Source organism: Rhipicephalus sanguineus, chromosome 3, assembly GCF_013339695.2.
Source record: "Rhipicephalus sanguineus isolate Rsan-2018 chromosome 3, BIME_Rsan_1.4, whole genome shotgun sequence".
NCBI classification, from domain to species: domain Eukaryota; kingdom Metazoa; phylum Arthropoda; class Arachnida; order Ixodida; family Ixodidae; genus Rhipicephalus; species Rhipicephalus sanguineus.
The window spans coordinates 166,165,365-166,227,595 of NC_051178.1; the positions used below are offsets into that span (position 1 = coordinate 166,165,365).

General features: G+C 46.3%; 2 protein-coding genes across 2 annotated transcripts; one reads left to right on the plus strand and one right to left on the minus strand.

Annotated features, from left to right (window-relative positions):
- Positions 1-9,172: 9,172 nt before the first annotated feature.
- Positions 9,173-13,792, plus strand: LOC119386067 (uncharacterized). The gene is made up of 5 exons (XM_037653417.2): positions 9,173-9,269; positions 9,503-9,705; positions 11,055-11,126; positions 11,460-11,668; positions 13,552-13,792. Exons 2-5 carry the CDS (start codon positions 9,517-9,519, stop codon positions 13,790-13,792), a joined length of 711 nt encoding a protein of 236 aa, XP_037509345.1. The 5' UTR covers positions 9,173-9,269; positions 9,503-9,516.
- Positions 13,793-19,977: 6,185 nt separating this feature from the next.
- LOC119387644 (NF-kappa-B essential modulator) lies at positions 19,978-60,592 on the minus strand (the record flags this gene model as incomplete). Its single annotated transcript, XM_049413598.1, is given in 11 exon segments — positions 19,978-22,357; positions 29,249-29,294; positions 30,265-30,437; positions 40,733-40,918; positions 41,000-41,105; positions 43,680-43,778; positions 44,305-44,420; positions 44,868-44,954; positions 45,532-45,591; positions 53,333-53,389; positions 60,357-60,592. Coding segments are annotated over 11 exon segments (1,274 nt in total), but the record flags the coding sequence as incomplete, so codon positions are not given.
- Between the last annotated feature and the right edge of the window lie 1,639 nt (positions 60,593-62,231).

The following is a 62,231-nucleotide window of genomic DNA, read 5'->3' on the forward strand; positions in this document are numbered from 1 at the left end:
CTGACGGTGTGAACATATATTTGGACACAGCGAATCGTGAATACCGCGTAAGGACGATATCAACAAGCTCATAATCAACACTGGTACCCGGTATGCGCTTCTTCAAAGCGTCGTCAATTAAGGAGAGAAACGGCACGCTGTGCGCTTTCTAGTAATGGGTAGCCGTCGCCTGTTTCATGCATACACTACCACACACTGCGCTTCAGCAACACGGGAGGTAGAGGTTCGTAGCCTGAGCCGCAAACGCGTGCGTCCTGCGGCTTCTGTCTCGCAGGCGCGGCTCTCGCTCCACCAAGGCACGACATTCGCCGTCGAAATCGCGTCCTTTCTGCAACGCATATTGCAGCAGTTTTGTTAGGACCATTTGCAAAAATCTGCAAGGCGGCTTTCCTGCAAGGTTGTTTTCCAACCAAAACTCTCAATCCCCGACTGCTTTTCTCGCTCATTCCGTTCTTGCTTCTCTACCCCCTCCCCCCCCCCTTTTTTTTCTTACGAACGACGGCTGCCTTGTCCACCTAGCGAAGGCTGAGGGTTCGTACGAGGCGGCGCCACAGTAATAGTTGGGGGAAGAGGTCGTTTTGTCGTACTCGCGTGCCTTCCCGGTAAAAGTACAATGAGCGAGAAAACCAGTCTGCGACCGAGAGTTTTTGGTTGGAAAACAACCTTGCAGTAAAGCCGCCTTGCAGATTTTTGCAAATGGTCCCGCGGAGAAATCCCGTTAGTGCACGTGGAAGCTGCACTACTCCGATGAGCCGACGCACGCTAACACGAAGCCAAAGGCAAAGAACGTAACTGCGTCAAGAGTACCTCGGCGACGCCAGCGCGGCCAGTCTACCTCTCTGGTATCGAGACGCTTTATACCATGCTTTATACCATGACCTCCGATACCGCGTGCAATCTCGGAGGAAGCGCTAGTAAGTGTCGATTGTGATGTATTACTTCTTTTCACATCTCACAGGCGGCGGCACCGCCCCGCTCCGCCCGCCGCGAAAGAGAATGCGTGAAAGATATAAGGCGCGTTCGCGCCGTGTGTAGCATCTCCGGAGTTAGCTTACTCGGTAGGGCGTCGGGCGCTTGCCGTCGTGGCCGCAACGTCGTGGGTTCCATTCCCCGGGGGGTATCTTTGAAAGACGATAGTCTTTCTGGGATACCTAAACGAGAAATTTTGGTCTGTCTTTTCTGTCTTTCTGTTTGTCGGCACGTCCCTCGATTCAATTAGTCGGCCAAAGTTGAACCACTTGCCCAAGGGCCAGCCATCTTGAACGGCTGACTAGGTTCATACTTGTGTACATTGTCAACCAAAAAGCAAACATTACGCATATCTGAGGCGCAACATCATTAGGTAAGTATTAGGTGGTGTGTTCCTTTAATAGAAAATGCATACATACGTAATTCTAAATACCCTAGTTTCTTAAGCTGCGCTGAAAATGCGACTGCGCGTTAAACTAGACTTCCTCCGTGCCCTCTGCACGAGCTCATTGTTGTGTTTCGGTTTCGGTTCTGTATTGCACTGTACCAGAGCCGTATATTACGAAGGAATATACGGCTCTGCACTGTACGAATGCCATGGGGCGCCGCTCTGGCATTCCTGTTTTAGCCAGGTGACGTGTAAATAAAAGAGTGTGTGGAGAGTACTCGTTGAGTGCGGAAGTTTCTTCTGCTTCAGCGCTTCGTGCCAAACCGCGTGTTCGGGCTGGCTGGCGTTCCCGCCGGTCGCGTTGGTCACCGCCGGTCTTCGCCTGCTGCTGCGCCGGGACTACCAGCCCGCAACACAGCACTCATGTTTCCCGACGTATTGCTAGATGACGTCCATATCTCACGCAGCGCTGTTCTATCGTCTTTTAGACGACATTTGCAGCCAAGCACGCAGATACGCGGCCAATTTTTTAACACGAAAGTGTTTTATGCCGGGGTCCATCCACCAAGTACATCCGTCACGGATATGACTTTGATAAAATGGACGCCAACGGGTGAGAAAGAAAAAAACGAAGAAAAAGATACCCCCGGGGAATCGAACCCACGACGTTGCGGCCACGACGGCAAGCGCCCCGACGCCCTACCGAGTAAGCTAACTCCGGAGATACTACACACGGCGCGAACGCGCCCTATATCTTTCACACATTCTCTTTCGCGGCGGGCGGAGCGGGGCGGTGCCGCCGCCTGTGAGGTGTGAAAATAAGTAATACTTCACAATCGACAATTACTAGCGCTTCCTCCGAGATTGCACGCGATATCGGAGGTCATGGTATAAAGCATGGTATAAAGCGTCTCGATACCAGAGAGGTAGACTGGCCGCGCTGGCGTCGCCGAGGTACTCTTGACGCAGTTACGTTCTTTGCCTTTGGCTTCGTGTTAGCGTGCGTCGGCTCATCGGAGTAGTGCAGCTTCCACGTGCACTAACGGGATTTCTCCGCGGCCGACTGCTTCAATTGCGAGAGCACCGACTAACAAAACTGCTGCAATATGCGTTGCAGAAAGGACGCGATTTCGACGGGCGAATGTCGTGCCTTGGTGGAGCGAGAGCCGCGCCTGCGAGACAAGCCAGCAGGACGCACGCGTTTGCGGCTCAGGCTACGAACCTCTACCTCCCGTGTTGCTGAAGCGCAGTGTGTGGTAGTGTATGCATGAACACAGGCGTCGGCTACCCATTACTAGAAAGCGCACAGCGTGCCGTTTCTCTCCTTAATTGACGACGCTTTGAAGAAGCGCATACCGGGTACCAGTGTTGATTATGGGCTTGTTGATATCGTCCTTACGCGGTATTCACGATTCGCTGTGTCCAAATATATGTTCATACCGTCAGCTACCACAACGGTTTAATAATGATCATGGGCGTTAGTCGTCACGATAATGACATGCTGTCAACAAGGGTGCATCCACGTCAAACGGTGCTATAGCTGCCAAACACGAATAGACATTGTACAAGCTCTCATATATCACCACACAATAAGCACTACTTCTGTGAAGATACGTTTAACTTTCGTGTTATACCGATTCCTATGACGGAGGGATCAGCCATGTTTTTTCTTGGTTTTTTTCTTTCTCACCCGTTGGCGTCCATTTTATCAACGTCATATCCGTGACGGATGTACTTGGTGGACCCCGGCATAAAACACTTTCGTGTTACAAAACAAACAAACTTGGAGAACGCTTGAGCTTCGCTTTTAAGAGTTTCATACAATACCCTAGAGAGGAAACTGGCGCTGCGATCGTTCAACCACTATCAACCATAGAGTTTCCTAAAATTAACTAGAGGGGACTCTGGCGCTGCGATCGTTCAGCTACCATGGGAATGATGGGTAGTACACAAATTTGCCTAGTCTTCGTGCTTGCGGCTTCAAACGCACTTGCGGCTTTGTTTATTGCTGTGTTTTGGCGTTCGTTTTGGATAAAAGAATGGACCGTTGTGAACTTCGTGACCACGTTTGATTTGGTGAGTCTAAAAAAGTTAAAGTGGTGAAGTAAAACTGCTGACTTTTGCTGAACTTTGTTTTGCGACAAAGCGGATGCAGCCAATGCGGAGCCAAACGGAGCCGAAAGAACGAAGTTTAGACAAATTTGTGTACTACCCATCATTCCCATGCTGGCTGAAGCGTCATACGTTGCAGCTCCCATAGACACTAGCGCCAGAGTTCCCTCTAGTAAGTATTGTAGGAAACTCTATGCTATCAACCACCATGAGTTCGGATTGGATAGCGTTAGCTAGCGAACTGTCTACGGATCTTTTTCTACAGTTTCAGTTTCGTTATTTGCGAGGCGTGGGTAGTGGGGTGCGTTTCAAAGCATTCAAGCAGCGCCTTTGTTGTTCAAAGAGGCTGAAGACCGCTAGATCTCTTGGTTTGCTGCGACGCTGCAGCTTTACAGGTTGTATTTGACAGTTTTAGCAAAGCGTCGTGCACTCACCGCTGCGCACAGATGTAGGTCCCTGTCAGTGCAGCAAACTGCATCGAGTTCAGTTTGTTTGATAAGCCGTCTTACCAAAACTCGTTCAAATCAGCTGCCAAAAAGACGGCGAAGCTAAGTAGACGCACCGTCGCGCTCCTCTGACTCGACTTCACAACAAAACGAGAGATGCGTTGGAGGCAGACCACTTGAACAGACGCACCTGGCATCGCAGCAGACGATCGTCTTACGTGTTTCTCACTCAATACAGTTACTGTTATTTCCATAAATAGATAATGCGTAATTTCGAGGGAAAGAAAGCGTGTTTCTTTTCAAGGTTGTACAAAAATAATTCATATCTGGTGATGCCAAATCTGGAACACAGTTGCAGAGCAATGCATACCCTGGTGGTTCAATTTGTTCAGCTTTCAGTTCCATCTTACGGTCACGCCAACTTTGCAATAAGTTTACCATACAAAAGAATTAAGCAAGTTTTATTTGGAATTAACTTCATATCACTTTGTTTTACACTCGGCAAACAAGCGTTGCGAATCTCAAGAACTTTATCCATCCGAAGCAAATCCGAAGTCTGTACTTCCCATCATTCCCATGGTGGTTGAAGCGCGTCTCAAGGAGCCCGCATAGACACTAGCGCCAGATTCCCCTCTAGGTATTATTGTAAGAAACTCTATAGATAGCGTAATCGGACCGTGTTCGTATCGCCTTCCCAATCGCTAGCCTGCTTTGCTTCTCGGTAAACACCTAAACCGTGCCGTAAGGAAAGCCAAAGTGCGGACGCCCTCCGGCTCCTATATCCATGCATGCGGAGCGACTAAACACGGCGGAGCGAGACCGATTAAAGCGCGCGCGTGGGCCCTTTGCGCCATCTTGCGGGTAATATTCTCCGTGCCACGCTCGAGCGGCTAAACGCATCGCGCTACGGAGTGAAGGGTCGTAGGTTCGCATACCCGGTCCCACTCGAATTGAATATTTTTGTAGCCTTAGCTACACTTGCCTAGCCGGAGCCAATTTCGCGTGGATGGTCATGAGCCGTGCTGCGCATGCGCGAGGATCAGTGATGTCACACAGCTGGGTCACCGGAGCTGGCATCTCACGCGCTCTCCGACACCGCCGCGCGCACGCGCGGCTCGCCGCTGCTGGTCTGCGCGTTCGGGAGGAGTGGCGTCGTAGGCGCGGCAGACACGCTGGCGCCGGCGCGCGCGCAGGCTCCGCCACCGCCGCGCGCGGCTAGCCGCTGCTGGTCTGCGCCGCATTCGAGAGGAGTGACGTCGTAGCCATAGACACAGTGGCGCCGGCGCGCGCGCAGCTATTCGTCTTCGCTGTGCAGTCGCCGTCTGACACTGCGCTGGGGCCGCTTGATAGCGCCTCTGACTGGCGTTTGCCGGTGGGTAACGCCATGGAGAAGGAGAGCGCAAATGCTGCTCGACGGCGCAGAAGAGCCGAGAAGCTTATCTCATCGGATCCCGAAGTAGTTGCCTCGCAATTAGCGATTCAGCGTACGAAGAATGAACAGAAGAAGGCTAATAATCCTAGACAATCTGGAAAGCTAAGAATATTCAGCTGAACCTTTGCTAACGCTACGTATATCCTGGCATAGCCGAGCTAAGCCACTGCAAATTTTTTATTTCTTTATTTGCATCTACCTCGAATTTTCGCTCACGTACAACCAACGACGCCGACAACGACACCGGAATTTCTGCGGAACGAGTTTTTTAACGCTATTGGCCGCGATGATCGAGCAGAGTCGCCACCTAGCGGCTTCTGGCTGAACCGCACCTAGTGTGGATTGCTCCGTGCGTCGTCTGCTAGCCCGTTGTGTTTGCATGTGCGCGTACGTCATGCAGATCCTCAAAAGGCGGTTGTTCCGTTGCGTTAGTGCAACTTTAACCGTCGTACGTATGCCTAACACGATGTAAAGAAGCATTTGGCCTTGATCGGCTGTATATGTACTGTAATAAGATCAGAGAGTGCACTTGTCGAGAGTGCTGTGTGTGGTCGTCGTACCCTCCGTTCACGAGAGTCATATCAGTGTAGGTGCCGCTCTGTGGTTCAAGCGCATTGCAATGTGCACTTGGCGTTGCCCTAAAGATGAAAAGTATTAAATCTCATGTGAATATAGCCTTTTAGCGGCGCGGTGGTAAAAAAGACTCGCATGTACTTGAGCGTTGTGTTTAGGTGTTGTTTATACGTTACGCGACGAGCTTTAGTTGTGTACGGTCCTGGTCTCACTAGAGAGAAATATTTTCTGTTAAGTCCCCGTCTGACACTTCGGTACTTAAATTGTTTCCTAAAAGAACAGAAAATGAATGACACGGAAATCGCAAAACTGAGTTGCCTTGCGCAATTTTAACTTGTGGCGAAATTTATACAAAACACGGTTGTACTTAGATAAGGTGCGCGTTTTAAAGAGCGCAAAATGGTCAAAATTAATCCAAACGGCGTAGTTTACATTTATGTCGTAGTAATTTCACGCGAAGCCACATCTTTTTTTTTTCTTCACATTATCTTGAGCGTTTGTGTTGCGTTGTTTAGATTGACAGAAGGCAGCGGGACATTATTCGTATTAAAAAGCGTCCTTTGGTCCCGTGAAATAGCTGGACCTTTGTTCCATTACTGTCGTGCAAGTAATCAATCGAAGAAATTTCCGCGCTGTACAATTACGTTTGTGTACTGTTACTGGAATAAAAACAAGCGTGTGCGTGTTAAACGTCTCCGTAGCGCTAAAGCGCTGTCAGCCACGTAGCTTTTCTCAGTAAACCTATAAAACTGTCCTACATTTCATGGAGAACTGAATAAGAAATGCGAATGAATATTTGAGCATGCAGTGCACAAAGTGCTATTTCAACTCATCGTGCAAGCATATGGGCTTTCTTTTTGTTGAGGGGCATCCCAATGAACAAGAAGTAAATAGTTAATTCATTCGCGCGATACAGCAGTGCGTAGTAGGTGACACAAGCTAAACATGTACAAATAAAACAACAAGAAAACGTCACCCATTGCGAAAGCGCCGACTGTCACCGAAGGCGATCAACCCGTTCGTTGGCAGAATGCGCTTCTTCACATGTAATTGTAACGTTCGGCGCGCTTCGTGCATTATTTCGGGAATGAAGAGCGCACATATTACCACAAAGCTGCAGTCAACGCAATTTTTTTGCCGGAAATCGGGTCACATCGTCCACAACGAAGCACTGTTGTGCACGTTTGTATACGCGCTGACAGCCCCCTATCCACACTAGCGCGGCGACGGTGCTGCCACCTGTAGCCCGATCTCGCGGCGAATCGCATTAAAACAACGACGTAACCCAACCTAAATAGGAAAACGTGAGAGAAACGTCCTGTTCGTGCGGCACACCATAGGATGCGCGCCAAAGTTTAGCTTTTGTCACTGGGGTGGTAATTCTTGCCTACAAAGTAAGGTAATCGATGAGTAAATATCCATTCGCAATGCTCCACTTCGTTGGCAGCGAGTCGAAGGCTTTCGATCTCCGGTGAGCGTGCAGTATGCCGATGGCATGCCGACAATGGAACCGCCCCTTCGCATCGCCAGAAACTGCACATCTGCGACATCAGTCCGAGTGTTTGACAGGAAGAGGATGGCTGGCCAGACGCACCTAGGGGCCCACGTTGTCACGCTGGAAAATGCGTGAACTGACAATTGCAGAAAAAAAATATTATCCGAGATGTGTGCAAGCATTTAGTGGCAGCGGGGCTTCGGTGCTTACCCCGACGTGTTTTAATTCTTGCTATTCGCTGCGCTGCATCTACTAACTCAACCTCTTTGCCCTTTTTTCTTACTCCACTTCTTCAGCAATCAATTGTACTGATTATTTTCGCTTCGCTTGACTCGGTGACGGCAATTCGCGCGGCGGAACTCCACTGCATGTATCTTGTTTCCCTCTGCATCCTCGCAGCTGACGGCGTGTCTTCGATGCACATATCTTCTCATACGCTCCTAGCTTAGCACGTTAATAATCGATTTATGTCAGATAATCGATTTCTGTACGTTATCAGGATGTTGGTTGCAGGCGGATCCAACCTTGTAAGATGTGCAGGCGACTGATGCGTTGGACAAAACCTCTTCACGAAAACATACTTATACGAGGCGTGAAGATAAGAACTGAAAAACCTGACAATCATGACTTGAGTTCACGCGCAGTGCATTTTGCAAGTAACTGTTTCATTCATTATATGTCGTATGATAGCAGCCTTCCATCTTTACATATAGTTTAATTCCCACATTACTCAGTGTGGCAATCAAGGCGAATAAAAGAGGTATGATCGGCTCCCGTTTGGCATTGTAGCCAGTGTCAACAGAAACAGTTCTCTGAGGCCACTAAACGCTTCCTTCTTATGAGACACCGACCCCAGAAGAACCCGCGCGCTATAACACGACCTCCGACGACACAGTACCAAAGACAACGTATAGGTCGGCGGACATCACCGTACCTGGCACTGACTTCATCATATTCCCTTGATTGTAATGCTGCTATGCAGTTGCTTCAAGAACGACAGAATTGTCAAGACACACTAATGCGCATCGCTGGCACTGAGAGAACTTTATCGAGCACCACCTTGGAAGTTGTTCTCGCTTCGACCTTCAACGACATGAGAAGTGTTAAGCATATTGCATAGTACATATTGTGTTCAGAAACACGTACCGACTACTTAGCCTCCTACGTCAACAACGCACAAAATGACAAGACCCCTGCTACGTACGGCACCCGAAGCCAGCGGACCCGAAAGAAACCGTAATATCCCATTACATTTTCGTACCAGCTCTTTCAGGAATACATCAGTCCTTTCTAATATCAGCAGAAATCATCAGTTGAAATGATATTTGTATAAACCTAACCCCTTTCATTCTGCACTTTCTCTTTATTGATTACTTTCTTTTTCGAGGAGTGGGGCTGGGAGGATGGACGTGCTGTTTACTGCGAATATTTTCTGTTTGTCAATTGAAGAGGTCAGTCAATAGTATTATACAATTGGTGTTGTTTTGGGTCCCTTTCCTTCTTACGGCTAGTCGGTCCATCGTATGCCAATGCATATCTACTGGGCTTGCGACTTGTGTAGCTCCCACAGAAGGTATGCTGGAAGCGAAGCGTCAAGTCCCCAAGGTCCAAAAAATTAGCTCTGCCTTCTCTGCCAGTGATTTTTTAAATGTTCACATTCATACGGGATTTCTAGCTTTCTGTCACTTCAATACATTCTGCGACATCCTTTTTGAATCACTGAGATGTAGCTAACGTATAAATATTTTCTGTCGCGCAGCACATGTTCCTGCCGCTGTTCTTGGAGGTTCATTCCACGCAAGGGTCGATCCATCATCAAAGCACGAGTCAAGTTTCTCCGGAGCTGAAATTCAAGTGCGTTCAATTTCAACACTCTATACCGCCACTTGTCCACTGCTGAGGTTTTCTCGTTATAGATGGGTCAGTCTGGTATATTCGAAATCCTTATTCCATTCAGCTGAACATTAGCACATTGCCGGTAATTTTCGTGTTCTTCAGACACTTCCTTCTTTCTGTTGGTGTCTACATGGCTTTTGACGTTCTGAAATGTACCGTCGACCTCACGAGGCCTTATTTGGAACACGCAGTTACCGTGCCCGTCATGAAGCACGACTCGTGGACTCTGTCAAAATTTCGATGGAGGAAAGAGAAAAAATCAGAGGTCCCGCCTCGAACGGACAGCAAGGCACCGGAAAAAACGCCTCAACCCACGCTCGTGTCGCAGATGGACCCTGGAGTGGACCCCACCGTAGTAGCAAGATACAAGCGCAATCGCTACATGGATCGAAAGGTGCGCTTCGCAGACAGCTCGCTGTTCTTCATGCCTCTGATTTTTCATGACTCCAAAAGTTTTGCAACCGTCAGTACCTATAGTTCCTCGACACGCTGGTTTTGAAAGGCTGCTTGAATAGTCACGCGGCTTAGTTGAACGAAATGATGAGATATGAATAGAAGAACGTGCAGAAATCTGCATCGTATACAACTGCTATAGGACGCCATTCAATTCACATCGGTGCTATGGAGGGTGCCGCGCATTTTGCAATAAGAAAACCGTATAGCTTAACGACATGACAATAATTCCGACAGTTATGCGCCAAGCACTAACCAGTTTCACCGTCATCGTGAAAGGTGGCCGTCACAGTGATACGCGACTCGACCGATAAAGCACTCTTGCGAACCATTACTATCGTTCACGTTATATGAACATTACATACATGCTAATATTATTTGGACTGGTATCATAGGCGTGCGCAGACGCCCGCGGCCCCCCTTGTTGGTCGAGGTGCTTCTCACGACGGCCTGCTTCAGGTCCCCGACTTTCCTGGGGTAAAAGGTGCAAACAGTTCTTGGAACGCAACATCTGTGGTACTCGGCAGCTATTACCGTCGAAAACCTGCGTGGCCGTGACCCCGTACATTAGAAAGTTGCTGGACATGTCTGAGTGATGAAAGGTGGGCGCTCACGCGCGCAAGTATATATGACGTCTCGTCACAGAAGTTAGTGTTATTGCTTGTACACGCGTAACGTATGCTCAGCGCAACTTCGTTTGATCTTCACTCATTCAGAATTGACCAAGTGCATGTCATTTCAGTTGCTGTTGCGTGACAGGCCCAAGAGTAATAGGCATTTAGAGCGGGTATACAACCTTACCTTGCGCTTTTTGCAGCGTTCTTCTTCTTTGGCAGTAATTGTAGAAAGTATAGGCGTGCGCACAGGGGGAGGGGGGCAGGGGGGGGGGGCTGCCGCCCCCCCTAGTCACCTAAGAGAGGGGGCGCAAAATCTGCTCCGTACGTTGACCCTTCCAGTGACCGACGAACCTTTGCCCCCTCTAATGGGGAACCCTGCGCACGCCTATGGTATAAAGTAATTAATTACGGTTACGTTCACACGCATGCACGCACGTACGAGTTTTTTGCGTGCGATAGACGTCACGATTCACAAATGTTATTTAAATAAAGCATTGATGAATTTCCCACAAGCAAAATGTCATGAAAAAAAAGGGGGGGGGGGGCATAAAAGTACGCGTTGAAAGGCCGCGAGATATGTAATCGTCTTCAAAATGTCTATAAGCTCTCTCACTAGCCGATGTAATGCCTTTCTGTGCCGTTACCATAAAGGTTGCGACTTTTTCCCATGCAGTTTCTTCAGAAGCCAAAAGCTGTCGCGGATGCTGCCCAGGATGACTTCGGCTCGGCTCTGTTTGGATCTAGGGTAAACTCTGTTTATTTTCTCCCATTGCGATGCTTACACGTCATGTGTAATCGTGAGCACGTGTAACATTAAATGAGCATTCGTAACAATTTTTTCATTATACTTTTTTTCTTTGCATCATGCCCTTTTTAATCCTTTGGACTATAGCTTCTACTGGTAGTTTGGCTCATCTTTCTTATTGTGATTAGCTAATGAAGCACTAAGATCCTCTAGTAACTTTTGGACATTCACCTGCAGCAGTTGTACATCGATCTACACTGTTTAACTGAACTTGGTTTTTAAAAAAAAATACGTGTCCCGTTCGAAGAAACCCCATGGTGTTGCTGCTCGCAGGTGTCCCTGCGGACCCTTGCGCCTACGGCACCGGATGCGGCCTCGTTGCACACGACCGCGGCTGCTGCTGCGACCGGCCCGCCCCTGGTGCCCTTCTTTCCTCCGCGATCAGTGCTACGCGGCGGCTTCGGCCGCTACCAGGGCCCGCTGAGCCAGTGGCAGATCGCCGCCGACATGTACATCGACAGCGACATCCGCAAGAGGGGCCGGTATGCGAGACGCATCACACATGGAGAACGAAAAAAAAAAAAAAACTAGGAGGGAGCGTCACGTGATTCCGCTAGCATCGGCAAGCAAACCTCCTCTGACGCCGCCCCTCCGAGCCAGTGCGTGGTGCCTCCTGGGTAGGGTTAAAGGGACACTAAAGGCAAATATTAAGTCGACGTTGATTGTTGAAATAGCGGTCCGGGAACCTCGTAGTGCTACTTTTATCCCAAGGAAGTGCTTATTTTGAAATAAAATCACGTTTTAGTGGTGCGCATCGCGTTAGCGCACTTGAAAGCACCCGCCTGAAATCCGACTTTCATACGTCACTGCTGCCGTGCCCAACGTTGCCCGCCTTTATTATGCGACGGCGTGCACTGGCGGCGTGCACCATTCGGGCATCCGGCAACATCACATGCATGCGGCATTTTGTCGAACTTTCTGTCAGACCGACTTTCACGAGCGCGCAAAACACACGCGGCAGTACGCGATACCGAAACAACCACTGAGACGCGACCGCGTGAGCGAAACCGGGCGCCGGGCGGCCGCCGGGCGAAGCGCAGTTCGGAGAAAACGGAACCTTTGAACCACGCGTGCCGTTCCCCATGGCAACGCCAAAGAGGTTCTTTTTTCCATGAATCAAACAGAAACGAACAAACAGCATTTTATTACGTCTCTTGGTGCACGGGAGGTTCTTTTTTTTATTGCTGCTAGTTTGATTACTAGTGAATGCTTGTAGGCAGACTCTCATACGTCCTCGGGATCATTTTGAAAATGTGCCGCTCGTGGCGCTCATCGAGTGATACATTTAGCTTAATTTCTCGGTAAGTAGGGCACTGCTGTTGATAATATTGCTGTTTTAGACGTTGTCATACATTGAGCTTTCAATCTGATATAAATTGTTATTTGCCTTTAGTGTCCCTTTAAGCCCCCGATGCTCCCGCAGAAGACGTAACCAAAGCGAGCCGACCAATAGCATAGCACTTGCCTATCACGTGACGAGGGCCTATTCTTCCCTTAAATATTTTTTTTATTATTAGGCTTCAAGATTGACACGTAATGCTCCCTTCTAGTTCTTTAAGTACGTAACACTTTAGGGGATCGCCTTATAGTCCATCCACTGTCTCATGCCGCATATGGTCACGCATTGGTCAATATTGGTCAACAAGCCTAACAATGCTCAAAACCAGTGAAAAATAAACTAACAAGGTCTAAAATAATATAAACTACACAAATAACCAAGAATTAATCACAATAATTTACCTAAATGCGTGAAAAATGCTTCTGAAACATCTGGCTGATACCCGCGCCGCGCAAGAGATGGCGCCACCATCTCGGCAAGCACGCGATTGCCCGCGGCCGCTCAAGCGCGCGCCTCCAGACCGGCCGTGGATTGCCAATGGAATCGCTGGGTTGCCCGTGCTACGCACTTCCTCGGGTTTCACGGTAGCCTACGATTTAGAACTACACCAAGACCTGCACAAGAGCCACAATAGCGCAGCTAGGATTTAGCGCGGGATTTAAATCTACACCAGGGCCTACACAAGAAACACATTATAGCGCAAGGTTTAGCGAGGGATTTAGAGCTACACCAAGACGTACACAAGAACTACATTAGCGCTGCATTAACTGCAGAATTAGCGCTGGATTAAAGCAGGACTAGTGCTACATTAAGCGCTGGATTTAGAGTTTTTTTCCTTCCTTCATGGCAATCAAGTTTTAATAATATTCCCGATATGTTAGTCTGGTTTATCGCCTCCTCCATAGTATCACACATCTCCTTCCCCCTCTCCCTTTCCCGACCTCAAATTACCATCTCTCCCTCTCCATGCCAGTATCTATCAGTCCGACTGATGATGACCGTTGTTACCGACTCTCCTCCCGTCAGGCGAAGAGTTGTGAGCCATTCGAGCGGCGAGGCGAAGGCACCCATGGCGCCAGTGGAGCGCGTGGAGCGGAGACCAGACCGGCCACCAGCCGAGCCCTGCCCTCGACGCGAGGACGTGGACCGCGAGCTGGGCCTACCACGGCGCCGGCTCGTGCTCAAGGGACCGCTGCACGCCACATCATACGCGCACTGGTATTCGAGGGTCTTCAGCCCGGCCTCTTCGTCCAACGAGGACTGCTGAACGTCGCGCCGTCTGAAGACTCAGTCGAGTGACCAACGCCGCGAGCATATAAACCGTCGATACAGACGTCTGCGCAGGTCGATCTTCCACAACCGCCACTGTTTGAAAACGCAGGGCAGCTTTACTGATAAAAGCCAGACACACTCATATCGTGAACTCGTATCCGGAATTACGAGACATGGTTCGCTCCTTTATATGCTCTTCTTGAGGCAGTTGACAGCCACAAAGAAGTTTTGCGGAACTCAGCGCCAGGTAGTTCTTTACTAAAGGCCTTTTTTTGTAAGTGAGAAACCCTAACACTGTTCGAAGCCCAGAATTTTTAAGGCAGTCACCCAACCAAAGTAATCACTGCAGCATTCTCATTCCACTGTCCATTGAATGAGTAGTAGTAGTAGTAAAAACATTTATTGCCTATATAACATTTCTGGGCAAGTGGGTGGGGCCCTCAGTCCAGGGCTCCAGTGGCCTTTGCGGCTCGCTGGGCTTGCAGAGCCAGCTGGCTCTCCCGATCCTTGCTAGCAAGCCAGCTCACCCACTGCCTTGATCGAGATTGTGTCCCCAAAAAGGGAGAATTGACGTTTGGGGGCCTCGATTGGCATTCCCACGTAATGTGGGCGAGAGTTGGCCGTTCTCCATACCACGGACAGCTGCGCGCGTCCATTGTGGGGTGTATGTGGTGTTGTCTTTGTAAGTGAGGGTAAGTGTTGGTTTGCACTCGACGCCAATCTTGCGCCTGTTAAACAGAACAAACATAAATAAAACAAATTAGAACGAACGAAGTGGGTAACACACATCATCTTTTGTTTCAAGCACAGACATAGCACTTTCTTTCCGTGACAACCAGTTAAATCACGCTAAGGCCGCGTTCACACTGAGACATATTCGGCGACAAGAGCGGCGCCTGAACACTGTTCGTCCGTGGGAGATCGCGCCGATTGGCCCCGGACCGTTTTTTTGCGGCACCTGCCGCCGGATTCCATCACCGAGGACCAATCGGAGCGCGAGTCAGAGGTTCGAAAAATGGCAGCCAAGCCCTTCTTTCTTTCTGAAAAGCGCACAAGTACTGTTGTCACGAGTACCAATGTATCTCAACTTACTCTTTGCTGTGATCTCGCAGAAGAGGTAGAAGGGGTAGCAGTAATTTACCGAGGAAAAACATTCTCAAAGCAGCGTTTAATCGTATTAGATTGGATTTCATTACTTCAAATATTCTATCCTTGGGAGCCTCCTCATTAGGTCATTGTCACCGGGATGTCTGTACCGCGGTACAAAAATTCTTAATTGAATCAGGGCGATTTTGACTCGGAATTTTTTTTAATTAGCATTAATAATATATTCTAACCTTCTATAATTCATTTTCACATGTGACCACTTTTACCTATAAATTATCCGTTTCTTGGCCAATCCCCCAGAGTGGGTGTGAGCCATTTATAAAGGTCATCATCATCCTCATCATCATCATCCTTTGCGTGATCAATCTTGCGCTCTCGCAGAGCAGGACGAACCCACCACCGCCGCTGGCGTCATTTATTCTTCGGCGAATGCTTCTTTCTGCTCGTCACGCATCGCCTGTTAGTAGCTTGCCAGCAGGTCTGGTAGTACGTGACACGCTCGTTTCTGCTTCTGTAGGAACGCGCGAGCGGAGCGCCGCGGGCCCACGGGTGCATGTAGTACACGGTCGTCCACATTTACGGTGAGCACCTTATTAGTATTCAAGGCATCATAGAAGCTGATGTTTAGTGCATAATTTGAAAAAGAAAAAATATTGTGTGTATCGACACCATGAATACACGAACGTTTCCCTCGTGAAGTAGAATAAACGTCGTAGTTTTAGCGGCGTGGTCGACCTGTACATCCTGGATGTCAGGCATGTGTCCGGCGCTTGCTTGTTCGTTAGCGGTCAGCACCTTAGAAATTTTTACGCGGCAAGTGGCGCAATCGTGGGTATCGCTTTGCGGCGGCGTGGTGGGCGAAGTATAGTGTAACGAACAGGACCTGTGTGCTCGTATTGACGCGCCGTTTCGAACTCATGAAGCCTTACCAACAAGCTCAGACCCATACCCTTTTAATGGTGTGAACGACGCGGTAATTCGGCGGCAGGAAAATTGCGCTCTCTGTAGGCGGCGAATTTCCCAGTGGGAACATGCCTTAAAACAGGCGGTAACTGAAAGGGTGTTAATTTCGTACATTTATCCGGCGTGCTTAGTGTCACGAACCTTCTTTCATTTAATGTATGTGGAAACCAAGGGATTGAGATGGAGTGGTAGCAGCTACTCATGCTCTAACAAGTATGTAACGACTGGTGAATTAATGCGATGCCACCGCAGTGGACCATTGTCACTTCATAAGTTTCACAGTGACTGAGAAGGATTATGCGAGGTCATGTTACGACTTCAGCCTTTTGCATAGGGATAGCATGTAAACCATGCTACGTACGTGGCTTCGAGCATGGGCGTCGGCAGGAGTTTGCGTATAAGGACGCAAAGCCGCGTTGCATCGCGGCGGCAGGGGGGGGGGGGGGGGGGTATGCACTAGAACGGCTTGAGGGGGGGGGTGGGTGCAAGTGCTAAGGTCCCTTAGCAAGTGCCCCTTTTGTACCCGATGCCGATGTCCATGGCTCCGAGGGTCATTATAGAGACCGGATTTTAGGCAAATGCCTATTTTGTTCCTTGCGCTCCTATCGCGCCATTTTGATATATGAGCATGAATTAGAGGTTAAGAAGGGCTTTTATAGTGTTTTTATAATGCCTATAAATGCCTATTTTTGGCGTTCGTGCCTAAATGCTTACAAATGCCTATAAATGCCTATTTTCAAGATTGGCGCTTATATGAACGCTATTTAGCCTCAAGTTTCGCTCCTGGGTGCTGTTTGAGACCGTTATTCATGTTACCGCGTAAGATTGACTGTTGGGAATTATGTGGTTCAACCTAGTCTTCTAGTTCAACCAACCAACAACCGCTAGCAGCAGTGAAGCGGGACACGCCGGCCAGCATTCGCCGCCGCGCTGACATGGCCCGAGCGGTTGGCGAATGCGAAACCGCGGAGAGCCGTCAGCGGAAAGAAGAGTGAAGAGCAAAAAAAAGAAAGAAAAATGTGATGTGCACGCAGCTTTTGTTTTGTTTGTAATGTACTCTTTAAGGTGTTCACTGCAGTAGCGTAGACAAAAATCTTTTGCAGGGGGGGGGGGGGGCTGCGACAACCATACTTTATATATGTTCGTGCATGCGTTTGTTTGTGTGCGTGTATTATACACACGCAAAACTGAATAGTTTAGGGGAGGGGGAAGGATGACCCCCCCCCCCCCCTCCGCCTGTCTACGCCAGTGGTTCACTGCCAGGGGAGAAATTGGCTCTACGCAATTCGACCCGGCCAATAGGAGGAATCCCTCCCTTGTGGTCTTTTAGCAATCTGGCTGTCTGCTCCTGCTCTGCACTTCTCAGTCATGCCGAAAGACACTCAGGAGTGTGTTGATTCGACAGTGGACACTTACTTGACTCACTCAGTAGAACACGGGAGTGCGAGCCGTGCGGGACAAAGCAGGCTATTTTCAAATGTTGGCGCCTTTGTGCCATCTTGAGCAATAACATTTTAGATGCGAAGTATCTTATGGCGGAGTTCAATCCGGTGGTGGTGGTGGTGTGCGGCGTGACCACCATTACTGCGCATACCCTCCCCACTTCCCCTCCCCCTTTCCACTCTTCCTCTGAAACGCGGGCTAGACATGCCGAGATTATCTCCTGCGCAACGCCGCGATGAGCACCAGCGCATGTGCGTCCCCTACCCCTCTCTCTCCTCTCCTACGCTGCCCCCCTCTCGCACGCCTGCCGACTGCGTTCCCCGCTCGCCCTGTGAGAATTAACGGCCAGGCTAGAGGGAAGACAAGACGCGCGTAGCGTTCCTCTTCGCGTTTTTGTTTTCCTGTCGTAGATAGAGGTCGCGCACGTATTCGTTTGAAATAATCTGAATTTATGTGAAAATTTATTGTGCCTATATTTACGATTTTGGAAGCCTGAAACATTGTTTTGCCTGCCTATTTTTGGCGCCTAAAAGCAGCTTTTTCAGTGCCTAAAAATCCGGCCTCTAGTCATTACACAATCCTAAAATTCCACAAACAATTGAAATTACAGTAGCAGCTGCATGGCATTCTGCATAATTAATGCACGTGCAAAGCGTTTTGCAGGAATAATTACTGGAGTAAAATAATGTATCGTAATTACTGTAGTTATAATTACACGCGGTTGACGGCAATGTCAACGTTTATTGCTTCATATATGCTCCCAGTTGTTTCAATTAAGAATGGGGTTTTGTTGACGCAAAATGTCATTCATGTTTATGATCCTGGACATATATAAGTCATAATGGGAAAATGTAAGGAAAACAAGCGAAGGATACCTTCGAGTTCATTTCGCTTGAGCCATTTGAGGTGCTTCGTGCGCAACTGTGCGTGCCAAGAAGTGCCCGAGAATGGTGTTACAAAAAAAAAAAAAAAGGCAGCTTCGCACTAGTGGTGCCAGGCCTGAAGGAACAGCGGAGTTGGGCGGCCTTCCTTGTTTCTTTGTTATCTCTTTCTTGTCTCTGTGTCTTCCCTTTCTTGCTACATTGCTAGCTTCCTCTTTCTCTTTCTTTCGCTCTATTTCTCTTTCTCATTCTCTCATCAGAGTTATTGCATGCCACGCCGAAGGAATCGGCGCAGCGGGCGCACGTGCTCGGGGAGCGAAGCCGTAGAGGAGGACGAAGAGAGCGCGCGCCGGCCGAGTTATTGCGTAAGGCAGAGGCCGTTCGCGATAAGCTTTTGTTAACGCGAAATGGCAAAACGGCGAGCGTAAACAGCTCCGCCATTAAAATAATAATGTTTAAAATGACTTACTTTGAAAAGGGTCCATGTAGAAAATGACATTTTAATGAAGCATTGTAGGAAACGGCAGCTGAATGATTGCTACCACTGTGCCCATCTTTAAATGGGCAGCAGGTGTTCCCACTAAAATAGCATTCTTAAACCAGCAATTCACTAGGCAGAGAACGTGTGTTGTACTTAAGTTTTTTACTACTACAGTTGTTTCGGGCATAAATTGTCTACAGTACTTTAAAAAGCCAATCCATACACCATCTTTTAACAATACAGATACAGGATGCCTAATTTGCAAAGCACAGGAGAGTGGTAATATGCTTGTGGTGTTGCTAAACATCAGCATCTGGAAACTCTGGCCGCTTGGTTGTTCTGAATCCTTTCGATGCACAGGATGGGCATTAGCATTGCTCATTTTTCCCTGACCACAGCCAGACATATTTTGCTAGTAAGATTTAAATATTGCAGGTCATTTGAAGTTATGAAAGCATGGAATACAATAGCAAGCAGCTTGGAAACAGCTAGTCACAATTTACCTTCCTTGGCAAGACTTTAGAGTTTAAACTTGTGTGCTCGAGTCCTTGCATAAGCAGCGGCTAAATCAGACAACACAGATCACTTGGCTTCAACGTCATAACCCATTCTACCCAGACCACGTCTTCCAAGTACTAGAAGCCCGCCAGGTTAGAGCATTAAATGAACATGATTAAGAATAGAAGTCATTATGCGTCTTTTGCCAGCACTTCTGAAGCACGGCAGCTGTACAGTTGCAAGCTCTGCTAAATTTTTTTGACAACATTCAAGAATGTGGGCTGGTTATACTGAAAAATTACTTCTGTCCACAAAAAAGAATTCCAAGTGCCTGGAAATTTCAAGAGGTGCACGTAAAGTATAAAAAGTGTTCACCCACAATTCCTTTATGCGAGCGCACAATGGCATATGTCACAGGGGTTATCTGTCTTGAGAAGTTTAATCAGGCAGGTTCCTCAAGAAGACAAAATCAACAAGAGCAGTCATTGAAAGCCACTGTGATCTACAAACTATGTGTTGCTTGTTAGTACTATTTGTAGTTCCATGTTTGCCGATGCTTAAGTGTACATGTAAAAGTGATTATCAATAAGTGTGTGCGTATGCCACAACAGGTGTAGGCCCAGGGCTAACTAAAAAAAATTCTTCCCTCTTCCCATGTGCTCATGTGATTTTTACGAACACTGATGTTCTCAGGTTGGCATGTATGCAGCTAAGCAAGAGATAGAGAAAAGCTGTTCTTTTGTATTACAGTACTACACTTTTATAAAATCAAAGCAAAAAAAGAAAAATTGTTCAAATACCACAAGGTCATACAATAAAAGAACCTTTATTCTCATCTGAAACGTTGCAACCCTTTTTCATTTCTTTAACTGCACGTTCAAAGTACATATACAGGCTACTGTAATTGAATAAGCATATGAGGTATTTCACACAAAACGTTTGTATGTTCGACTATACAGAAGTCGCAGTGAAAATGTTATTGCACAAATTTCACTGCACATCACTGCTAATTATTACAGACATTCAGTAACTAATATATGTTGTAGACTGACAGTCCTAATATAAGGAATGTCAAGCATATGCAAAAAGTGCACACATTAGTGCGCAATGCGATGTTGGTTGCGGATCTAGGCATCATTACAAATTAGGCAAACAACTGCGCCTTTGTCACAGTTACAATATCTAAGGAAAAAGCAGCTTCACAAAGTTTCATAGAACAATTCACAAACTATGCTCTATTGTCAAGTGTTGTGTGCCAAAAATTAATACCAAGCACCTACATATGCTGATACAGAGGAGATGGCACTAGACACAGCATACAGAGGTGTGTATGTTTCTAAAGCATAACTACAATAACTGGCTTTAAGAAAGTAAAACATGTTCAGTATTACGTATGACTGCATTGTGCATCATCGATCTTCAACAATTTATGTACACTTATATTACTGCAATAAGAATCTAATTATTTGTCTAATAATGCACCGGACTGCACTTCCAAACAAGAGTCTTTATAGCCAGTTTTGTGCATAACTGAACCTTACTACATGCTGCAATGGAACTGCGGGGCATTGTAATGTCACTGCAGCCATACAGTTTCCTTGAGCATCTCAGATCATCAAAACACACAAGCAAAAAAAAAAAAAAAAAAAAAACATGCGGGCCTCAATATTACATAAATCATTTGCTAGTTTCTACCTTTTCCACCCCAACCTTTTACACATACAGGATCTTCTACTTCAACACCTTTACTGAAAAGAAAGAAGTCAGATTTGTGACACAATTATTACCATCATCACCAATACAAATACAACCTCATTGCAGTATCCCATGCTCAGATACTGACTGTTCTCAATCATGAAAGAGCTAACCTAACATTATGGTTTTCATTGCCAGCAAACTCTCCATGGGCTGAGGGTAAACTCCAACCGCAAGTAAATATACTTAGCTTTGCTACAAGCGTGCTTACAAGGTACAACAGCATGACAAGCTCAATGAACTGATGTTCAAACCATTAATACTCTTTTAGAGGGAACAAAAATAAGGACACCTATTCTACACATAACACATGTTGTGCAGTGAATATCCATAGCTAATCACAGTAATTAAACAATAGACAGGCATACGTGCATATGCATAACATACGAGAAGCAACAGTCTGTACAGAACATGGCTGCACAGATCCAGCCAAACTGGAGCTACAGGGCTTTTAACAAAGCTGTTGATCAACAAAGAAAAGCGTTTGTAAAATGTGCAAATATTTATGCCACAACTCCATTGTTTCAGGCTCATACAACATGTGCTTGGCTATGTAAAGGGAACAAACGATACACTGACCTGGCAAAGCAATGTCCCTAAGTGGAATTGCTCTTCCTTTACTTTGCAGAACCTTCGATACAAAAGCCATTGGCAACGACAGTAGAGTTTTAAATTTTAAGTACCCAAATTCTGCATGTACAAGCTGCTAGGTTTACAAAAGAATGCAAGCAGGGTATGGGCATTTGGTATGCAAACATTAAGACATAAAGCCCAGAACTCCCAAGAAAATACATTATATAGTAAAGGCTTAACTTGCACTTAATGCAAAATCACTTTGCCAGATGAAGAAAGTTGAGAATATTTTAAGATGACCCCATAGACGAGGGGCAGCACACTGCTACACATTTATGTTAAGAAGATATACGTGTATACAACAAACCATGTTGTAATGCCAAGGTAACTAAATGCGGCGCATACATATTTGCGCAGGATCAATTTGATCAAAGTAAGAAAACACGCATGTAAAAGTGGGCTCAGAAAACAAAAGTGGCACTTGATGCACCGCTATATTTAAGCCAAGCAATTTTGGAGCAAACTTTCGCACTGCAAATAAATGAATCCCACCATGGCCGACAACAGCCAAGAGTCAAGGGTGGCTTCATTAGAAAACAGTGCTTTGTCGAGCCTGGACAGAAGCCTTCACGCTCTATCTCCATTTCAGAAAACAGCACAACAAAAGAAGAATCTGGCAGGTTATATATCTACAAGGAGGAGTTACGCTGGTGGCTCCCATCCTGGCATGTGTGCTTGATGGAGTTCAATTCTAGCGCACTTCCTGGCCATCTGCGCAGCTCTGAACGTGGGCAATGTAGAGCGAGCGTGTTGAACAAACCTCCATGCACAGAGGACACGGCAACAGCGATTCCATTGCCTGCACATCGTGCACACAGTATTAGCCCAAGGAAAGACGTTTATGCAATGTGGAAAGACACATGATTAGGAACACACAAACACAAAAAACATGAGTGTGTAAGTGCACACACAGACACAGACTCATCCCCACAAGGTGGTCAAAGTGCGAAGGCCTCGCTATGCCATGCCCAATAATCCCATCAAGCCATAATTTTGGCATGTAATATACAACAAATGTAAGGGTTAAATAACTGTTTTCTCACACTAAGACATTTTGTTTTCATGATACAGTACACTACACAGGTTATACAGTAAAATCTCGTTATTTTGGATATCACAGGAGTGGAAAAAATATTAAAATTAACTGAATGCTGAATTATCTTATTTTATCTGAATGCTGTATAAAGCAAACAATAAACAAATGTCTTTTACATCAATACACTTTCATTGTCTTGGTGAATACGTAAATCCTGTAGTACTTATTTTGCACAACAGCAGTGTAAAAGCCACAATTTTCGTCATCCTGCAACCTCTTTCTCAATGCGACCATGGCGCCAGACACCAGTGTTTAATTAGCCTGAAATGTGCTTATAGTGCAGGGTTGCTAGGTTTGGCTACATTACACCAACTTGGCTAGTTTTTTAGGCCAGTGGCAGCAGAAAAAACGTCTTGGCTACTTGGCTATTTTTTGGCTACTTTCTTGTTCTCTCGCTTTGAACCAAGTTAGTTATCCATATCTTATGACATCGCAGCTGCTGGCTTTCGAGTATGCAGTGTCAAAACATCTAACAAGGCGTGTTTTCAGCACCCGAAATCGAATTTTGCACTTGATTTTACACAAAAAATACTTTTAGATATGTGGATGAGACTCCAATAAAATGTATTGCATGGGGCATCACTTTGCAGAACGAGACATTGAACTGTAATTGGAAGTGAACAGAACAGTGGAAAGCGCTCCGAATTCAGGAAGCACTGCACACATTGACAGTGAAAATCTTATATCCAATGAACTGTCTGTGTTATTTCTTGGAATCAAGTGTGCACTGCCATTCGGACATATAAGCTACTCGGACTTTGTCATTAGCGTGAAATTCAATCCCAGCAACTGATTTTGAGCACACTCGTGCAGTATTCACTGGCTTGGCGATGCGCTTACGGTAGGGAGACGCTACGAAGGATAGACTACAAAGAACACAGGACAGAGTTTAACAGAACTTTGTACTCTGTCCTTTGTAGTGTCTCCCTACCGTAAGCGCATCGCCAAGACAGCATGAACCAACTACAGTGAAACCTCGGTGATACGAATCTCACGGACCACCAAAAATATTCGTATCATCCGAAATTCGTATCACCAGAAAGCATGGAAAATTAGCATGCGACAAAAGAAAGCTGGAGTACATTTTCATTTATTGTTTTTTCAGGACCGCAGCAACGTCAGGAAGAACTCTTAATGACTGTCCACTCAAGTTTTTAGATGTCGGCAATCATACCAGCACTCGTAAATATACGGTGCGTACGCGCATATTTAATTGATGAACCAGGTGCGTTGTGACCCGCGACAGCAGTAGCCCCTTCGAAACTTTAGTATACTTTTTTGCAAGACACCGGAGTACTGCAGCGAAAGTAACAAAAGAAGCGCTTTGGCGCGATGGATCGAGGCCACAAAATTACAGAACTACGGTCCTGTATTATGATTTTGTTATAGCGGAGGTGTTGGAGATGTTTTTTGGGAGATTTACGGCCGTGCCCGCAGAAGTGCGACCTCAACGGTCGCGCATGTTGACGTTGTGAGGGTTGACTCCTTCGCCAAGACCGTCCTCGCCTTCTTTTGGTCTTCGTCCACCTTTAGAAAAGTGTTTTTCTTACACCATGAGTCTGACGATTTGGCGGTGCGGCGCGCATGCCCACGCTTGCGTTCCCACGCTCACACGTGCTTGGCGCGTCTTCCGCCACAGCACCTCTTCGTACCTGGACGGTAGCGTACGTTCGTATCAAACGTCACTGGGTGAAAATCGGTTCGCAACAACCATACTCTATTTCATTACAGGCCAATGGACCTTGGCCGGGACCAACGAAAAATTCGTATCACCCCGAAATTCATATGAGCTGTGATCGTATCACCGAGGTTTCACTGTAGCCCCTTTTGTCGCATTAGTGCAGTACTCATTTTCGTCACTACACTGGTACTTATCCCCTAATACGCATGAAAAGAATGTCGTTGCGGCAACAGTGCAAGAAACTTCTCATCCTGTATGAAATGATTGCTAAAGTCAACAATTTATGCTTTAATCTCAGCAATTATGATATTGAAGGGTCCTTGCTGTACTTATTTACATTTCCACCAAAGCGCTCTTGCATTTAGTCATTAAAGCCAAAACGTCGCAGCTGCTTTCACACACGTGTGGCTACTTATGACTTACTTTACTGCCCTTGGCTCAAGTTGGCTATTTTATGGCTAGTTTTTTCCAATTTCTTGGCTATTTTTTGCCTTTTCGACCTGGCAACCCTGCTCCACACCCCTCCCTTATTACGTACTGCCACCACCATGTGCATCTGATAATTCGTCCATCACGATGCAGCAAACGAGTTTTATGCCAGCATACCGACAGTGGCTGAAAGCTTTTCATCTTCAACAGCTTCTGCCATGTTTGAGTTTTGTGACATTGTGCGTGCATTGCATCAAGTTAAAACAAAGCTGCTGAGTGCCGGATACGCATGTGGACAAAACCGTGGTCACTAACTGATGACGATAGTGATGCAGACAGTGCCGCCTTGTTTCGGTTCTCTGCGAACGCTGTTTTCGCTCTTTTGCGTCGCACATTCGTGGCGCTTTGTGCTCTGAAGGTTGTCCGAATTACAGTAGAACCCCGCTGATACGTTTTTGAAGGGACAGTAGGAAATAAACGTAAGAGATGGGAAACGCAAGAGCCGAATTTTATTTCAATGCTTATGTGTGAAAAAACTGTGCAACGTTGCCTGGTGCTTTTACTCATGTCCGAGCAGCACGAAAAGTTTTTCGAGCACCTGCAGTCGAGCACCTGCAGTCTCACATCCTTTTCATAAATCTAGTGCCACCACGGCCGACACCTGACAAGCGATCACTTACGGCGATACCTTCGCGAGATTGTCGCCGGTTGCTTCGGCGTCTCCGAGCGATACTGTAGAACCATTGGCATGGTGTCAGACCAGCAAGGCTTGTAGTAAACGGTTGAACGCCTTGCGAGAGTAGAACTACCCCCGAAAGCAGCTCCACCAGCTCGTAATTTCGTCACTGGTGCATACAATGGTGCACTCAGCCACGGTCCAGTCGACGGATAGAAACACAGAGCTGGGGACGGCGTCATCCACAGAAATGTAATCAACGTATGTGATTTTTTAGCACCAACAGCTTAGGCGTGAAAGAACTAAGCACATGCAAGCACGGCCAGAGCGGCGAGTTCAAGTGCGAACCGCGCGCACGACCACGTGAACTCCAACCAACTCGATCTCCTCCGACAAATACAACGCGATGGCAGAAGTAAATGCCAATCTCGAAGGCCTTGCTTTCGCAAGCAATTACGTCATAGACGCCATCTTTGCATTACAAATCTCAATGGCCTTGCTTTCGCGAGCAATTACGTCATAGGCGCCATGTTTGCAATACAGATCTCGAAGGCTATGCTTTTGTTTGCGTCAACCGAAAGTATCTATCGCTTGCGCCTCTCATGCGGCTAATGTTACGGTCAAACCAGGCCAAGCTGCGTGAAAAGTCACCATGGCCACTCTCTTCGGTACTCACTCAGTCGGCTCAGAGGGCACTTCGCGACGTATCATATGGGAACGGTCCCACAGTTACGACGTAACAGCAGGGTCCCCAATACATTGTACCCTATGGGAGCTGTGCTGGGACCGGCGGAAAACGACGTAACAGCCGGGAAAACACATCAGAAAGGAATGTAACAGCGGGGTTCTACTGTATACGGAGAGCGGCCAAATCTGACTGAATTAACTAGGGAACACATCCGAATTATCAGATTTCCCGAATTAACAAGCATTGAATGAACGAGGTTTTACTATACTAAGTAACAGAAATACACTAAACTTGCCACGTGCACATGTGTGATTTACAAATTAACCAAATGTCAGGATGGTGGCAGTGTCTGCACACTATCTTGCTATGAAACCACAAATTCTGACTGTCTCATAAAGAGTATATAATAGTTTGATCTATAAACAAGAATAACACCACATTATTTATGTATTTGTTGACAACACCTTGGGGCTCTGTGGAGTCTTCCATAAGGGCTCAGTGAAAAAAAAGAAAAATTAGCACAGGAAGATTTGATCATTTTTAAAACCAAAAAGTACAGACACGCACGAGAGTACTTTGAAACGTGTCACTATATGTTAGCTTGTTGGCATTGTCAAGCGCGAAATTTTATTAGAGAAATATTGGATATTGGCTTTCATTTTCTTCAGCAGCAAAAAAATTCTTTTCGCTAAATTAACAGAACCAAAGCTTTGAAGGAATAGCTTGACATACTACATCAGTTTATTTTTGCTTTTAAGCCAAGCAACTTAAAGGGGCCCTGCAACACTTTTCCAAGTAGCCATGGAATCGCTTCACTAAAGGAGCTTATTGCCTCATGAATTGACAGGTGCAAGAATTTTTAGAATCTGTCCAGTACAAGGGGAGTTACAAAGATTTGTCGCATGCTGTGATTGCCAAAGCAATGCTGTTTTATATTATGGAGGGAATAACACACATTATTAGGAATGAAAATGAAGAATGAAGTTCGCTTTAATATGGTGCGATAAATATAGTGCCAATTAACACCGCAAACATTCCTGCATTTTTATGCCTTTTGCACATTTTTGCACAAAAAGGTTTCCAAAAGCTGCAATGTTTTAAAATGTGGTGGTTTAATTAGCTGTTCAAAACAAACCACAATCCTACTCTGTTGACAACTACTAAACCAGCACCACGCAGATGTCCTAAAGACAACTGCATTAGGGAGCTGAGGCAAAACATTTCGAGGTGCCATCATCACCAGTCTAATCTTTTCGCTATGGCTTTAAGGTCCTCAGTATGTGGCCATACAAATAAATTGGCTTGGTATCCCAGAAGAACAATGTAGGCATGTACCTTTGCCTGTCACTTCTCGTAAAATACCCACAAGGCACATATTAACACAATAGTGCTAAAGAGCTCGTTTTGCAGAAGTTCTGGTGTCAGCATCGTTGGTTGTGAGCGAAAAATCGAGACAGATGCAAATAAATAAATAATAAAAATCTTCAGTTCGAGTGAGGATTGAACCCAGGCCTTCTGCGTGGCAGGCAGGTGTTCTACCACGCAGCCACACCAGTACTTGAAATTGTTTCGAAAAAAAAAAAAAAAGCCCTATACGAATGTCATTAGTGCGAGGAGTCTCCTTAACGTATGTACAGTAAAAGCTCGTTAATTCGGATTTCTAGGGACCGGGAAAAATGTCCGAATTAACCGAATGTCCGAATTATCGAATGGTCGAAATAAACACAATAAATGCACGAGTTTTTTCAACATACCTTTACTTAACAAAGTAATCGCGGATGCTTGTGTTTTCGAGCAGAAATTCGCGCGGACACAATTTTTCTGAGCCCTTCAAGGTGCTCAGCAGCTCGCATGATGTCTGCAGTACCGCAAAAGTTTCACCCGTCATCCACGCTTTTCGGTTGGCACGGTAATTCCCGGGAAGATTGTTGATGTTCTTAAAGCAGCGTGGCTTTTGAACCTTTCCGATAACGAGAAGCGGCAAGCGCTCTGTTCCCGTCACGTTGGGGGATAAAAGTATGGTTACTCGTTCCTTGCTTCTTGCCGCCGATTGAAGGATCCCCTTTCATCACTCTTCATCACTTCTTGTCGGGAGAGCCCGTTATTCAGAGCACGCAAAATTTCTACTTTGGTGGTGAAGTCCTTGGCCTCGTACTTGGGCCGCTTCGCCGGCGTTGCCATCGGCGGAGAGTGCGGTCGCACGAGAAGTCGGCACAAAAGCACCAGCAACGATCAAGCTAAAGGAGCCGTACTGAAACTTTCCTCGATAAATCGGCGATCAACGATGCAGCACACCAACGGGAACAAAGCAACAAACCCACACGCGAAAAAAAGGCGTTCAACCAGTCTCAATCCAAGCCAAGTCGATAGTTGATGTCCATGGCGATGCTGCGTTTGAGCTTCACTTTTGTTCCGAATTGTTCTTTTTTCGTTTTCGAGCCTCGCCAGCGGCCCGAAAGTCGCCGAATTATCCGATTTGCGGTCAAATCTGTCCGAAATAACGAGCGCCCAGTCTCATAGAGTGATGCGTATATTTACAGGGACCAGATGACGTGTCCGAATTAACCGATTGTCCGAATTAACGAGAGTCGAATTAACGAGCTTTTACTGTAATATTGCGTGGCTCAAACGTAGATTCTCACCAGGCATCAAAACATGTCATTAACACAAAGAGTGGGTGGTTTGAAGGCCCACCCATTACAAAATGCTCAGGCATGATTAATCAACGCAATTAGCAGTGGCACCAACGAAGCATACAACTGCGCGTGTCGCTTACGGATGCGTATTGGTTACTTGGCCAATTCACAAAAGGAGGAATTATGACGTAGTGGGCACTTTGCAACTGTACTAGCAGTAGGCATTCAAGGATAGCTTGAAATGGCCAATAATACTCGCACTGACCGCGGCATGGTGGAGGTGCCCACTGAGAAGCATAGTTTGGCTAGCGAATGAGAAGACGATGCGAATGGGGGCTCAATTATGCTGTCGCGATCTTCTTTCGAAGGTGAAGCCCAAGCGTCCTCCAAGTTTTTTTTTGTTGTTTCTTCATATGCTCAGCCAAATGAAAACCCTTTGTCGTTCAAAGACAAATTAAAACATATACAGAAATAAGCTGCTTACTTGAGCACTAGTTTGCTGTCCAGATGCAGAGTTAGACTCGGAAGACCTGCAAAAAAAAAAAAAGCCATTCAGCTCACAGGTGGCTATAAAAAGGTTGCACACAGTGCGCCTTTAAAGCAGCAGGAGGAAAAACCATGCTATAGATATGTTCTCAGGACGCTCTTTCCTAACCGACATCCAAGCGTATTGTCTTAGACCAGTGATGGGCACCTGTTGGCACCAAATTTCTGCTGTTCACTTGCAGGTATCATACAATTACTGTAACCTATCAAATTCTGATGCACCACCAGTTTCTACAGGTTCAAAGCAAGAAAAAATAGCAAGCGTTAAATTTTTTCCACTACATAAAAAGTGAGTGCTTACAAATTTATTTTCACATAATGTAAGTCTGTTTATAATTGATGTCATTGTCACCATCGAGATACTATTGATATGTCTATGAATTGCGCCTCGTCCTCTTTGCGGTCCACCGTATTTGATATTTGACATTTCATGAACCATTCTGCAAAGAATCGCGAACAAGTTGGTAGTGCATGCAGAGACTAACCACTTCCCCAGTTTGCCTAGCGATGCACGCAAGTCCACAGAAAGCCAAAAATACATGGCATTGCTTTAGTAGGTCAGGCTTAGCAGAGGAAATCAGTTTTGTAAATGAGAATTTTCAATGAAGTTAGAGCACTGTCACTGCCAAATTATGCACAAAAGATTGCGGTACTGCCATCCTGTAGTTACAGTAGTGATGACTTGCATGACATGGAAGGCAAAAGTCTGAATGCTTTTGTTTAGTAACTTGTTTAGTAACATTTTGTAAAGGGGACTGAGGTATTGGATCTATTAGTGTTGTATTTTGTGGTGGCCTTCAATTACGACCCAAAGCTAGCAAACAGATTATAATAGTGACAGCAGATGTGTGGATCAGGCATGAGGAGAAGATGCAAGTGTGTGCTGCAAGTGCTCTCAACAGCTATGGTCTCATCTGCACGGCACCGTTTGTTCAAACAGCATTTTGCTTTTACCTCTGGTTGCTACTGTTGCTGCTGTGGCTACTCCTCAGCTCTGGTGGTGGTTCCTGCAGGGCATTGATCTGCTCACGGAGCTCCTCGATGGTGTTCAGATGCTGCTGCACCGTAGCCTCCAGCTGCCGGCGCAGATTTCGCTCCGTATCGTAGTCCGTGCGGTACACCTCCACCTGTGGATGCACAGAATGGGGCAATTTCGCTTTGCTGCTGTTGCAAATATGAGTGTTACCATGTGAACACTGGCACCATTCAGGTCTATCTGAGGTCCCTATCACAAGGAGACCTGGGACATCTGGATAACTTACCTTGCTACTGCAAGAGACAATGTGGAATCTCTGTATCAAAACATAATTGCTGGGACTTTATGTGCGAAAACCACAATATCATGAGGCACGCTGTAGTGAGGCCTCTGGATACATTTCTACCACCTAGGGTTCTTTAACGTGCACCTAAGCACATGGCTGTTCACTGTACCCTTTAGCCATTGTGGCTAGGAAAGCCTGGACCCTTGAGCTCAGCAGCTCAACACCGTGGTGAGCCACCGTGATGAGTCTCTTTATCAAAGCACTTAAGAGCCTCAACAGTGTGTTTCTATAAATGCCAACACACGACTATGAGTGAAATAGAGTTATGAATATTTAAAAAACTCTAGGAAAGTGGAGACGGAAAAGAATCAGTAGTCTGGATCAAGAAATCCCTGGTGTGGAAAAGTAACCCACTGCAATTAAGATGACACAGATAAAAACATGTACAGTTGAACCCCTCTATAAGAGAGGCACACATAGGTGAGCAGTTCGTGTCCCTTATTTGAGGTGTCTCTTACAAGCAGGGCACCATGTTCTCATTTTCTGATCGACTCCTCTTTGATGTAGACACAATGGTGTCTCTATTACCCAATAGACCCTTTTGGTAAATACGCCACCTGACGATGGGCTTTTCGTCAGTTTCAATTTGCAAAGAGTTCTGGGATAGAATTCGCCATGTTTAGGGCGAGGGGGCGTGACTCTCTCTACGTGCGCCCGTGTAATGTGTCCGTGCGTGGTGCCAGACGGCTGCATCTCACCGCCTCCGAAATCTCTGCGAATGAATGCACTCGTGCTTTATTTTGCAAAGGTAGTGCAACTGACTTCGGCGTCGTAACGAGTGACCCGTTGACAGGGTGCACGAACGATTTGATGCGGCTGCCGCACCGAGGCGGACGCATAACCCCTCCAACTCGGACTTCAGTAGCCTATCGCTCGTCAGAGCTAAAACCTGCTGACGGGAAGTTACGTCCACGTAACTGCAGCGTCGCCTATGAAGAACACAACGGTGGCCGGCCTGCGAAACGAGGTGGACGCGCGCGCGAGACTGAAAGTCTCGAGCGGCCAGTGCCGAGCACTTTCGCGTACTGTGTTCCATACAACAGGTGCAACGCTGTAGAGGCTATAGCGAGACAGAAAAAAATGCGTTTGTGCTAACAAATAGTTCAATGTTTTTACCGCCAGACTGTGATTTCGTTTCTTTTTTTCAGGCTGAGTAGTACATGATTTGTGCCTTAATTAGAACTAAACTCCATAATACGGCTTTTAATGTGCTGTTTCACATCACCTGACGTTTCGTCGTTTCAGTATTTCATTTGTAGCAGCTCGCGACGCCTCACGCGCAGGTGCTCGGCTCACAGGAGCACTCACAACCGCGAAAACCAAAGAAAACAGACACGCGGATTTACACATTTTGCTGACAGAATTTCTTGACAGCTTCAACAGCGGTGCGCTTGATGTGTGAAACTGAGTGTAGTCAGGTCCGCCGAGGCACCACAACAACTTGGCTGCCAGCAGCGGCCTTCTGTTTGGCAAATTACACTGTATACGTACTTACTATGGTGGCTTGGCGTCATCGCTGCCCTTGCTACCAGGTCCTGACTCCACCGGCTACACCAACAAACTACGAGTTTCATTCCGCACGTTTCGTGGCCCCAAGCCGTGCTGACAGCAACGTACTTCCCATTTTCCCGCAAAGCTGGCGATGTCGGAATTCCACGCGGCCAGCATCGAGTACAATGACACTGCAACGCGCTTACGGTGGTCGATACCACATCATCCATCACGCGGATGAGCATTTTACATACAAATCCACAGCACGCCTACATGGCCTAGCGCTTCTACGACCGTAATGACATTGACACATGCACTGTGCGCAAATATGCGACACGTGTTTGTTTACATCGTTCTGTCGCACATACTTGTCCGTTCTCGTCGCGGTAGCCTCATTGGTGACACAACGCAACACAGCATCTTCCAACCATCTTTAGCAACACATTTCCGGCACGATTCACAAATCGCGCGGGCTCCCTGCCACGCTAGCGAAACGTCGCGCACCGGCAATCGCAGTAGGTAGCCACCCTAGTCGCACAGAGTGTCATCTGCTGCGCCGTCCTAAACATGGCGGTTTGGAGTAGTTCGCGTGAAGGGCGCTTGGGGCGCCCTTTTACGAAAAGGGGTCTATTGTCCTTAACATCAGTGCCTCGTATAACCCTTTCCGGCCCCGCGACCAGTGTACTGAACATAACAAAAGAAACGGAGCAGAAAAGCAAGCAAAGCCACAATCGAAGCCGAAACTACTTTGACAGCTTGTGTAACAGGCAAGAAATATCTTTTTGAATGGAGTTCCTCCTTCAGCCCCATTTTCTTATGGGGGCGCATCAGAGTACTGGCGTCAATCAAGAGGAAACGCGCGCGTATGGTGTGCTCAAGCATACAAAATTATTAGAGGAGTTATCTTCGCGCAATTCAAATAACTTAAATCGTGCGAGCTGATTTAAGCCCTCTTGAAACAATGTTGCAGAAAGGTAGCTTTTGTAATCGGAAGTTTGCTCGCAATGCAAGATTGTATTCATGTCCAGTGCACTGGATACCGGGATGCCATTGGCACGCACTGTGCTAAACATGGAGGAGAGAAAAGAAACTAGGAAGGACGTCACGTGACAATCTTGAAACCCAGTCATAAAGATTGAACCAGGAGCACGCTGCGAATTCTACCAAGAGCCTGGAGCACGAGGAGGCAGCGGCGTCGGAGGAGGTTGGCTTGTGGACGCTCAGCGCGATTGCTCCTAGCTTTTTACCCCTTCGTGGTGCTGAACGGTATGCGTGACAGTTAACAATAGAATTTTTTCTTCTTTTTATTAGAGCTGTGCGAATAGCAAAATTTTGGGTGCGAAGCGAATTCGAATAATAAAGATTGAGTGCGAATCGAATCGAATAATTTCGAATAATTTTCGAATATTTCTCTAACATTTTTCGAATAATTCAAAGTGAAATTACAGAAAAAGTTGCAGAGAATCCCTAAGTATGTTCTTGTGAGATAACAACATGAAAATGTTCCTTTTCGCTAGGTTGATGAAGCGCTGGTGGGGTCATATTTCATAGTTGTCTTTCTTATCAAGAATGAGGCAATGTAGAGGCACATGATTTGGTGCTACCAAAGTGTTGCCGACAACACTTTACACGTGATAGGCAAAGATGCCATTTCCTCAGCCTCTCCTCCTCTTTCAACTGCTGTGGAAGGCCAACTGATGTGGCGGACAAGGGTGTGCTCCCTTCAAGTCCAGAGTTCCAAATCTGCCTCGTAGACGTCGATATATAAGAACATCTGAAATTTTGGATGCTAAAAAGCTTCGGCATCCGATTTTTCGGACTTCCTGCCCAAATTTCAGGTCCAAAACAGTATTAATTGAGCCCCCAACTCTGCCATATCTTTCATCTCCATATTGGAACCAGTGTTTTCTTGAGTTAATACATTTGCGACCGTAGCGGAGCTTGAAAGGCAGCTTTGCCGCAATACGGCGGTGTGATGAGGTGAAGCATATTGAAAAATCTAGGGACCTCTTCCAAACGGACGTTGACTGTCTCTTGGCTAAGTTCGACCGTAACGGAGCTTGAAAGGCAGCTTTGCCGCCATACGAGAGTGTAATGAGGTGAAGCATATTGAAAATCTGAAGGGGTCACTTTCAACCGGACTTTGACTGCATTTGTCTTTGGGAAGTTCGAATAGTTCAAACAGTAAAATTTCAGTACGAATCGAATCGAATAGCAAACACTATTCGAAAAATATTCGAAATTTCGAATATTCGCACACTCCTACTTTTTATGAAGTCAAAACAAACCATTTTTGTGTTTTAAAAGACAATTAACTTTCTGACAGGAACAACAGCAACATTTATTTAAGGAGAAAAGCAGAATGTGTGTACGCATACGTGGTACAAATGAATCCTAGTGTCCAGCATACTGGACATGATTCTCCCGTGAAAACCATTGTACCTACACTCTCCTTTATTTTTGTGCATGCTTTTCAATAGCCTCTTAGCTAGAAAAGACCACTGAAAAATTTTGTTCTACCTTACGAAAAATTCAGGACGGAAAGGGATAAAGAAGTTCAACTGTATTAAAAAATATTAATACATGGCAATCAAAAGGCAGACCCTCTAGCTCGCATATTTTGTAACCGATCAAAGAATCCCTCTATTTCATTGACTGCATCTATTCTACCTAGGGAGATGCTTGCCCACCAGCACTTCATGAGACAAAATATGGGACACCTCACAAATCCCTCAGCGGGGAGGAGGCCGCCAACCTTCCAAAAATCCAGACAGACGTTTTCCCCCATGCAGGGGTGAGACGGCTGAAATCGATTTGGGAGCAGTTTTGGGAGCAGCAAAATTTCAATTTAGGAGCAGGAGAACCTTGTTTGGGAGCAGTTAGTGGCATTTATTATGTCGTTTTTGGAGCTTGAAAAAAAAACAAATTTGTAGCAACTTGGAGGAAGAAACGCACATTTTAATCGGCTTAGAATACACATAACGTTCAAAGAGCCTTTGGAGAAAGCTTTTTTTTAACAGATTATTGCCAGGTATGAACTACACTACCTTTTTACAAACTACGCAATTTATATAACCCGGGTAACAACATATGAAATAGATGAAAAAGTTTTTTAACTAGGTTCACTTTACATCTGAAAATAAAAAAAGAAAAAACATCACATTTTTCAAATAATAAATAAAACTGATTGCACAAGAATTGTAGTCACATAGCAGTAGGTCTTTGAATGGTCAATGAACGATTCTTACTAGCACGCGATTGCGGCGATGCCTTCACGTGTAACATCAGGAAAGAACAAAAGCGGTATGGCGGCCACCGATGAACGCATGGGGGGGGGGGGTCACATATACAGTCAACTGCCGATTTTTTGGACGCCCGATTTTCCAGACATGCTCGAAAATTCGGACACTATCGCGGCACCGTCACCAGCCCCATAGACGTCAATGTATAAAAACGTCCGAAATTTCGGACGCTGAAACTCTTCGGTGTCCGATTTTTCGGACTTTCTGCCCGAATTGTGGGTCCGAAAGGCATTAATTGGAGCCCTCACCTCTGCCGCGTCAATGATCTCTTAGGTTTGAACCAGCGCGTACGCGAGTCGATCTGTGTGCGACAGTAGCAGAGTCCGAAAGTCAGCTTTGCCGCAATGCCGAAGCGTTATGGGGTGAAACAGACCAGAAATTCAAAGGGGCGCCGTGCGGCGATGTTACGGATAAGCAGCGGAAATGCACGGAGGCGTGATGGCGGCAGCTGGCAAACGCTCCGGTACGACTTAATCGCTGACAACCCTTACGATAAGCATCTTCAGTTAACTGCTCGGTAGTGCACGTGGCCTAGCGCAGTTGCATGCGTACTGCACGCATTTAATAGGCGAGAGCCCAAATGCGCCGCGCCGCCATTCCTGCTGCCTCTTTGTGCGAGACCGCTAAGTGCGCTGCATAGACGCGTTGCCTTCGCGGACGAAACCAGCTCGCCATTGCCACGCCCGTGTGCGGTCAAGAACTAAGTGCGCATCACGAACCCTTTCATGATAAATGCGTGCGTACGATACAGCAACAGTAAAGTGACGGCGTCAGTTTAGTTGGCGATGTACTGCACACAACTAGAAACGATCGGCTTGATACGGCAGCAAATGTTGTGTATCGGCGGCGATTCGGCGATGTGTGTGCGCATATGCGCACACGCATCGGGGAATGCCGGATGAGTCGTCCGCTCTTCCGCCACAGTCTTTGTGTTCCGCGTCATCGTTTACAAACGCTTCATGTGAGATAGCCGTAATCTATTCCGCGCTTTGCTGTTATCAGCGGCGCTCATCACGAGATGTAAAAGTGGCGGTTGGCACGTACGTAGTTAAGCGGGGTTCGCGGCAGGTACCGAATGTATTTGCGAGAGCGTGGGCGCGCACTAAAATGCCTGATAATTGTACTGGGAGGCATTAAAGCTATTTCGGACGTGGCTGTGGCGATTTGACCGCTTAAGCGGAATAAAAAAGCATGAATTTGTTTTTTCGGTCTGCCCGATTTTTCGGACGATTTCGCGGTCCCTAGGGGGTCCGAAAAATCGGCAGTTGACTGTTTACAACCACTCAGAGGCGATTACCACAGCACTATGGAAGCCTCCATTACAAAGGCGCGTAGAAGGACACGCTTGGGCGCGTTGACATGTTCTGCGAACGTATCTGTGATGACAGTGGTGCGCGTTAGGTGCATGTTTGAAAAGTGCGCGACGTGAAAAGAAGACTGAAGGCACGTGCGGGATTCCCTATACAAAAACGACGACGTCGAGGACCGTGGCGCGTAAGAGCGCGGGGCGCAAGAAGGAAAATAAAAAGTAAACAAGATCCAATGCGGTAAAAACACGGAGCTACCCGAAGCCAATAGATGACCACCACGCAGTTCCTCAGCGCCAATCAGAAGAAAACAAGTGTGCCTGAGGTCGAGGAAAGCCTGGAAGACTGAGAATTGGCAGTTCGAGGCGAACGGGACAGCAAGGCGGTAGCCGGGCGCTGAAGACGGGCAGTCGGGTTACGGACCCGAGCCTTCAGGACTTCACCCGGCCGGAACCTTCGGACCGCGGCGTCCAGGGAGGGCGAACCTCAACGGTTCGTCCGTTCGAGAGCAAGGCCTGCTGATCCCGGTGCAGGCAAAGCAACGGCAGTTGGGCTTCGGGCCCGAGTCTGGCATCGAGCCGCCTCATCGGGCTAATCTTGGCTTCGCCCTGCATCGCCGAGCATCGACCGCCCCCTCGTCAACACCAGGCAGACCCGTCGACTCTACGGTCCTCCAGCCAAGCCTTCGGTAGTGGGTGAGACCAGACTAATATTCTTCCCCACTCTGCTGTTCAACCGCGCCGGAACTTTACGCTTAACTTAAGGGGGGACGTGGCTTTCGGTACCAACTTTCTTATTTCTTCATGGATTTTGATGAAAATTGGCACTCTTAATTGAAACGTTTTTTTAATGCTACTGTAGAAATTTCATGAATATATCTTTACAACTTTTTGATTTACAATATATTTCACCTTCTGCTCTTGTTCCGAGTCTGACTCGGTTAAAAAATGCGATAGAAAACTTGTTCAAAGTGCTATGCATTCTAAGATGTCTGATTAAGGGCATGACATTCTTAGATTTTTTTATTTGCAACAAAATTTTTTTTAGTTTTCATTTTTCATGAGGTGACTGTGCAACAGGCATCGAGGCTTTGTGCAACTCGTCAAATAGCTAATTATCAAAAGGCCATACTGAAGAAGCAAGAATGTCACGCCCTGAACTGTGCTTCAAGGAATATAGAACAAAAAACGGAACTGAAATAGACCCAGCGGGCAGTGAGAAATCAGCGGAACAAGCGAAGCAGGAAGCAAGAAAAGTCGTTTTGAGAAAACGGCTTTTAAAGTTGTACCAACGATATTACTTCATGAAAAGACACTGGGGTCGTAATCTTTTGAGTCCTTCATAATGTGCACTTTCTTGAGTGCCCTGTCTTTAGTTTGAGGTGCCTTGCTTCTCTAAAACACAAGAAGATTGTGATCTTTAAGGTGTTTTATAAGGTTGGACCTCCTGCACATGTGGCCTTTCATCGGTTGTGCCTTTGTTTTCTTTCTTTTTTCTTAAAATCCTTTTCTGATATAAAAAGAACACGTAGCATGAATTTTAAACGAAGTTATGAAGTGGTGTAATAGACATGACAAAAAACAAGATATTGTAATGCAAGTAGGTCATGTACTATGATGATTTGCCAGCTTTCTTGTATTCATGCTCTCATTAACATAATTAACAGTCTTGATTGCAATTGATCATTGAATCATTTTTATAGGATACTAAGAGTGGCTCTCATCATGGCAACCTATCCCTTCCTCCTAAATAACAGGCAGTTATGGCCAAGACATTGGTGGAATAGGAATTCCTTAGCAGTTTATTCAAGACGCGAACTGGGCAGATATGAATTCATCTCCCTGTTTCACTCGTCAAGCTAATTTGTAAACCTCGCCTGCGATGCGCTTCATCATTCACCCGGTCGCGGACACGGTTTTCTGCGAGGCTTTTATTTTTTCAGATGATTCATGACCGCTTACGGCGATACCAAGCACAAACCCAAGCGCGCCTAAATTGCATCACCAGTGCTTTATTTCACCTCTAAGTGCTCGGCCGCATAGTCCGGGAAGTCGGCACGCGATGTGCTGGGTGGCGGCATTCGGTGACGATGCGCAATATGCCTAGGTGCGGCGACGAAAAATAGGCGCGCAACGTGTTTGGCCTCGCATTGCGGGACGCCGACGCGCGCCCGCTGCGCGACGAGCTTGGCCGTGGGGTCCGTTGCCGATGCGTAAAATGACCATCCGCTGTACCGAGAAGCCGGCGGGGGAAGCGCTTCGTTCCTTGCGAAGAAGCACACTGCCGCGAGTCCGCTAACGCGTTGCTCTTGCCCGCAAAGTTCGAGGTTCGTCTCGCGTGCTGACGCCGTGAGCGGAGTTAGGCCTAGTGACGACTCCGAGCAGTAGACGCGCCGGCCGCGGTGCCCGATGTTTCAAAGTACGTAATGCGTGGTCGCGAGTACAAAGAGTCGTCCTGCGATCATCTTCGTCACGACGTCCGAAGTGCGCATAAGCAGAACCTCCAACCACGGATCCGACGAGTCAACGCTTGAGAGTCGGTCCGAGACGCGCGTTTGCGATGTTCGCTACGAGTGCTGCACGCCATCGTAATCCCACCGAGCTTCCGCTAGTAACTCCAAACTAAAACGTAGTTCTTGTTCAAAGTTATCGTCGAGCCGTGAACACAGCGATTGTGAACACGCAACGAAGTAGCGCGACTTTAGACAGCCGTGAGCTCGAGACGCACGAGCTGCAGACGACGATCTCCCGGAGCGAGCATCGGACCAATGGCGAGGCGCGCTGGGGCAACATGGCGGACGCGGCCAATCGCAGGGCTCGAAACGACCTTCGAACATTTGCTTTTTGTGCGCTTGTTTTCGAAGGGAGGAGCCAGCTGCGGCGGGGAATTTGAAGACGGAGAAATGCGCTTTCCGATGAGCCCAAGATATCGGCGCCCGGTGGCGTCGTTGCGGAGCTATGATTTTTTGAAAATCAGTGTTTTTTTGCGATTTCCCCAATAATTTTCGCCGCCTCGGCAGGCGCAACAATTTTTTTATAGCACTTCTACGCGGTTTTCGGTGAAGATATTTTGGAATCGGATATAAAAAGGGCTACAGAAACTGAAAATGTGATTTTCAAAAAATCGATTTTTTTGCCATTTTTCGCGATACGAAAGCCGCGTCCCCCCTTAAAACTTTGAACTTGTGTTTTGTTTGTGTTTAAGAAAGTTTTGCCGTGTGCCGTGAACTTTTTGTTCAGTGTTTAGTGTTTTGTAGATTTTTCCCCTCTCTAATGGTTTATTAAAGTTTTTTTGTGTGTTTAAACCAACGGCTTCGTCCCTGACAAAGCTCTCCGACGCTCACGTCGTAAAAAGAGCTGTCGAAAACAGAAAAAGAAAGAACCTGCATCACAGTATCCCTGGCGCTGCTTCTAAAGTTACGTTTTCCCATGCTGAAACTGATGCAGGCTTGAAAATTCTTGCTTGCGGGGTCGTTTCGGCGCAGTTCGGCGCAATTTTTGCAATTTTTATGCTTTCGGAGCAGCTTGGCGCAGGAAAACGGAATCGTATCAAAAATGCGCAATATGCGCAGCTGTCTCACCCCTGCCCATGCACTAAATTTACACGCAATACATCCAATGCTTTACTTGGCCATTTGTCCGTGGTGCAGCAGTAAGCCAATTCTCTACCCCATTGGGGTGCACTAGTAAACAAAGGGACTTAGCCAATTTTCTCGACAGAACTCGCCAGCTTGGACTCGGGAGTGCAACTCGTGCTCCTGGATCAAGTCCGACGCGCGGCCAAGGCCAGTGGAGCCCTGTATGTAGTGCCCCAGCCATAGAGACTCCAAGATCCTCCTTTCCCTTGACTAAAGTTCCCCTTATTGTAAAATTCACAACAGAGTTCACAAAAATAACTCATCAGTCTAAACCGATTTAGTCTTTGACTTTAGTGTCCCTCGTAACACCTTGACCATAGCAGGTAGTTTGTACTACAAAGAAAAAAGGTTGCAGTTCCCTACCTGTGCCTGGAGAGGAGGCAGTAGCTCCAAGTCCTTCTTGAGGTGCTCCACTTCCTGCCGCAGCACCTCGATCTGGCTCTCGCGTTCTGCCAGTTCCTGTGCCTGCCTCTCTGACTGGCGTTTCATCCTCTCGGCATCACGCCAAGCGGCTGCGCCCGACTGCTGTTCCACATGTACAAATGTCTGCTGCACATCGACAAAAGTTTCCCCATCATCAAAAAGTGCACTGACACAAGTTCATCATAGCTTTCTTCGAACACAACTTACCTCACCAGCGTCGTTGGAATTTTCATAATTCTGCCAAGTTTGCAGCAACTCGGCGTAGTCTCTGCGTGCACGATCAGAGTTCTTCTCAGCTGTCAGCAGGGCACGTCTGCACGAAGGTTGAGCAGTGTAGTTAACAACCTTACAAACAACCTGTATTAGATAGAGGACACAAAACACCACCATGCAAACTAGTCTCATTAAAGGGCCAGTACACAGGCCCCAACTTTTTTTAAAACCTCCCAAACAAGCTCGCTCATTCGCGCACAAGGCCACAGCGATCACAACTTGCAAATATCACAGTGCTGCATGCCGCGCAGATGCTTAATTTAAAAAAAAGAAAAAAAAAATTTCCCGTGCCCTCTCCTGCGCCTGAGCAGTCCTGCTCGTCCACTAAGTGACTTAAATTTGCCCATGGGCAATGTAACATATAGTACTGACATTGTTGATTGGTCATGCACACTAGGAAACTGCGCTTTGGCACTGCGGTGATGTGGTTTTGGCTGCACAGTTGTTGTGCACGTCACATATTTCGTTACCTCATCAATGCCTTGCACTGTGCTTCCTCATCGCGCTGCCTGTGAGTAAATGACCCAAGCAACACGTGGAGGAAGGCTTGTTTGGTTGTTGGCTAAGTGCCAATGACGTAATCGCTGACATATTGATGATGAAGGCATATTGACGACAATGGGCTATGTCTACACCTTTGCATGGTGGAGAAGAGTGGGGCAACCAAGCGAGAAACTGAAACTAGCTGAAACGGTTGTTTTATCTCCGGTAACTTCCTTCTTACAGCACCTCTTCACATAATTCTTGTGGCAGTGTGTTCACATCATATACGCCTGCAGTTATCTCCTCACAAATTTTGGACCATGGGGTTGTTTAGTGGCCCTTTAGGGCACACTAAAGGGAAACAAATCAAATTGCTGCAGTGTCGCAGACTAATATGTGTCATCATGAACTGTAACTACTTGCACTGTAAGTACATAGATAAGTGTCACAACTGTGACATGTACATAGAGAATTGACATGCTTGAATACAGGAGTTCATGTTCGTCTGCGTTGAACTTATGTCGTGCGGTGTGTCCGTTCAACTGCCTGGTTAATATGCACAGAAACATCAGTCCAGGTAAGTCAATGCAGTGTCCTAAGTTTCAAAGTATTTCCCCATGTTTCAGCTGGTGTGGTACAGTGAAAATTCTCTACAATCTCTGCAAATGTTATGATGGGTATCACACAACGAAACTTGGACTGCAATTGCACCCAGTCAGGAACAATTTTCCTGACAGTGAATGCCTTATGTGCACTATGTTCGGATAGAAGCCAATCCCAGTCAGGAAGTTGAGCTACTATTTGAGGCTCAGTCTCAGCAGTGCACATGTCACACCTGATAAGTCTTCCTGCTTTGCAATACAATTCACTTCACCTTTACGCTACAGTGGCACAAGTAGCAGGCACTTGCAATGGCCACTAAAAGAAAATAATAATTTGCCAGGTGCGAGCTTGCAGTGTTCAGGCAAGCGGGCCTAGGAGACGGCACAGTGCTCTGCTGGACAATGCCACTGCTCACAAACAAATGGTAGATGTTTCCAATGGCCACAAAGAAAAAAGATAACCGGTTGGATTGTGGTCATCCTTCTTGGCAGCCACTATCGACTACTAGCAACATCCAAGACACAAGGCATGTATAAATTTGGAGACAATCAAAATCCATGACATCATGACAAGTTGGTGCAGAAGTTTCGATGAGTCATCTTCAGTCTCATTCTCGCATCTTTTCTAGCTCATCAAGACTACTCAAACAATGAAGAGGGAGGGAGAAACGAAGGGGAAAGGCTGGAAGGTTAACCAAGCGCATGTATGGTGCTACCTTACAAGTAGGAGGGGAAAGGGGTATAATAAATAAGATAGAGGAGAAAACAAAGAAGAGTGGGAAAAATAACAAAATGGACATTGCAAACTCACAGAATATAAGCAATCAGAAATTGCCCTTCCTGATATTGTATAAACATAATTCACCAATACAGCTGAACCTAATTTTCTCTTCAGAGCCAGCCTAAAATCACAACCAATTTGCGATTTATGGTAGAGCAGTGCATACAAATTATGAGGTGTGAACTGCGAAAAAAGGTCTACAGTTGGAAGAGCCACACAATTAGAAAGAGGCAGTTTTCAAACACAACTGCAATAAATTTTTAGATTGCGCATTTCAAAAACTCCTTTAGTTTCAGATAGTGTAGATAGAGAAATTCCTTTTCTGCTTTTTTTTTCTGTGCCCTTGGCACCTAACACAGCGGGCAGTCGTCACAAAAACACTACAATTAAAGCGAGAGAAAGAGATGGAAAATTTCAGATAGATTAACATGATCACACAACAGCAGATAAGATAGAGTGAAACATTAGGCTGCTTCTTTTTTTTTTTGTCAAAGTTCAAAGACTTTCAGAGCAAGCTGTTCGCAACTAGCAAATGTGCGCAGTCATAAGAGACGCTCAGAAGAACATTAGCTCTCAACAATTCCCAACATATTGATATAAACTAAAGTGATCCGTCACAACAAAACTGATTTTAGGCATTAAGTCTAGCACACTCATGACCTCAACTCCCTATGAGCATGAGTGAACCACTTCTCTGTATTTCTTCTCAAAGTTGATTCAGCAGCTCATGTTCACACTGAATGCTCACCTCAGCTCCTCAATCTCGGCAACCTTGCCCTCGCACTGCCCTTGCAGAGCCCTGACGAGGGCTTCTTTCTCAAGAAGAGCTGTCTCAAGCTCTGCCTGCCTGCAATCCAATGCAAAGAGACACTTGGAGCAGAAACACTTCACAAGGCACTCACACAAATGTCTATTAGTGAACACAAAGACACAAACTTTGAACAGCATGTAGATGTATCATATTTTTTTTTGGACTCCGAACCGCCTTTACCCGCAAAATTTTTGCTATTGCATGTTATACAATGGTGCGATTTAAATATGCATAAGCCCATGCTTGCTCGTTTGCATGTTCATCCCAAGCTCACTATTTACATGAACGCATTAGGCTTGTGGCTGCAGACATATCAAATGCTTGTTAATCTGGAAAGTTTGTTAGTAGGATGTTTTGTAGTAACTAGATTTCACTCTATGTACAAGACTTTAATTGTACGATGGGTTCTACCAGAACTTCTCTAGGTGTAAAGGCTCTGTTGGAAACAGCAATTCTTTTTTGAACAACACACTGCAGTAACTTTAGTAGAATTTGACATTTCAGTCTAATGTTCTGTGGAGTCTGACCCCACGAGTACAGATGCCACTTTGAATGGACTTACTTGGTAGTCGCCTGCGAAGTAATTGCTGCATTCCTACCCTCGGCCTCGCTCACTTGCTGTCTCAGTTTGGAGGCGACATCTTCCAACTCTTTTATTTCCCATGTCTTGGACTCGAGCTACAAAAGAGCATGGTTAAAATGCAATGCAAGAAACAATGCAGCAACTATCATGCACCATCACCTGACCCAGGCACCAGCCAAAAGTCCTTACTGATGCTCGAATAATGCAGGTTCGCACTTCTCATTTTGCCGCTGAAGGGTACATGCTACAATAACAGTATGTAAAACGCTATGGGGATAAAGTTGTGTACCCCATTAACAAAAATTAACAATGCCCCAGCAATAAGTCACAGCCTTTATATCAGATGAGAATGCAGAAGGAGACAGAATTTGCAGTTCAAATTAACCGAGAGTTGCAAGTTGCAATGTGGGTAAGAGCATCAGCGTGAGGTACCATCAAGTTTCATCTCTGTGAAAAAACGAATATGTGCCTAAGCTCTTTTATGGAACAGAATCACCCACTGACATTCTACAACAATGCCACTACAAGGAAGGTACTCTCACCTGCTCAGTAAGCAGATCGATCTTCTCAGTGAGCTGTGCTGTCTTGCTCTGTTCATCATGAAGCTTCACCACAGCCTGTGAAAGACTCTGTAATGGAGATAGCAATAAATGGAGGTGCTTATTAAAACTGTCCAACCATGAAAATAATCTGTATGGTACAAGCCAGTGGTACTTCATGTGTTTACTCAAGGTCTTGCCTATGTGAATACTGATAGCCACAAGTTAACACTTCTGCAGACTGCCTGCTTGAATCTGCTGCTTCCCCCCTCTAGTATGCAGAACGTACTTTTTCGGAATTTTTACAGTGCGTGTCTTACTTTAGTTCGGATTGTAGCTGCTCACTCATGCATGTAGCCCTTACTGAAGCATTTTTGCCACACAGTGGAAATTGAGCTTCACGTGAGTAAATACAGAATGTGCAAGCTCTTGGTATTGCAGTATACAGCTATGATAAGGCATACGCCAGGCTAAAACTCTGCGCTAGAGCATGGCCTGCGGGTTACAACATTAACTTATTCATACTACTGCAGTGAAATAAGACTTTGCTAAACACTAAGCAAGCAAGTCAGACAGTATTGTTGCATCTGTAATCGAAAATACAGCCTTTCTGTTTAAGGATATTATGATCACAAGCTGGCATGCAGCAGCCAAAAAAGCAGCCCACCATCATAGGATTGTCCTTGTTCGGCAAGAGTCCAGGAACCACGTCATAGAAGTCTGTGCACTGAGAAAATGCAAAAGAAATGAAGTAAGATGCAGAGGCAAGATTAAAAAAAAAAAAAGAGATCTTTAACACAAACGCATTGCCCATATGAAAAACAATGAAGTGAATGCCACGATAGTGCAATGGCTCAACAATAAAGAAGATATGAGGTCTAAAGAACAAACGAACTTGCACAGCAAAGTAGAACAGACAACAATTAAATGTGTGCATGATACAACAGTGGTGCGCTCAACAAATCCAACAACTCGTTTTAGACAAAGTAAAATTGTCCTCACAATGGTTATACTAACAAACTGAATTTGCCTTCGAAATCGAGAATCCCTAGGCTTCCATGGCCAAATATACTATATTCCATGGCATACCTGCATCGAATACGCTGTCAACTAACACCGGACTTGAGCGAAACTTTCAACAGGGCTTCTTTATGTACATTTGATAAAGATAAAGGAGCGCAAACATGAAAGCGGACCAAGAAAGTGGTCAAGAGCAGTGCTCAAAGCAGTGTGCGAGCAACGACCCCTCCAAGCTTACTGCTATCAAACTTCTCTTTCTCACTGTGGCATGCCGCAAAGGCTGGCGCAGCGCAGTGCGGCTTCCAAGATAACTTCTGCGGTTGTGCCGAGGCAATCTCAGAGGCCACGCCTATATGCACTGTGCAATGCTCTTAGAGTTGACATAAATGCAATAGTGAGATGCTGACAGAAATTACTTGCTGCTTGTGCACAGTGGTGATACTAGTGCATCTAATTCTCTCATTCCTGTGCAAGCTGGTGCAACTGGGCAAGGCCTATGAGGTTGCATCAGCACCTGTGTGACCTCACTAGCTACAAGCAGGCCAAGCTAAGCCAGCGCAGCAAGGTTCATTGGCCTACACGTTCATAAAGTGGACCAACCATAAACACTTGCATTAACTGCACAATGGTCTTCTATACCACATGCTGCTCATTAACGACAAATTTCTTTGTCGGTGGCGCAGCGTGCAGGCTCTCTCTTCTTCGGTCATCTTTTTACCAATTTCCCAGGAATATGGGCAAACGAAATGCAAAGCAGAAGCAAAAGACCACCGCACTGGAACAAAAGGCAGCTAGCTATCATTGGTGTTGTTGCGTCAAGTGTGAAAATGTCTTGGCAGTGCCCGTGCCATAGATTCTTTCAAAGCTTCATTAAAGGGCCAGTAAACAGGCTCCCACTACAGCTCAGACCACTTATAACGTAACCGCTTACAGTGCAGTACCGGCTATAATGCGGTTTTTTCTGACTCCCGTTTACCCTCCCATAGAACTCCATGTATACGCATACCGCTTATTGTGCAGTCCCCCGAGATGAAAGACCGGTTATAATGCGGCTGCCGGAACGTTCTCAGAGATGCGAGGGAGCGAGCGTGCTTCTCAGCGGAGCTTCTCAACGGCGTTACGAAGGAGGAGCGGAAGCGGAACAAACGAACAAGGAGCGGGGGAAGAAAAAAAGGGGATGGCGGTTGGGGGACCACTGATGGGGGACAGCAGCCCGGCGCGGGTGCGTGGTGTGAGGAGGGGGAGCGGTTGCATGGCCGACGGAGAGCAGAGCATACGTAGCAGAGCACGCATGACATGCGTGCTCTGCTACGTATGGGCGCCCGCGTCCGCATCAAGAGCGCGTTACCGCTATTTCTCTCCGTCGGGAAAATAGTTGCTTCGTCGTAGAGCGCAGATATCGCGCGTGCAACCTCGATTGCCCCGCAAGTAACCAACAGGCAGACTTACAAGCTTGAGAGACCTTTTCAGGATAGTTGCCGCGGCTGTTCTCCCGACCACGAACTGAAACTGCGTTTCACGCGTGATGCCCTCGGTTTAGCTCGCAAGTGCGATCTCTTCTACGCCCGATCTCCGTGTTGCCTAGGGCAAGCTTCTCGCGGCGACATGCCAAGTTGCAACGCGTACGCTAGGCCTAACGAGCGCTAGCTGCCATGTCAGCGGCCGCAGACTACAGAAGTTGCGGTTTGGTGCCGAGTCAATGAAACACTTTGCAGTTGTTGCATTTAGAAGGGGTGACTTACATCTTTAACGAAAATGCGGGCGTGCGTGTGAAACACTCGAGTGGTGGTTTGTGGTCGCCACAGTTTTCGACATGGCGCACGCGCAGTGTGTTACCGCGGCGACTTCCCGTGACGACGCATTTTTTCCGCGTTCGTTATGTCGGCACCGCAGGTCCGCGGACGCTAACCGTTCAACATTTCCAAACGTAAGCAGACGCAAACTTACGTCCCAGTCGCATGCCTCGATAGTCGGGATCGCGCGCCTACCCGTTGGTCATGTTTTGCACACGTGCAACCTTTCAAAAATGTTGTTTTGGTTATAGTGCGGTACCGCTTATAGTGCGGATATTCGCGACTCCGGCGACTTACGTTATAAGCGGTCTATGCTGTATTTACCGCAAAAGCTGTTACGAGGTCGCAACAACAGCAGATTTTGGTGGTGTAGTTGTCCGCCATCGTCGCCGTTGTCCATAACTGCTATCACGCACAATGAGAAAAAAATGTCCAGGCTCGGGTGCAATCTGAACCCGGGCCCTCTGCGTGGCAGCCAAATGTTCTACCACAAGCCACGCCGGCGCTTGAAGCTCCTTCGCAAAAAGAACCTATACAGGCTACATGTCGGGCAAGGAATCGCGTCAACACATGTAATATAGCAGGTCGAAGAGTAAAATAACAACCAGGCATCACGCAATGCGGATCGCATAACGAGTGGTTGGTTTAGCTGACAAATGCAGATGTTTGAACCCTGTTTTGGTGCATATTTTCTTCCAGCGTTTTGAGAGGGGGTATGGGCTGTAGAGACCAAACAAAATTCAAAAAAAGAAGAAAAAAAGGAGTTTTATTACGTTTGTTTTATTACAAAAATAGAGTTTTACATGTAAAACATAATGCAATTCTTACAAGATTAGTATTTCATCCATAGTGTACAAGGCGAATCTGAAATATTTTCAGGTAACTTACTTAGTTGGCTGGAGCGATAGCTCGTGATCTAGAATAGCCAGAGCTATAGTTCGTTAATTAACATAAAGCCCAAACTGTACCGTCTAAGGGTGAGCGAATATTCGAAACTTCAAATATTAGATTCAGTTCACAAGGCACTATGCTTTTACTATTAGAATTATTCAAACACTGCAAAACTTCATACAGTGAAATCCCCTTATAGCGGACCTCAGATTAATTATTTGTTCAGATTAATGAATATTTTAAAAATTCCCCTGCCAAATGTCCATTGGCTTAACGTAAAAATATTTCACTACTACGAATTTCAGAATACGAAATGTTTCAGGATAACGTATCGAATTTATCGGCCTTGTATCTCAACAACAATTTAAAAAAACAAATTGCTAACTTAAAAACTTACTTGCGGCAGTGTAAGCAATGCCAATTTCCCTACTAAACAGAACCGGGCCAGCGCATAGAGAAATATAACACATAGAAATATTTTAAATAAACAAATAATTCACTTAAATAAATAAATAAATCAATGAAATGTGCAACAGCCCTATTGCCATCGCCTGTACTTGTAATCCTTATCCAGCTATGTCTACACGCTTGTTACACGGCCGTTTTGCTTGCCTTTATCTTGGTGTTTGCATGTTTGTGATGAGCTCCGGCAGCAGCACTAAAGGAATGCGGCGGCAATTACCAAATTACAGTGAACTCCCGTTAAGACGAACTCGGTTAAGATGAATTCTTGCTTATGCCAAACAACACGGGACCGTTTGTTTGGTTTCCCATAGACTTAATGCAAAAAAAATTCGTTTATGACGAATCACCTAACTGTACTCTTCTGTTAAGACGAACTTTCGCGGTGACCGACAACGCTGGCGATTCTGCGAAACGAACGCTGCAGTCTTGGTGGGAATTCAGGTGACCAAGAAAAAGCAAAAAAAAGGGCATCTTGGAGCAAAGAAGCAAAGCAAATCGCGACACTGAGGGCGCGAGATAAACGAAAAAGAAAGGTCTGCGGATGGTATCCCCTCACCCCTAGCCACTGGGTGGGGGAGGTGCAGGCTTTATCAACAAAGAAAGCAACAATAAGAGTAGGGGGATTTACAAATGGGACCCCCCAAGCCATTGCGTCCTTTGGTATCCCCCCCTCCCTCCTTTTCCGTTCTTGGGTTTCCTAGCTGGAGTACAAAGGAGAACAGAAGAACACAAGATTGGGGCCTTTCCACCGTGGTCAGAGGGGCAAACAAAGGGGAGTGGAAAAAAAAAAACGAAAGCGATAACGGGAACAAAAATTGTCTGTGTATTAGAATCAAGTAAAAAAACTGAAACCACGTTTGCGGCGCTAGCACTCCCACCAGATGGGTCAGGTGCATTGTCATCGCCATCACACAATGGTGGCCAAGCACATTTTGTGGTCCATTCGCGTTGGTATGGTGGCTAGAGAGGGAGGTGTCAGCAACGGCACGCCGGAGACGCAGCTTTTTTTCATGACGATGCGACGCCGCGGGCGGCATCTCGGAGCCGACAACAGCGCCGCCGCATGGGCACGCCCTCCGGCGCGTCTGTTGGCTCTGAGATTCCATCCGCGCGCTGGCTTAGGTTCGCGGAGGTGTTTTGTACAGACGCGAGTCGCTTTTTCCGTCCACGACTTCTTACGGCACACACTAACCATATAACCAAATAATTTTCGAGATTACGCAAACGTCAATGAAGCTGGCCCAACAAGAGCTTTGGTAATTGCTTCGTACTGCTGAAGCTTTGTGTAGAGTGTAACGATTGGAAAACAGTGCACCTCAGCTTATGCAGTGGGTGGTCATTTATGGGGGCTATTGCCCCCCCGTTTCGCTGGCAACTTCTTGGAAAGGTATGCAGCGACGTTGGGGAACAAAGCTGGAACCGCATCTGGTGTTAGGGAAGGGCGACCACGGGGAATTTCCACTGTTTCACCGTTGATCACATGAGTGTAGCTGCGAAATATAAACCTCTCGTCGAAGGGAAGTTCACAGACAACTAGTTCTTGTCCAGCGGCTTAGCTCCTGGAATGGAACGTTCCCCTGGCGACGTTCATCATCAGCGGGATAACTGCGATGAGAGAGACCTTAATTTATATCTTTTTTTTCCCGTCTGAGACGTGTCCCGTATGTGTTTGCTGTCTCTGTTGTTTTGCCATCACGTAGCGTCCACATGAAAACAACAAACGCGCAGGTGAGCCGTCGGCGCGATGTAGCGGAGCCTTTCGGCTTTCTTGCGAGGCGCGGTGGACCACATAAAGTAACCAAAGCACGTGCCCGCTGGTCCGGTGACGGCAAGAGATAATCTATCCACGGGACGACGCAACTTCATGACAGAAAATGTTTTGTTTGCTGACGAGATCGGCAGCAACACCGGCGTTCGCCGTACATTGTCTTCTTCGCTCGTGAAAAAACACGACATGCGTTTCTCGCTCACGGACAATGCGGCATACGTTTATCGGTCGCGAAAAATGTGACATGCTTTTCTCGCTTGAAAAAAAACCGCGACATATGTACGTTTCTCCGTCACGAAAAACGCGACGTGTTTCTCGCTTTAGTAGACAGCGTGCCATAGACACACTAGGAAATTCAGGTTTCTCGCGAAGCGCTGGTGGCTACGGCAACGCCTTTTGCCATCAGGCATCAACACGCACAAACAAAAGCCGAGCAGGCGAAACAACAGGTCACATAACACGCGCTTTGCCGGAGAGAATCCACGAGACCACTTCGCCAGACCTCGCTCTAGGCATCTCGGAGACGACGAGCGCGCCACCTGTCGGCGTCATGAAAATGTGCCGCACCGGCTTGCACAGCGCAGCCCGGCGGATGCTGACACTTCCCCCTCTAGCCACCATAGCTTTGGTGCACGTAGGACCTGTGCGCGTTCTATCTGTTACCAGTGAAGTGCGAATTGTGGTGAACCATTTTGATTATGGAAGTGCACGACAGGGGAAGGCTATTTTGCACACTGAATATAGTAGCTGCGTCGTGTCTTTCTCGTGAGTGCAAAGCTTGTGAGCGTGAGTAGCGTGATGGGATATCTTCAGCCGCACGTCAATCGGGAAAAGTAACTACAAACCGAAAACGGGGAAAATATCCAGACCTCGAAGAAAACCTAGCACACTTCCTTAAGCAACTCAGACTTTGACAAGGCAAAAGCACGCGACCGAGGCGTATCCAGAAGTGATTTTAGAGCCAGCAAAACAGCTTCGTGGAAGAAAAGGAACTGCCAGGACAATATATTTTACATTCTTTGAAGGAAAATTGTGCTCGTCTCTCTCTCTCTATTTTTTGTAATCATCAACATAGGAGAGTGCTAGTTTTATCATTAAAATGTGGTAGCAATATCTTCATGAGAATTTTTTTTTGTACCCGTGAAATCAGGTGCTCGCAAGATTCGTGTAAGTACTCTTACTTGAAGGCATAGTTTTTATCAAGCTGAGCCAAATTAAATGCTTTTTCTTGTCTTTTTGTCCCCATTCTAAGTCTACACCATTCAGTACATTCAAGTAACATATTTGGATGCACTTGGCATGTTAGCATGTCCATTTTTGGGGGCACTTCTGATAAGATGAACACATGACTGCAGTCCCTTCCAGTTCGTCTTAATGGGAGTCTACTGTAGTTTCAGTTGTCAAGCAATAGGGTTCACAGAATGCATAAATTTTCTATATATTATTTGCTGTATAACAAACTTACGTTTTCATGTCTGGTGGGAGAAAAGAAAACTTTTTTTTCTTTGGAAAAGTAAGTAGATGTACTATTCGTATGAGAAAATATTCTAAAAACATTCTTTCGATTCGTACTTGGTTTTCATTATTCGAATTTGCTTCGAAGTTGAAAATTTGATATTCGCACACTCGTAATCCCAAAGTGCAGAGAGTAGAATGTTAGTATTCTGCACATATATTTTTAAAATTTGATCTGTTTTCTTTGTGCTGGCCTGGTATGAACACTGAATATTGATCATCTGCAGAATGACTAATTATGATTTGCCTGGGAAAATCTTTCTAGCACTGTACTTATAGTAGGTATTCACTCAGCTCCTCCTGCCAGGCGGAGTCAGCGAGTGTGCCGCCACAGCCGTGGTCGTTCAGCGATGCGCCATAAGACAGTCTGATGTTTGGTGGCGCTGCACCTCACTACGCCCTTTTCAAAGAAAAAAATATCAAAACAACATGTGCTGCCGAGAACTTTGGTTGTAGTCCAACGATGACATCTGCGCTCGCGAACACGAGTATGGCGACTGTTGCGCTAGTGCCCCTTACGGATGACATCTCTTGAATACCTCGTATAGGATATTATAGTATCTAGCTATGCATAATATTCACTTTCTGATGAGCTGCATTCCTCCTACTGTTTCCGGAAACAATGGGAGGCAGCTTCGTCTATCTTCTGCTCTAGTTGACCTTCGAGAAAGTGTTGTACATTTGAAATGAACATGTTAAACTGAACAAGACTATTTCAGTCAACGGAATTTAAAATACAGCAAATATTTCCACAGACCGTGTACCTGCCCCACTTAAGGAATTAGAAGATTACAAAGGCTTAAATGAAAACAGAAACAGTGTCAAGTTTCAGCTAGCCCCAGTCAAGACACTCCAACCCCAGAAAAAAAAAAAAAAAACAAGAGAGAGAGAGAGTTAAAGGGTTGAAAATACAACCTTGTATGTCGCTTACTTTCCAACATCTAACAGAGTATCAAGACCACAAAGAAAGCAATCATAAGGCAGGCACACGATTAAGGAATAAAATGGTTCCTCACGTCTGATGGGATAGTTTGTCCTTCGGCAGCAACGCCATTGGCACTTTTACGACCCCACTTTAACGGTCGCCAGGGACATAGCGTGGCGTTCCGATGCATGCTGCATGTCAAAGACCAACACTTCCTTCAACAAAAGAGGGCAACAAAGACAAAAGCAGCAACTGCTTGTTTGTGGCATCCGTCTACATGCACGTGCTGCAGGCTACAGGCAAACAGGTGCTGCCGTACTTAACAAAGTCTAAGGCACACCCAATTTTCACAATGAAAAAGAAAAGAAAGAGAAAGAAGTCTTATTTTAGTGCGCATGCGATTCCTACAAACAAAAAAATACAGCGGGAAGGGGGGGGGAGGGCTGGGTTGATGAGGGCTTGAGCATTTTGGAGCAGCTTAGGGAGCATGAACAATGCTGTTTCGGAGCAGCCTTGGAGAATCAAAAGGCAAGCTTCAGAGAAGTGCAAGTCTCTTTGAGCAAATTTCTGCTCACACTACACAGAGAACTCCAAGACCAGCTAAGCTGATGGAGTGATAACTGACAAACAGCAGCAATGCAGGCTAACTACGAGAACACAATCAAATTATGAAACAGTACAGCATTTTCACGCATGTAACCTGCTCCGGCACACAATGCATGCCCGTGTTGCACATGTTTCTCTAAAACGGGAACGAAACCTCGTTCCTTCCCAATTTTGAAACAAGTTCCCGTTACACTCACAACATTAGAATGTGTCGTTACATTAACGTTACATCTGTTTTTTTTTTAAATTTAAATAATGTGTCAAACTAAACCTCAGTTGAAATAAAGAGCAATTTAAAGTTCATATCAAACTACGTATACTATACGAATTTGAACATCGCCGCAGCAGGTTATATGAAGATAACAAACACTCCTAGACGAATATTTTAGAGAGCACCGGACATGCCTCAAACATGTCTAATACCTGTGTCACACAAGCAATCTTGAAAGGCCATTTAGTCAATGGCAATCGAAACGCCACAACTCTATCTAAACTCGGTAGAGGTGTCACGCTGCTACATGACAGTTTTGAATGGCCGTTGAGTGGTTCAGGCGTTTCCCGCAAAAAATTGTGGGGCGCTGCGGATCCTTATTTTCGTAATTATGTCATCGACAGTTAAGTAATATAAATTTCCTTATATGCACAAATATGTCTGTTGTTTTATATAACACTTTAATAAACTGTTTAAGCATAGTTACGAATACATATTATGAGTTTAAGTAGTCGAGCAGCGAAACTGCGGCAGGCAAGACACGGCAAGACAGCATGCATGTCATTGTTGTCGAGACTATCTGCAGTTCGCACACTTCAAGTGGCGAAAATATTTCATCAAATAATTCATAACGCTCACATATACACATACTGCTTTTAAAGCGTACTGGTTAGATTTCTTTTTTCTATTCGTGAGGACGAGCACACTGTGAACGAGAGGGCACATTCGCGCTGTTTCCGCTTCCGTTGCTCAATGGCCATCGAAGTTTCGATAGAGTTGTGGGGTGCTTCGTTGACTCGATCGACTATTGACTCGACGCTTTCGAACCGTCCCATGTAGCAGCTCATGCTTGACCATTGAGTCAATTGACTATTGGTTGGAAGGCCTTCCAAACGGCCATGTGACACGGGTATAACTGCAACATTGCTGCTCACCGATTACAAGTGCAACGCATGTGGCACTCTTCACGTCGGTCTTCAAATTCACAGTCAGGATACTGCACTTCAGATGTCCAAATGGAAATTCCCTCGTGTGCACCAATTTAATTGCATTTCTTGCTCAAGAAACCGCATCAAAAGGAACAATACATAGACATTTAACAAGTACTGACTGAATATTGCAGCATGAATGGAAAATAATGTCCAGGATAGATATTTTGCAACTTAGTAAAGTATCGTGTTGGGCAAGTTGCATCTCAATACTGGTGTCCGACAGATGAACCCGTTTTCTCTTCAATGTTTCGTTGTCAATGCTGAGGAGCCGTTCCATTGAAGTGCTGGAGGGTGCTGCCCTGTTGTATGCAAATAAGAGCAAAGTCAATAAAGGTTGTAGGGGCGGGGGCAGGCTTAGCGAGTACAACAAGGATGTAGCACTGAATGTATGCGCATATCTTTTATTGCATGATAGAGACATTTCCAGTGCAACAGCTGCCGAATTGAACTGGTCGAAATCTACGGAGATAACTCAAATGTTGAAGGAATGCCTGCCCAAATGCAACCATCAAAGGCACCGGGCAGGTGCCACTACGGCATCCGCGTCCACTGCGTTGCGGGCCTCTTCCCCGCCATCCACACAACTGCGTGTCAAAAGGCCGAGACTTGCCTACAGCTGCTGGCGACCATGCGTCGAGGAAAAATACTACCAGGAACTGGGCCTGAGCAACGCAGTTGGCGAGCGAGTGAACAGAAACGGCGGAAGTGTACGCTGCATGCGGCAAGCTGCTACTAAAGCCCCTCCATCGTGTCTGCTGCCGCTTTTTTAAGTACCGCCATCTATTGTTTCGACGACGACACCCCCTTCCGGTTCCAGAGCTTCCGAAAGGAAGTTCTTGAGCCACTTCCTTCCGCTTTTGCTTCCATCTTGTTCTGCGCACGCATGTGCACACGCGAGAAAGCAAATATTTCATTCTCCATTTCGGAAGTGCTGTTGTTTTGAGGTTCGTCGTAAACTGCCTGCCAGAGAGCGATGTTTTTTGCTCGGTGTTCGGTGTCGCGAGGGGCATGGGCGGGCAATGGGGTGGGGACATCAACCGGAAAAGCAGCAGAAACATCATGGCGGCGCTTCGGCTTCCGCTAGGCGGGAGACCGGTGTAAAGGGAGAGGGGGAGGACGAGTTGGCGCTACTTAACCTAGCTGGCAGAAAACGCGTGAGGGGCTTTAGCTGCTACCAGCCAAGAGTCAAACCAAAGTGTTACCTCGCTGTGTGTACTTTGGGGCCCGTTGGAAGTCCATTCATACGCAGCTGCAGGCCACCGCGGGGGATGGTTAGCGCGTAGGTGTTCCATCCACTTTCTGCGGCCGCGAGTGTTGTGTCAGTTCCTGGCAGATTCACTCTGCTGTCTCTGGCGATCGAAGACTTCGCGGAACCGCACGCATGTGCCTCCTCTCCTGTAGTTTCGGGTGCTCAATGGCCCTACCCCCTTTTCCTATGCCGAAACATACAGCGATCCCGGATATATCGAACTCTGATATATCGAATTATTGGTTATATCGAACAGTTGAGAAATCCCCTTGAATTTCCCATGCAAAAGTATGTGGGCGTGGTGTGCAACGTATATCGAACTCCCGCACAGCGAAACATCCGCTATATCGAACGCTGCCTCGTGCCGAAGCCCAGAAAGTGCATTTTTCCCAACAACTATTGATCATTTTTCAGCCGCGTTCTTGTAAGTTCCAATCCCTCGTCGCGCGCAGGCGACGAAATTGCGTTGCTCTAGTTCGTTGCGCAGCGATTGTCAGTTCACCGGTATATTTGACGCGGGGTCCGCAGGTTTTAACGCATGGGCTAGTGTTTTTTCAAAGAGGCTGATTGCCGAGGGCACCAAAATGAGAATTCGAAGTGACTTGGCAGCCTTGTTGTAACGTTTCCATTCCCTTGTCTCTTCGCGTACGATGGCATGCGGGCCCGCAAAGCATGGCCTTCGAGATCCGCAACCTCGTGACGCATTTTTAGTGTTTTGTGGTTTTAAAATGCTGATCTCAGAGGCTACGTTTTTTTCGCATTTCTCGCCAAAGTGGCGGCTTGCCGTCTGCAAAGCCACAAGTGCCATCGGTACCGCCAACATGTCGACGGTGGAGAAATGTTTCTTCGTGCAGCGTTGTCTCTTGCAGAATGTGTACTTCGCGCTTTGTTCTTGATAAATCGTCATTCGGGAGTTGAACTAAGCATTGTCCCGCCCGTAGCGATAAAAATGATGACCGGTGGCTTGGAACGACGTCAAGTAAAGCACCGTTGCGCACCGTTTCCTTACGGGCCTTCGTGCCAGGTGACGACTTGGGGCGCGTCATGACCCCCGACTACGGCGTAACGGTGCGTCAGTGAATTTTGCGACTTAGCATTTCCGGGCGCCGCATCGGACGGGAGCACAGCGAGTGACTTCATCGTGCAGAATAACGACGTTGCTGTTCTTACTGCATCGACACCGAGATCATAGCTGACGTTGGCCGTGCTGCGGAAATGGACCCGTGCGGTTTGAAGATGCCAGCCGCTGTTGCCACCGCTAAACCCTCTACCGCACTACAGAGCTCGCATCAACGTTCAGCGTCGATCACCGCTGTTGTGGTGGAAGGTGCCTAATTTACTTATTTGGAAAGCTTCAATATATTGACGATGACTTGATGAATTCACGGCGCGCAAGAAGCATACAAGTTGACGGAACTTTTTTTATGCGAAATGAAGTGCGCTAACTTGCAAAAGAAGTTCTCGCCTTGTTCTTTAGCATATGTGAGCGAATCGTCATGTTCGCGCTTCTTACGATTTCAGAAAACTGTGTCGAGGCCTGCAGTGCTTTAATTAAAGCCTTACATACGCATATTTCGTATTTCGAATTATTGATATATCCGGAATCGACTGTAGTAGGGCCGCCCAAATATGCGACTAACAACAAAGAAACAAAAAACACAAAAGCGACTTTCCAGCTGGCCGAACAAAAAATGTGAGCTAGGTAAAAAAGAATGCCTGCCCTTTCTTGGTGGCAGTCTTGCAAAGGGGTTAGATTATTCTCGAATGTCATGTAAATGCTCTCCACAGTGTGTCCAGACTCCAGAAGGGCCCTTAGTTGGTGTCCAGACTGGCTCAGACAGAAAAAAAAAAGTTAAAGCTAGTTCAATCGCAAATTAAAGCTGTACGAACTGCGGAGCATCGATGCACCTGTGTTCCCCTTGTGTTTATCTTGTCTTTTCCGTTCTTTTCTTTAGTTTATCTGCTCTTTTCTGTTCTTTTCGTGTGATTATGTGGTTTGCTTTGCAATTACTATCTATTTTCTGTTCTACGGTCTCCTATCTACTGTTTGCTGCTCTGAGCATGGTGTGTATAACTCCCGGTGCAGGCATTTCGCCTCCGCTTCTCTTTTCCGTAGATCTGTGTCTGACTTGCAACGCTGGTGCTTCATTGTTGCTTTGCCGGCTTGGACAGATGAATTAGCCCTTCGGCGACACTGGCATTCACGCGCTGGCGTTCTAAATGAGCAGTCTGCTCGGCTTATGTGCATCAAACATGGGACCTACATGACACCAACGCGATAACATTGGACAGCAACAGGGCGATCCCTTAAACTGCTCCACTGTTCAGCTATCCAATCAGTTAACCCTAACGTACATGGTTGGTTTCTGCGCCGCATGCTTTCCTGCGCCCCCAGCAGACACCTTGAAGTGGAAACCAGGATGCAACGTAGCCACATGAAAGCAAGCAGTAGCTTTTTTCACATCACGCAGTCGCCCATTTGTCCCGCTCAGCATGACATGGCTGTGAACGTCTGTACATCTTTTCAATGCCATGAAATGTTTACAGAAGGAACGCCGTTGCTCCGTAAACGCAATGAGTTACCATTACAGGTCCACCGATCCTTAATGGAACACTGGTGTTCCTCTGTCCATCTCAAAAGAAACTAGTTCCTAAAATGTCATTCCTTGGAACGCCTTTCTGTACAACAGTGATCCATACCCCTATGTTCCACCAAGAAAAAAAAAAGGATCTTAGCATAATATCCGTGCCACTGACCATGTAATGGTGACTTTCTATTACTGGAAAAAGAGTATCGCACAACTACATCATGTTTACCAAGATGACGATTGTGCCAGGGTTTTACTCGTGAGTAAACAGCGCATTCACCGGACCTTGAGAGAAAAATATAATTTCATCAGCGGGAATGGCGAGACAGGAGTGTGGAATTGTGCAAATGCAGTGGTGTTCATGGAGACGCCTCGCTTCCTTCTTTCCACCGAGCGCCACCACGTTTGAGTCATTCGAAAGCTCCAAGCTTTGTCTTTTCGTTTCCGTCCTCCTCACCTCCAATAGCACAGCAAAAGCAACAATATAGTACTGAATATCTGGCGTGTTAAATCGTGCACTACCACTACCAGCAGAATTATCACCAGCCAGCTCCAAAAACATCATCGATCCTGCCATTTGTGTTCATAAGTTTGGAGCAAAGGTTCATTGAAAAAATATCAAAAAGCCGGCACATGAACTGAAAGTGGCGCACATGCATCCTTGGTTAGTGCCAGCTCGCCAGAACCTTGCGATAACCACACCCTCTTTCTTGCCATAATAACAAGAGGATGCATGTCACAGCCATAGCATAGAAAGTTCAAAGAAATATTATTCGAGCAAAGGTGGCCGAATTGCGAAAAATTAAACTAAGAAAGAAAACAGACACCTTGAAATTCCCGACATCACATTGACTCAAGTGCTGACGTTTCGGTGCAAAACTAAAAAGTGACCTCGACCATCACTTTCTCTACTAATAAGGAACCTATGACGGGGATATTAAAGGGACACTAAAGAAACTATTATGTTTGGTTAAGTTGACTGTTTACCTGCGCTGGAGTATACCACCGCTTTTTGTGCACCAGTAACGAATTTTTTTTATCGAAAACAGCCACCGAAAGACCCCGGTGCCGCTGCTCATCATGAATCGCCCCCCCAAAACGAAGTGCTCGACGTCACCACTTTGGCTGCCGATTTCTGTGAATCAGCAGGTGTCTGAGAGCACCACAGACATAATATGTAGCAGCAACTCTGGCTTACTGTGCATTTATTTACTGTTGAAATTTAAGTCATTTTACTTTTCATCCATAAGCCGTTCAGTAATCGAGATAGATGAACTGACGTCATTTATTGAGGTACCCACAGAGCATGACAGAGGGCTTCACTCATATTTCTCAATTTTGTTGTTTCCTTGCTTACAAATGCTCTGTTCTTGCCAGGAATGGTGAAGTGGTTATTACACTAGCCCATCTTTCAATCCAGTGCAACTTAAATCTAGCGCCCTTCAGTGTCCTCAAAAAATAATTTGAACTGATTGTGTGTTCAGGGTCCCATATAACTTCGTAGTGCCTACCAGGGTGCATGCCTTTTGCAGCTTCTCCACCAGATCCCTCAGTTCTACTTCCAAGCAGCACTTCTCCTCCAGCTTGCGAGAGGTGTCTGCCAGCTCTGCCTTGAGTGTGTCCTGTGCCTTGGTGAACTGCTTTTGCCATGCCACAAAAGTGTCATACTGCTGCTGTATCTTGGCTGTGCTACGAGCCACTTTTTCTGCGAGGTCATAAAGAAGAGGGCAAGTCAGTGTAGACTCTAATGAAATTACTAACCGCACAAGAAACCTAGTTTCTGACAGTGTAGATATACACGGATGAGCCCCTGAGCAAATTTCACGCTTAAAATACAAGGGGAAGCCTCATGTAAATGCCACTTTCCATACCTAAACTGAAGAAAATGCCATTAACACTAGCTGGAAGCAATGTATGTTAAAGGGCCCCAAACCACCCCTAATATTTTTTCAAACCTTTCAAGTAAACATGCGCGTCGTGTTCAGAATGCATTGACAACTGACAATGCCACATGTGGCAGCACTACATGCCGTGTGTGCACCACACATTCTAAGAAACAATCCCTTCTCCTCTATGGGCCTTTCCGGCTTCCCCGGTGGCACGTGCGACGTCAGCATGTTGCATCTGTGATGTTATTGACAATAATCGCCGTATTTCGATCATCAAACGCGTTTAACACATGCTATTACGGCACCATTTCGAAAAATTCTTACGGCTATGTGTTCGTTATAGGCTCGTGCACAACTACAACACCACACCTAAATTTCGTCCTTTGGGTGGTTTAGGGGCCCTTTAACATACTGATGACGACATTCAATAGCACGACCGACATGTTCCCTGCATAAACAAATTTCAATTTTGTTAGCTGCAAACATGTTGCATTAATCCGCATGAAACAAGTAGCTACGAGTGGCAAGAGCAAGTTACTTGGTTCTCCCGCTTTTGAAGCAATCGGCAATGTTCTGAAGCGTAGTCTAGCACTACCATAGTCAGTCAGTTTGACGCTACATACATATACATGCATAAAAACATGCAGAAACATACTACTGCTACAAAGTATACAAAGCGGATGCGGTAAAAAACAACCACTTCAGTAAGTACTCAAGAGCCTTGCAAACTTGTTCAATTTCAAGCAACCTTGTTATTAAATGCACCAATTAAAACTCAATATATTAAAAGGCAGCAATGCATTTTCATATCACGGTTGTAAGGTGCCGACTATTCAGTGACAACAATAATGAACACAATGAGAGCGACTTCGTACAAGTTCTTTAAAGGGACCCTTAAACGGTTTTGATGATTTTGTATAAACGCATTGAGCCGGTAGAGCAAGTCCTAAGAATCATTTGAAGACCATCTAAGCTCTCTGCGTCAACTGTGTAATTTATTACAAGACTTTAAACATGTGAATCGCGACACATCGCAGTGGCTCAGCGGAACAAGTTTTAAACTTCTCGCGCCTTTTACAGGTAGAATTGTTGCAATACACGTAGCCCCCAGCGACCGATCTGATTGGACATGGCCATCCACACCACTGAACCTCCTGGGGCAGTGTGTCGTCTGCCTGTGTTACAACGTGCTCCGTGTGACGTGAGCTGAGCGACAGCGTTTATCTCGAGGTTTCTTTTCTTGGACACAATGAATTGCCCTAGCTGTGTTGTGTACGACATATCTAGCAATTGATTGTAAAGTTGCGACATCGTTTAACGTTTGTGAGGCCTCTGGGAGCAGAATCGTTTCAGCTCATCACTGCAATGAGCGTTGTGCTCTTGCTATACGATCGATAGGCATTCACCTTTTCTGCGGCTGTAACTTTTGCAGGTCGTCGCCGTCAAGAAAAAATT

Bases quoted from the DNA above. Each gene is read 5' to 3' on its own strand.
- LOC119386067 (XM_037653417.2), top strand. From the start codon at position 9,517: ATGAAGCACGACTCGTGGACTCTGTCAAAATTTCGATGGAGGAAAGAG. The intron at 9,706-11,054 runs GTGCGCTTCGCA...TTTCCCATGCAG, and splicing joins ATCGCTACATGGATCGAAAG to TTTCTTCAGAAGCCAAAAGC. The intron at 11,669-13,551 runs GTATGCGAGACG...TCCTCCCGTCAG, and splicing joins GACATCCGCAAGAGGGGCCG to GCGAAGAGTTGTGAGCCATT.